Below are 72,089 nucleotides of genomic sequence, written 5' to 3'. Positions count from 1 at the left end.
TCTCTTCTTCTATCTCTCTCTATAGTTCTCCTTGGTTGCTAGGGTTTGGGCGTGAACCATTAGATGCGCGACACTTGTAGCGCTTGCTACCAAAGGTTTTTAAGCTTGGATTAAGATTACTATTACTACATAGTAATCAAGGTATGATTCTATAACCCTATCTATTGATTTCGAAATTTTATAGAAGCATTCTAGGGTTTATGCTTTATTGTTCAATTTGTATGTTCAATTAGAGAAAACGTAGATCAAATTATTTAGGGTTGACACATATGATTGTTTGTTATGTTCAAAAGCCATCATACTACTGAGTTGACACAAACTACCAAATCTCAGTCTTGAGCATACTCAAGTATTGTGACATCTGGAACTGCTCCGAAGTAGTATCCTCGGGATAAAAGAGGGCTCTCTTAGTAAACATCTTGGTAATCTCCGTCACTGAATCTATCGCCTCCTTCAACGACAGATACTCCTGGGCTAACCTCTCCCTCTCGACCAGTGGAACATACTCAATACAGAACATATCTATGAACTGCTCCCAATTCACTGCGGTCCAGTTGTTAACATTAAATCGTAAGTCTCACCAGGGCCCGAGATGAAGAAGGATCAGTGATTGAAAACAAGGAGTCAAAAAATGTTATTCTTAAGTAAAAAAAAGGAAGGGAGAGATGTATCCTCTTGATATGAAACCTATTGAAGGAAAGCCATCAATTTGCTTGCTTGTGAAAGCAAATCCAGATGATAGTTGAATGTGGCACCGAAGACTTTCGCACTTAAACTTCAAAGATATCAACAAGCTTGTTCTTGGTGATCTTGTGTAATAACTTCCACTACTCAAATATGATATAGAACATTTGTGTGCCACATGTGAATTAGGAATGCAAAGTCACAACAGTCATTCATCAATCATGAATACCAAGATTGTTGAACCCCTTGAATTGATTCATATTAATTTATACGAGCCATCATCAATTGAAAGCATCAATGATAATAAGTATATTCTTGTTTTTGTTGATGATTTTTCTCATTTTACTTGGGTGTTATTTCTTAAACAAAAATTAGAAACTACACAAAGGGTGATAGATTTTTTGAAAAATATTAAGCTTTAATTACGAAAACCAGTTGGGAAGATTCGCAGTGACAATGAAACTGAATTTAAGAATCAAGCATTTGAGGAATTTTTGACAAACAAAGGAATCAATCATAATTTCTTATCTCCCTACACACCACAACAAAATGGTGTTGTTGAAAGGAGAAATCATTCACTTTGTGGAGCTGCGAGGAAAATGCTTTCTTTTGCAAATCTACCAATCTACTTCTAGGCAGATGTCATTGGAACGTCATGATTTACACAAAATAGATCTTACATTAATAAGCTATTTTTAGTAACTCCTTATGAGATATTGAATAATCATAAACCTAATTTGAATTTTTTTTCATATGTTTGGTTCCAGGTGTTTTCATTATAATTCAAAAGAGAGTTGCAACAAGTTTGACACGAAAGTAGATGAAGCTATCTTCTAAGAATATTCTCTTACTTCAAAGGCATATCATTTTTTCAATAAGAAAACAAAGAAGATCGAAGAAAGTTACTATGTCACTTTTGATGACAAGTACATCGAATCTTTTCAAAAAGAATATACTCAATGCGAAGAGATATTTCAATCATCTTGTTCTAAAACAATACCACTTATGACTTTTGATGATGACTTCTTAAATTTCTTGGATGAACCTGACGGGGCTATTTCTTCTGAAGCAAAATCAACTGGTAATCAAGGAGATAAATTGTTGAAGTTGACTGATGAGGAAATCAATGACATTGAAGTTCATGTTGATACACAATTGTAGTGTGGGGAGGGGGGGGGGGATTCAACAAATCACGATGTTCAAGTCCAGGGGGAGAATCTTACCAATTATGCTAATGTCCAGGGGACAGTTCAATGAATGATGATATTGGTGACCATTATAAATTTGAAGATATCAGTTCTAAAGTAATTCCTGAGTATGATCCTAACTATCCACCTTTAGTGGAATGGACAAAAGATCATCCAAAATCACAAGTTATTGGTGAAACGTCCACTAAAGTTCTCACTCGTGCACAATAAAAGGTAAAACAAGCTTTGTTGATGTGACATCCCCTATTTTTCAAAATCGAAAGAAAATTTCTTTACGCTTTTAAAATTCATAACATCTTTATTTGAGTAAATTTCCAATATATTATAATTCTTTTGAGTACAAATGATTGTCTCAAATTTATGAGAACTCTAAGGATGTCATAATCGATACACAACATATGTTACAGTGTAAAGACGTAACGGTCCCATATACTATTACATGTCTTCTCTTCAATCACTCAACATCCTATTCAAGTCTTCAGCAATCTAAACACTACTACCTATGATACATGAAAAATGAGTGGGCCAGGTTGGGAAACTTGGTGAGATACATAAGGTTGTCAATCCTACAATGTTTTAACAATAGTTATTCATATATCTCAAACCTGCAAAACCAACTATTATCATCAACACAAATATATCATATATATACTACAATCTACCCCATCTCTTCGATCCTCACATACTGATCCTATACAATGACCTTACAAGATCTAACAATAAGGATCAATGTGAACAAGAAGTTGACTACACTACTTTAGGGATTCCCTAGCAGCAAATGAGGATCAATAAAGACAACAAACGAGAAGAATGGAGTACCCAAATGAACCTCTATTCATTAACATCAAAAAATAGATAAGTCAGGGGTGGTCATCTATACTCCGCTAGAGGACTTAGGCGTGCCTAGAAGTGGTTTGAACCCAAGGTATTATTGAAAAAAGTTATACCATTAGATGCACCCTATCTGGCAGTCTAAAAAGATGAATCATATGTGCCTAGCAGTGGTCTGACTCCAAGGTATTATGGAACAAAGTTCTACCCTTATACGTACCTTATTCTGCAGTCTAATATGCTCCCTCGATCACTTTGTGAATGGAAACGCTGACACACGAATCTTATCAAAAGAAAAAGGAAGGGGAATACTAATGTAGTACTTCGATATGCTCTCATACCCTGACATGTAATTGTGTTGAAAAAAGGGACTTTGTAAACACAAATCAAGAGTTTTGAATGTTCAATTCTTTCATTTCAAAAATTAAACCAAAGACAGTAAATATTGCTCTTGATCATTCAAATTGGGTTGAAGCAATACAAACTAAGCTCAATGAATATGAAAGAAACAAAGTTTGGAGATTAATTCTGACACCTCTAGATGTTTATGTTATTGGACTTAAATAGGTTTTTTTGCAACAAGCTAGACAAAGAAGGTAATGTAGTGAGAAACAAGGCACGACTCATTGTGAAAGGATATTGTCAATAAGAAGGATTGACGATGAAGAGACTGTAACATCCCGATCATTGAGGTATGCTAATGTTAAGCAATTTTAGGGTTTTTGGATGGGTCACAACGTGAGGGAAGCAACGTCACGTCGTGACATGGCCACACTTATCGGGGGGAGAGGTCCTTTGAGTGTCACGACGTGACACCTCACCAGATGCAAAACCCTAATTTCGGACATGGACCCTATTTAAAGAAAGTGAGGGGATAAGGTTTCCTTTACCCTCAACCTCCATCACCTCAAAACGAGCCTTTAGACAAACCCTAGCTCTATTGAAGCTTTTGAGCTCATTCTTGCAAGTTGTGTGGTTTTGAAGGAAGGAAAAGAAGTTGTGGTGCCTTGTTTCCCCAAGCAATGTTACCTCTTATTTGTGTGCATCTTCTGGAGTCTTTGTAAGTCCTCAAGTTTCCATTTTTTTATGTTTTCCTCTTTCGATCTAGATTGTATGTCATGCTTTGGTTAGTATGGTTTGAAGAGATAAAGTTTGTAACTTTATGGTTTCTCTATGTCCCTTGAGTATCATATCTTTTAGATCTAGTTTTTGGTGGTGGTTTGAGGACTTTGCTTGGATCTTAGGCCATCTTGCATCTTTTGACCTAGATTTGGGAAAGGATATACATGGGGCATGCATGTCCATAAAGTTTTAATTTTTAGGGATCGTTAGGGTCCCTAAAGCCTTTCTAGAAGTTTTAGATATAAGACTTCATGAATTAAGGGATCAGTGGATTATTCCATGCATTGAAGTTATCATTAACGACCTTGGTGCCTTAGACCCATTGGTATGGTGATGAGACTCACCTCGAATGTAGAAACTTCCCGAATGCAATCCTAAGTTGCTGCCCCGCCAGCTTCCCAAGCTATCACTACCAATCAAATACACCCAATTAGCAATTGGGTTCTAATCCATAACTATAACTTCATACCCGGGGTAAAAGACCATTTTACCCCTAACATATCCCTTGACCAAAACTATAGCCCAAACTATACTCTGAAAGGCCCAAAGGCCAATTAATCCACCAATGGCCCAATTTTCCAAATTGAGCCCAAACCTCCCCAATGGACCTTATCCTAAAACCCGATAATTTCCTTAGTCCATAACCCTGTTCCCAATTAGCCCAAGAAGGCCCACATCAACCTGGTCCAAGACATGGCCCAAACCAAGGTCCACAATTGCGAAGTCCATTTCTATATTGGGCCACAAGGCCCAATAGACCCAACTATTCCAATATTGGCCCAAAGATATTTTCAGGCCCAATTACCAACAAATCCAGGCCCAAAACCATTAGGGCCTAAAGGTCCGAAGTCCACTAAGGCCCAACTCCAATGGGGTCCAAACTCAAACCCTCGAGGTTCCGAAGCCTAATAACACCCATCCCTCTGATCACCAATTCAAATTGGGAACAATTCGAAACAAGATGTTACAACTCTCCCCCACTTGAATTAGATTTCATCCTCGAAATCCGTCCCTACTTTCCCCAACAGATCCAATAACCTGTTCAATACCTCCACAACTCGGGAATAACTACAACCTTCCCAAGGCAACCGAAACCAACCACACCAGACTCTCTCTAATCCCGACGAAGGATGAATCCTTTGTCTCATGCAGGAAACTACTCCTGCCTCCCCATGTCTCAAGACCTCACATCGGTCTGACTCCTCGACAGACCTCCCACACTGGAACCATACTGTAAAATTTTCCTTCGCGGATAACCGATCGAACAACCACTTGCGGTCCTGATTATCTAAGTGTTACCAACCAAATAAATTCATTTACCATGTCCAGATGCTGAACGCCCGTCTTAACAGGTAGTCCAAATAATTCTCCGAGTAGAGGACCCATCTCTGCAACGGTTAGACTCAGACGAGAGCCGCGCAACAGAAGCAAATAAATTACTCTGAGATTATTTGATCCCACTGCACATGGCTTAGCATCTCCCGGTCAACGACTACTCTACATAAGGATCCCAAATCACTGCCTCTACTCGGATTACTGTACCGCTATCTAACTGCTCTCCATAGCAACCATGAGTTCCCTGGATCCCAATCTTATATGTCACTATCCGAAGTATTGGATTCCTGCCCGATTGCTGTTCCAACAAGCAACCTTGCATTCGCCCCACGCGACCTCCGAATGATACCTCGTCTAACAATGACTGCCCTATCTATACCGCCACTCATGGCTCCATTAATCCCTTTGATCCATCCAATCATGATAGGCTAACAACCTGTCACCACTGAATCCAACGCAAAAAGGTGAATGCTACCAGAATAACTGTAGTCTTACATCATGCCCGGTCTCCTTCGACCTACCGTTTCCTGATTCCAACTATGTTGGGACCTACTCACAATCTTGCGGACTGGCCCACCTTGGCCTAAGTCATCTGAACGAATCTGTGAATGTCGCGGTTACCCTGCGGTCTTTCTGCACTTTCCACACTATCTGACTACCAGTGAATGCTACGGCTCCCCCGCAGTCTTATAACACTTTCACCCTAACTGTCTACGAGTGAATGCTACAGCTCCCCCGTAGTCTTACATCACTTTCACCCTAACTGACCATTAGTGAATGCTACGGCTCCCATGTAGTCTTACAACACTTCCACCCTAACTAATAATTAGTGAATGCTACGACTCCACCATAGTCTTACAACACTTCCACCCTAACTGATCATTAGTGAATGTTACGGCTCCCCCATAGTCTTACAACACTTCCACTCTAACTGATAATTAGTGAATGCTACAGCTCCCCCGTAGTCTTACAACACTTTCCATACTACCCAATCTCTCGTTTACCAATCTGAACCCATCTCAACGTTGAGCACTCATGCGGTCTAACATCCCAATTGAACTCAAGTACTAACTGGAACCCAAACTAGTTCCCTCCTCTAAAGCCTGTTATCTGACGTCAAGAAGACGCGATCCAAATGTTGGGGAGTTTCCCGAACTCCCATCCCACAGAATCCTATATCCAGACAGCCACTAGGGCCACCTTCCCTTCCCCGAAGGGGAATGTGAAACGTATCCTCGTTTCACCCTAGCTTCTATTCTGGCTACCTGTACGGTTCTCCCCCACTTAGATTCGACTAAGTCTGCTCGGCACATGAAAATTGAAGGATTCCCAATCCTTCTTACGTTCCAATGATCAATCTACTGACGACCGGTGCTTACCAAGGCTAATGCGTCATAAGTAACCCTTCCCATAACAACACAACTCCTGATAACCATCTAATACTTCCTGAATCCAAACAACATCAAGGACTCCAGATGCTTAACATGATATCAACCTCAGATCTCGAAGTCCAGAGGACGGATACTCAAAACCAAAACTTCCGCAACAACTCTCTCTTCCCTCGGCAAACCAAAAAGCCCTTCCAAGCACAAATACTAAGGCTAATGAGTCCTATTCATAATTCCCTTGTACAAGCCCTTGAACCACCCCCGATTACACTCAAGATGACATTCGAATACTGGAAATCCGCTATTTTTAAGGAGACGACTTTGTAATACTCCACCAAAGATTCATGGTATGCAGATGACATATAACTCTTCTTGAATATATATATAACTCTACCACAAATAGAGATAACAACCCAACGATATGCTTATTTATGCTGATGCAAAATAACAACAATCAAATGCAGGTAAAGCTGGAAAGAAGGCAAAAAGGTACATACCCCGCACCCTCGCATGCTGAGGTTCCGATCTCCCCTGTCTGATACTGTGAAGCATGGCCACTCTCTGCTGGGGCTCCTGCCCTACCCTCTCATTCTTCAGTGATCCTCAAAATAGCCGGAGCAGGCACACTCACCGCTCCTCCTCTGATCATCGGACAATCGGTCTTCTTGTAGCCCACTTGACCACATCGAAAACATAATGGGCTTGCCCCCTGTGGGCATTCCCTGCTGACGTAACCAACCTTCCCACACTTGTAATAGCCCAGCCCCTGGAAACGATAAACTCCATCATACGGTTTCCCGCACGTACTGCACGGGCTTTAGCCCTATCGACCCCTCAGACTCCGTTCAGAAGTCTTAGGTCTCCTCATGAGATCCTCTGCTAAATGCACCTGAATTGAACCTCTTTTCCCGAGGTACTCCCAATCGATCTTCCGCCCTCGGGCTCTGGGATCCATATCATTTAGGGTCTCGTACCCCGACACACTCACCCGCTCAATCGTCAACGGCTGAACTGCAATAGCTGGAGCAACCTCTGCTCTAAACCGAAAGTGTAATAGATAGCACAATCAATCCTTGCCGCCTGATACAAGAGATCCAAAGCGAACTCAAAATCCTGGCAGTCCTTCCACTAACTGGTTCACTGTGACAACCCGAAATTTCTATGTTGTACAGTCATTCAAATCAATCAAAGTCAGACTCGTTTCTGCTGTCTTTTAGCATTGTTTAGGGTCTGTTTGAGTGTTCTAAGCCTAATACATTCAAGTTTTGGGTTTAAGGGTGAATTAGCTTAACTTCATCGTGTTGCATTCGGGCCAAACACTCCTTCAAGAGGAGTGTACGGCCACACACATGGGTGTACGGCCGTACACCCATGGTGGCCGTGAATTGATGCCTTTATGAAGGATAATCCTTCATTATTCTTCATTTCTTACACTTTCAACTCAAGAACTCTCAATTCTCTCTCAACTATCATCAAGCATTTCACCAAGAACACCAAGAACACCTACTTGTTCTTGGGCCGTGAACTCCTTGGAAGCCTTCAAAAGTGTGAGTACCTCTTCTATTTACTAGTTAAACTTGCGAAACAATCGATTTTAGCCTTGAATCGTCATCAAAACGCATGAACATGAAGGGTGTACGGCCATACACACCTCATATGGTCGTAAACCCTTGTTTAGTGCATGTTTTGGCCTCAAACACTCCACATGTCCCCTCATAGGATCATAAACACTTAGTGGATGCTAGTTAAGGCCGTAAAACACCCATTTTCAATGCTTCATCCATGAGTGTACGGCTGTACACTCCATGACCGTACACTCATTGGCCGTACAGTCCATTACCGTACACGCCTTGGCCGTACACACCCTAGTGTGGCCGTAAACCCCTTTGATGCAATCATATGTGATTGTAACACTTCAATCTAAGTGTTTCCTAGTCTATAAGGTGGTTTCCTTGCATGATTAGTTGTTTATACACTAATTATATTCATATATGTGTCATTATATGCTTATTAGGATCCGTTTGTGCTCGAGGCTTCACTTGACACTTAGCATCCTATATCGATCTTTCATTCGTATCACTCATTACAGGTGAGTTCATACCCCTAGCTTATCTTTTAAATGATTTTAAATGCTTTTATGGGGGGGGGGGGAATACAAGTAGAAACTTATAGTTATTGTATCAATCATATGTGATTAATAACTATCAAACAAATGGATTTCTTATACTTCAAACTGTGTTATCAAGCAAACTGCTTCAAATCGTTTTATAAACTCTTTTATATGTTAAACTCTTTATCAAACTCTTTTAAACTTATATCTTGCCAAAATCATGTCTATATGGATATAGTTATATAAGTAGGATTGAAAGGGCTTAGGACTGATAACTCGCCTTATTTCCTGTTCCTTGTTTGGTTGTGGACTTAGGGTATCGGTTGTTTGTCCGAATGTCGTCTGAATCTTAGTTATATATTATGTATATGTATATGGATATAAAGGTTCTTCGTTCAGTTCAATACCTTTGGGTAGCAAAGGTGTACAAACATGTTCAGTCATACAAACAACATTACTAGTAAACTATAATAGGTATAGTTTAGGAAGTCACTACTTACTATTTCTAGAACAATGAAACATACAAGAGTCAATTCATACATGAGTCAGTTCAAACATACTATAACGAGAAAAAGTACATACTATAACGAGAAACAGTACATACTATAACGAGAAACAATACATACTATACACCAGAGAACATACTATACACTAGACAGAGAGAACATACTATACAAATACAAGAATACTATAACAATAATGTGAGCCACTACTTCATGGCATGGCAATATACTGTTGTGTCACGTTTTGTACCCAGAGTCTCCTGGAGGGAGAGCGTGAATTTGTGTATAGATCTATACGGGATTGACCATCCTACACCTTGCTGCTAGCTATAGTGGGACCTGCAGATCTACGGGTGACGAATGTCATATCATTTCGACGTCTTCGAACGTCGTGTACCACTAGTCAATCAAGTATGGTTACAATCTTATCACATTTTACCTTAATTAAACAAACATGTTTAAGGTAGTTAGTACATTGGTAGTTACTTAGATAAAACTACAGTACATCTTTATTTTCCCATTTCATTCACATTGTGATCTTCTCACATAAACGGTAATGAAAACTATATTTTGGTAATGATAATCAAACTTTGGGAATATACTCCCTTTTACAAAAGAACAAACATAAAGAACAGTTGGGTCTTGCTAGAAGACTACTTTGGTACAAAATATAGGATTTTCTAGGAAGTTTACAAACATTTGCATCAAACACTTACAAACTTTTACATCAAACATTTTCAAGCACTTTCTTCAAACTTATACAAACAATGACACTAAAATACTTATGAACTCACCAGCTTTAATGCTGATCTACGCTTTCAAAATAACTTGTATTCTCAGGTCACCAATAGACAAGTACCGATGACCAGCTTTTGAGAAGGATGGAGCACGTTCAAGACTCATCTCTTATTTTGATTCTTATTTTTGGTGTCTTATAAACTATTCAGAACACACTTGTATTAAATTATACTATTAATTCAATGGATGATGTTGTTGCTTGTTTTACTATTATGCATTGTTATGATACTGTACATGACGTCCTCCGCCCCCGAACGTTTCCGCCGTTCTGGTTTGGGGGTGTGACAGATTGGTATTAGAGCATTGTTTATAGTGAATTGAGTATATCAACCCATAAAAGATATACAACTATAAACACAACGGGATTAAAACACTCTGACCAAAAGTTAATACTTTTAAAATAATACAAAGGTTTTAATAAAGTATTCATCCCTGCATTCATACTAAAATCAGTGTCATCTAGGACAGAACAAAAGTATTGTGATTGGTGGACATCACAATTAGGCTTGGGGACATGTCACACCCCCAAACCAAGGATGGCGGAAACGTCCGGGGGTGGAGGACTTCATGTATAGTATCACAACAACGAGTATAATAGAGCTCAAAGTAAATACAACCATCATAAATACAATTGAAAAAGGTTACACCATAGTATATGTTTATATGTTTCAAATTCAATTACATTATGATGACAAAATGAACTGTTGACGCTTTAACGTCCCATCCTCAAAATGCTGATGTTTTCCTGTTTCACTGATTTCCTGAGAATACAAGTAGTTTTGAAAAGTGTCAACAATTAAGTTGGTGAGTTCATAAGAGTTTTATTTGAGGAAGAAACCGTTTTCCTTGTAAAAGCGATAGAGTATGATCTCCAGAAAATCCAATATTTTCTTAGTTAAGTGTGGAATGAATGCTCCTATGTTATGCGATAATGAACCCTAGAAAGACCCATAGATTCCTTCTATAATCGCCCAACGTATATAAGTTATATAAAAATTTAAGTTAAATAAACTGTCGAATATAATGGGTCTGCCCTAGGTCCACAACCAAACAAGGAACATGAGATAAGGCAGGCCCACCAATTCTAAGTCGATTGTGACTAGATTCTTATATAACTCTAACATATACACTTAGCGATTGTAGCTGAAGTCTAACAATTCTAGATGAAATGTAGTTTTAAATAGAAATATGTTTCCAAGAAAATCCAATATTTTCTTTATAGAAGTTATGTAGCCCTAAATCTCAGGACCGAGAATAAACAAGTATTTTACCATACTTAAAGTAATTCATGCAAGTTTAAATCGACATAAACTCGTTTAGTTTAGAAGTAAAACCCCTTTTCGAAGTAAAATTTTCCATGTAAACTTGAAAGATAGTTAACTACCTATGTGAGTCGCTAGAACCATACTATGACGAAAAATAACCTGCACAACGTTTTTCAGACGTCGGAATCGAAATGACAGTTGTCACCCCCGATCGGCCGATCGGACTTATGCAAGCAGCATGGGTGTGGGTTGTCAATCTCAATATAGATCTATACACAATTATCACGCTCTCCCTACAAGAGACTCTGGTTATAACTTACAGGAATTTGGGATCCCGTACTCGAACGTACGGGGAGAGAATTGCCTCACAACCTAAGTTAACTAGTTTACACATAGTTTGATATTAAAGCCCCTTCCGTGGAGGAAGTGAAATCACCTTTTATGAAAATACATTAGTGCTATGAAACTATAAACTATTACTATTATAGTTTATCAAGTACTATGTGAAAAACCCCTTTGTTTTGAGAGTAAAACCTTTTTCATGTAGTAAAAATCCATAAACCATGCTTGATGTAGTTTATCATATGTGTTCGAAATGAATGAATAATCCTTTTTATGAATGGCTAAATTTCAATTTATGATGATAAACTAACAAGAAAAATACATTCAATATGTAGAACTTAAGGTTATACACTTTGCTCAACATATTACAAAGTGTTATGAAAGTTATAAGCTGTTGACTAGTTTTTTTAACCTTTCAGCACTGTTTTAGAAAAATCATAGAAAAATCATATGAAGATTCCATAAATTCTGAGAGTTCATAAAATCTGTCTAGTTTGTTCACAATTTTTATTATGATTTTTGGAAGTCTTTAACTTGTGTTAAAATATTCATATTCACAGACTGGTCTGAATTCGTTTCTGAAATGTTAGACAGTTTTGTAAAAATCGCCATAAATCGTAGAAAAATTGTATGGAGATGTGCAAGTAGTCATTTTAAAGTTATGAACCTGAACTATTTGCATATTATACAGTTTTGAAAGATATTAAGTTTAAGATAGTCAAAACAGTCTGTGAATAAGACTCAACTTTTATGATGAAAGCTGTTGTTTGAGTTTAGTTAAGTTTTTGGTATTTTAACTTGTATCCCCCCTGAAAACTGAAGAAAACATGAAAATATAGGGGTATGAACTCACCTTGAGTGATTCTTGGAAGAGTGGAAAGGTTGAAGATGATGAGTTTCAAGTCTAGATCACTTGATGAACACACGAAGTTTTGGATGATCCTAAGAACGATTTTTGGTGTTGAGATATGAGTCGATGATCCAAGAGTGTTATGAAAACATGTAATAGCACTGGAGTTAGAAGGAAATATTTACCAATAAGTGAATAAATGACTCAAGAACACATCAAAAGTGTGGCTGAAAGTTGAGAGAAAAGAGGCCCTTAAGAAATGTATAATGTTTGATGGTGAAGCAAATGATCAAGGAAAATCCCAGGCATTTCCTTATATGGAGGGTTGCTGGAGCAAGTGGATAAGGTGAAGGGATGTTTGCCTTGGTTTGTGTGATGTGGATAAGGTTGGACCAATGAGAAAGTGACATATAGGAGGCAAGTGGGCACACTTGACCCACTTGTGGTGTAGAATACTCTTCTTATTGTAAAATAATGATTTATAATTAATAAATCCTTGAAAAATAATTAAAATAATAGTTCTGGGGGTTGAAAATGATAAAAATATGAATTTGGTGAAAAAATCCCGTCAAAAACGGGCTTAGGAGGCGAAACTAGTCGAAAACCGGACAATAGGAACCGAACCTGCGAGGTTCGGCTCTTAGGAGCTAGGAACCGAGAGGGAACCGAGAGTGGAGGAAGATCCGAAGATCCGAAGGGGAGGCCGAAGGTCCGAGGTTCGCATGGGGGAGCCGAGTCTCGGTCCTCGCTGCTGAGCTTCGGTCCGCTGAGGTTTCGGTCCGAGAGGCTTCTGACACCTTCGGTTCTGACAGGAGGGTTTCGGCTCCTAAGGGGAGTTTCTGTTCCTAAGAGGACTTTCGGTTCCTAAGAGGAGTTTCTGTTCCTAAGAGGACTTTCGGTTCCTAAGAGGAGTTTCGGTTCTATAAGGCTGTTTTTCGAGAAATCTTACCGTTTTGCGTGATTTTTGACCAAGTTAAGGGTCGGGATGACCCGGATGACCAGAAAAAGTTTGAGAGAGATTTTGGGAGAGATTTCACATACTTGGAGAGATTTCACATTCTTGGAGAGATTTGGGAGAGATTTCACATACTTGGAGAGATTTCACTTTCTTGGAGAGATTTGGGAGAGATTTCACATACTTGGAGAGATTTGGGAGAGATTTCACATACTTGGAGAGATTTCACATTTTTGGAGAGATTTGGGAGAGATTTCACATACTTGGAGAGATTTCACATTCTTGGAGAGATTTGGGAGAGATTTCACATACTTGGAGAGATTTGGGAGAGATTTCACATACTTGGAGAGATTTCACATTCTTAGAGAGATTTGGGAGAGATTTCACATACTTGGAGAGATTTCACATTCTTGGAGAGATTTGGGAGAGATTTCACATTCTTGGAGAGATTTCGGAGAGATTTCACATACTTGGAGAGATTTGGGAGAGATTTCACATACTTGGAGAGATTTCACATTCTTGGAGAGATTTGGGAGAGATTTCACATACTTGGAGAGATTTGGGAGAGATTTCACATACAAGTACTAGTTAAGTTTGACCGGTTTGACTTGTTGACTTTGACTTTGACTTTGACTTGGCCGAAATTGACGGTTGTCACAGGACATATGATCAATTTTGGGAGTGATATAGCCTGATCAACTAAATATTTCCAAGAAGTGATTAGCATGTGCCTAGGAATGGTTGTGGTGTTGCAACAAGTCTAAAAACTTACCAACACTACTACAATGAAAACATTAGAACATAACATAAACTTAAAATACTATAGGAGTATTTTGTGTTACTATAATTACTTATGTGCAAACTAAAAAGATCTTTATTAGTATGTCAATAGTTGCTGAGTGGATACGCAAAGGTTATATGTGATTAAGGTGTCATAGACTTAGAATCTGTGATCTTTGCTTTACTTCCTGTTCCTTGTTTGGTTGTGGACTTAGAGTTAGGATCACTTATTCGAAGGTCTATCCTATTTTGGTTACATATGACTGGTATGCACTACGCAAATGTTGGAGTAACTGGTAACGATCATCTTATAGTTATCTTAATTAGTACGTCTATTAATTATTTCTTTTACCCCTATTCTCGCGTAGATAACATGGCTGGATTCCATCCCCACGGCGACCCGTACTTCCCCAACCAAGGTAACGGAGGATGGCTCGATGATGAGCCAAAAGAGGAACATGCGATTCCATTGGATGATGACTTCGCAGAAGACTTTCCAGAGGATTCTGACCCAGAGCCAGAAGTCAATGATCAACCCCTGGTAGCTCCAATCCCAAATCCTAACCCTCGTCCGACTTTTCAAGGCCTGATGCCTCTGTAGGCGGAACACTTGGGAACATGGAGTCAACCCATGCCCTACAATGGAGACTGAAGTTTCTACAACCTGAGCGAGGGAGGCTCAGCGGACAGAATCCTACCTATTTTGGTTCGCAGGGTTGCCCGAAACGAAGAGCAGGGTAGGTCGGCCATCAACCGATTCATGGAGGTTGATGCCAATGCGGGAGTTAATACTGTCTGCATTCGTCGTCTTGAAGATGCTCGTGAGAGAGCTACGAGAGACAACGAGACATTGCTGCAAGAACTAGCTGAAACTCAAGCTGAAGTCATAGAGCTCCGAGTACGCCAACGAGTCTATGAGAGACACCTCCTTGACGTTGAGCGTCAGCTGGCTGAGTTGAGGGTTCGTCCGAGAGGTTCCCGTCGCCAGTAAGAGATGCTCTGCTCATCTTTTCATTTGATCTAAGGATTAGCCTTCTTATCTATGCTCTAAGTAGCACTTTTTCCTGTAATTTCCTGTTTATCTTAAAACCTTGGACTTTCAGTCTACTAGGTCTTTATTCTGTCAAATTTTCTTATTCTGGTTTGATGTAAGACCTACTCTTAGGTTATTTTTTCCGAACTTGTTACATCTGTAATACCAATATCATTGACAAATATCTAATATCATGGAAATTATTATCCAAATGCTTCCATCCTTCTATTGCTAGATCTCTATTCAATCATACTTTCGTCTGTTTACCTGGGCTATGGAGAGTTAGTCCATGATTTACTCTCATCATTCTCTATATTGAATACTTACCATTATCTTCATCTTTGCGATCTTATATCTACAAGATGCCTCCTCGTAGATCGCACAGACGCGCTACTCCAATAACTCCGAATCAAACTCTACCGCCTCCTCCACAATGCAATCCAGCGACTATCCAAGCTGCGGTAAATGCGGCTGTTACGGCAGCCCTAGCTCAGTTCAGTGCTAGTGGAACTAGCGGGAGTGGAACAAATGTTCATTCCACTCAAGGTGATGCTCCAGTGCGCTCTAGAGAGTGCTCGTATAAGGACTTCACAAACTGCAAACCCAGGACCTTCAATGGGAGTGGCGGAATCATTGCCCTCTCGCAATGGTTCTAGAAAACAGAGTCGATCTTCGAGATCTGCTCCTGTCCGGAAGGGAGCAAAGTTAAATTTGCTTCCTGCACCTTCGCGGACCGAGCCCTGACATGGTGAAATAGCTATGTCAAGTCACTAACTCTTATAGTGGCAAATGCTATAGGCTGGGAAGCTCTGAAGGAGCTCATGATCGAGGAATACTGCCCGAGGGGCGAAGTTCAAAAACTTGAATAGGAACTCTGGGGCCTAACCATGAAAGGCTCCGACATAGTCTCCTATACTGCCAGATTCAGCAATCTGGTGGCACTATGTCCATGAATGGTTCCTACTGAGGGAAAGAAGATTGAGAGGTGCATCTGGGGGCTGGTGCCTCCATTTCAGGGGAATGTCATAGCTTCAAACCCCACTACCTTCGACAGTGCCAATCGATTGGCACAGCGGCTCATTGATCATAGAGTCTGCACCCCGACAACAACAACAACCCTAGCCATCTTTAAACCCTCCAAAGCCGCTGACACCAAGCGGAAGTTCTGGGATAACAAGAAGAAGAACGCGACGCAGAACGCTGCCAAAAAGCAACAGGTCATGGTTGTTCATGCCGCGATAACACCTACTGCTACTGCGCCAATGAAGCAGTATGCTGGAAGCTTGCCTAAGTGCAACAAATGCAACTTCCACCATAATGGACCCTGCCGGGAAATGCAGTGCTCTAACTGCAATAGGAAAGGGCACACTGCCCGTTTCTACAAGTCTCCGGCAAGGCCAATCACCCAAGTCCCCGACGTTGGTGTGGGCCAGACTTGCTACGGATGTGGCAAGGTGGGCCACTATAAGAGAAACTACCCGAAGGCAGGGAATGTCGGCGGAGTGGGAAGAGTTTTGGCTATAGGCCACGAGGAAGCAGTTGCCGACCCCACAGTGGCCACTCGTATGTTTCTCCTCGATAACTCTTATGCATGCATTCTGTTTGATAGTGGAGTGGAGAGGAGTTTCGTGAACCAGAAATTTGCTCACTTGCTTAAACAAAAATCACGTGCACTTAAAGAACCGTTCACTGTAGAAATGGCTAACGGAAAGATAGAGTGCACTATTTGCATATACATAGGATGTACACTAACTCTAGATAGCCATTCTTTTCCAATCGACCTCATGACGGTCTCAATTAAAAGTTTCGACGTCATAATCGGTATGGATTGGTTGAGTTCTCATCGTGCCGACATCATGTGTTACGAAAAGGCCGTTCGCCTTAATCTACCGTCTAGCGAAACTCTAGTTATCTATGGCGACAAACCCGACATGAACCTTCGTATCATCTCGAGCATACAAGCCCAGAATGTCACGCATTCCTTGCTCATGTTGTCGATGTGAGCCAAGAGACGAAGGACATAAAGAACATCCCAGAAGTACGCGACCTTCCCGACATCTTTCCAGAAGAACTACCAGGATTACCTCCACAACGTCAAGTCGAGTTCAGAATCGACTTAGTTCCAGGGGCTACCCCAGTAGCCAAATCGCCCTATCGTCTAGCACCAGCTGAGATGCAGGAGCTATCCGGTCAACTTAACGAACTGCTCAGCAAGGGCTTTATTAGACCAAGCGTCCCACCCTGGGGAGCACCGGTCTTATTCGTGAAGAAGAAAGACGGATCGTTCTGTATGTGCATCGACTACAGAGAACTTAACAAGCTTACCATCAAGAATCGTTACCCTCTACCTCGCATAGACGACTTGTTTGACCAACTGCAAGGGACAAATTACTTTTCAAATATTGATCTGAGATCCGGGTATCACCGGTTACGAGTGTTAGAGGAGGATGTTCCGAAGACAACCTTCCGAACTCGTTATGGACACTACGAGTTTGTAGTGATGCCGTTCGGATTGACCAATGTGCCCGCAGTATTCATGGACTTAATGAATAGGGTGTGCCGTCCTTACTTGGATCAGTTCGTCATTGTATTCATTGATGACATACTTATCTACTCGCGTAGTAAGGAGGAGCTTAGCCAACATCTACGTCAGGTCTTAGAAACACTGCGATCAGAGAAGCTTTATGAGAAGTTCTCTAAATGCGAGTTTTGGATTCGAAGAGTCGAATTCTTGGGTCACGTGGTTAGTGAAGAAGGAATTCACGTGGATCCTTCCAAAATCAAAGCCATTGAGAACTGGTCAGGACCGAAGACGCCTACAGAAATTCATCAATTTCTAGGCCTCGCTGGCTACTATCACAGATTCATTGAGAACTTGTCTAGGATTGCGAAACCTCTTACAACATTGACCCAGAAGGGCGTGGCCTTTGACTGGGAATAGAAGCAAGAGAAAGCATTCCAAACGCCGAAGCGAGCCTTATGCACCGCACCGATACTGTCCCTCCCAGAAGGGATAGAAGACTTCATAGTTTATTGCGATGCATCCAACCAAGGGCTTGGCTGTGTTCTGATGCAACGAGGTAAGGTCATCGCCTATGCCTCAAGACAGCTAAAGACACACGAGGTCAACTACACCACACATGATCTTGAGTTAGGAGCAGTGGTATTTTCTCTGAAGACCTGGAGACACTATCTGTATGGTACAAAAAGCACTATCTTTACAGACCACAAAAGCCTACAACATATATTCGACTAGAAGGAGCTCAACATGAGACAACGACGGTGGGTCAAGCTACTCAGTGACTACGAATGCGAAATTCGTTATCATCCAGGCAAGGCCAACGTAGTAGCTGACGCCCTAAGTCAGAAAGAATACTCTGGTCGTAGAGTCAAATCATTGACTATGACTATCCATTCACACTTGTCCACACAAATTAAGGAGGCTTAGCTTGAAGCCTTGAAACCTGAAAATATGGCAGGTGAATCCCTGAGACGGATGGATAAAAACTTAAAAGTCAAGGGTGGCGGAGCCTTTTATCTCATGGATCGGATCTGGACACCGAAGCACGGTGGTTTCAGAGACTTGGTCATGACCGAAGTGCACAACACTCAATATTCCGTCCACCCAGGTTCAGATAAGATGTATCTGGATCTTAAAAAGCTATACTGGTGGCCTAACATGAAAGCAGAGATTGCTACCTTCGTGAGCAAGTGCCTTACTTGAGCCAATGTTAAGGTCGAATACCAGAAACCATCAGGTTTGCTACAACAACCGGAGATACCTGAATGGAAGTGGGAGCGGATCACGATGGACTTCATTACCAAGTTGCCCAAGACATCGGGTGGTCTCGATACCATATGGGTGATCGTAGACAAGTTAACAAAGTCCGCACACTTCCTGCCTATAAAAGAAACTGACAATATGGAGAAACTAACAAGAACCTACATTAGGGAGATCGTACGACTGCATGGTGTTCCCATATCCATTATCTCTGATAGAGATAGTAGATTCACTTCTAGGTTCTGGCAGTCGCTACAAAGTTCCCTAGGAACTTGGCTGGACATGAGTACAGCCTACCATCCGCAAACCGACGGACAAAGTAAGATGACTATTCAAACATTGGAAGATATGTTGCAAGCCTGTGTGATAGACTTTGGAAAGGCATGGGATACTCATTTACCCCTTGTCGAATTTTCCTACAATAACAGTTATCACACGAGCATAAAGGCTGCTCCATTTGAAGCCCTCTATGGCCGAAAGTGCAGATCCCCTCTATGATGGGCTGAGGTGGGCGACACTCAGTTAGCTAAAGGACAAGTTCCTGACAGCACTCTCACAGGTCCAGAGATCATACGGGAAACGACAGAGAAGATCGTTCAGATTCGTGAACGATTGAAAGCCTCTAGAGACCGACAGAAAAGCTACGCAGACAAGAGAAGGAAACCTTTGAAATTCTAGGTGGGCGACCGTGTTCTATTGAAGGTCTCACACTGGAAGGGCTTGATATGCTTCGGAAAGCGGGGAAAGCTAAATCCAAGATACGTAGGGCCTTTCGAGATTATCGCTAGAATCGGCCATGTACCTTACAAACTCAAACTACCTCGCGAACTTAGTAACGTACATTCTACTTTCCACGTCTTGAACTTGAAAAAGTGTCTGTCCGACGAGACTCTTGTAATCCCACTCGACGAGATCGAGATCAACGAGAGCCTCAACTTCGTGGAATAACCAGTAGAGATCATGGACCGAGAGGTCAAGGAAACGAAGCAAAGTTGTATCTCGATAGTGAAGGTTCGCTGGAATGCCAAGCGAGGACCTGAATTCACTTGGGAGCGCGAGGATCAAATGAAACAGAAATATCCACATCTTTTTACCTAGTTATTTATTAATTTGTAATTTCTTAAACTCTAATTTCGGGATGAAATTCTCTCTAACGGGGGGATGATGTGACAACCCGAAATTTCTATCTTGTATAGTCATTCAAATCAATCAAAGTCAGACTCGTTTCTACTATCTTTTAGCATTGTTTAGGGTCTGTTTGAGTGTTCTAAGCCTAATACATTCAAGGTTTGGGTTTAAAGGTAAATTAGCTTAACTTCATCGTGTTGCATTCGGGCCAAACACTCCTTCAAGAGGAGTGTACGGCCGCACACATGGGTGTACGGCCGTACACCCATGGTGGCCGTGAATTGATGCCTTTATGAAGGATAATCCTTCATTATTCTTCATTTCTTACACTTTCAACTCAAGAACTCTCAATTCTCTCTCAACTATCATCAAGCATTTCACCAAGAACACCTACTTGTTCTTGGGCCGTGAACTCCTTGGAAGCCTTCAAAAGTGTGAGTACCTCTTCTATTTACTAGTTAAACTTGCGAAACAATCGATTTTAGCCTTGAATCGTCATCAAAACGCATGAACATGAAGGGTGTACGGCCATACACACCTCATATGGTCGTAAACCCTTGTTTAGTGCATGTTTTGGCCTCAAACACTCCACATGTCCCCTCATAGGATCATAAACACTTAGTGGATGCTAGTTAAGGCCGTAAAACACCCATTTTCAATGCTTCATCCATGAGTGTACGGCTGTACACTCCATGACCGTACACTCATTGGCCGTACAGTCCATTACCGTACACGCCTTGGCCGTACACACCCTAGTGTGGCCGTAAACCCCTTTGATGCAATCATATGTGATTGTAACACTTCAATCTAAGTGTTTCCTAGTCTATAAGGTGGTTTCCTTGCATGATTAGTTGTTTATACACTAATTATATTCATATATGTGTCATTATATGCTTATTAGGATCCGTTTGTGCTCGAGGCTTCACTTGACACTTAGCATCCTATATCGATCTTTCATTCGTATCACTCATTACAGGTGAGTTCATACCCCTAACTTATCTTTTAAATGATTTTAAATGCTTTTATGGGGGGGGGGGAATACAAGTAGAAACTTATAGTTATTGTATCAATCATATGTGATTAATAACTATCAAACAAATGGATTTCTTATACTTCAAACTGTGTTATCAAGCAAACTGCTTCAAATCGTTTTATAAACTCTTTTATATGTTAAACTCTTTATCAAACTCTTTTAAACTTATATCTTGCCAAAATCATGTCTATATGGATATAGTTATATAAGTAGGATTGAAAGGGCTTAGGACTGATAACTCGCCTTATTTCCTGTTCCTTGTTTGGTTGTGGACTTAGGGTATCGGTTGTTTGTCCGAATGTCGTCTGAATCTTAGTTATATATTATGTATATGTATATGGATATAAAGGTTCTTCGTTCAGTTCAATACCTTTGGGTAGCAAAGGTGTACAAACATGTTCAGTCATACAAACAACATTACTAGTAAACTATAATAGGTATAGTTTAGGAAGTCACTACTTACTATTTCTAGAACAATGAAACATACAAGAGTCAATTCATATATGAGTCAGTTCAAACATACTATAACGAGAAACAATACATACTATAACGAGAAACAGTACATACTATAACGAGAAACAGTACATACTATACACCAGAGAACATACTATACACTAGACAGAGAGAACATACTATACAAATACAAGAATACTATAACAATAATGTGAGCCACTACTTCATGGCATGGCAATATACTGTTGTGTCACGTTTTGTACCCAGAGTCTCCTGGAGGGAGAGCGTGAATTTGTGTATAGATCTATACGGGATTGACCATCCTACACCTTGCTGCTAGCTATAGTGGGACCTGCAGGTCTACGGGTGACGAATGTCATATCATTTCGACGTCTTCGAACGTCGTGTACCACTAGTCAATCAAGTATGGTTACAATCTTATCACATTTGAACTTAAATAAACAAACAGGTTGAAGGTGGTTAGTACATTGGTAGTTACTTAGATAAAACTACAGTATATCTTCATTTTCCCATTTCATTCACATTGTGATCTTCTCACATAAACGGTAATGAAAACTATATTTTGGTAATGATAGTCAAACTTTGGGAAAATACTCCATTTTACAAAAGAACAAACATAAAGAACAGTTGGGTCTTGCTAGAAGACTACTTTGGTACAAAATATAGGATTTTCTAGGAAGTTTACAAACATTTGCATCAAACGCTTACAAACTTTTACATCAAACATTTTCAAGCACTTTATTCAAACTTATACAAACAATGACACTAAAATACTTATGAACTCACCAGCTTTAATGCTGATCTACGCTTTCAAAATAACTTGTATTCTCAGTTCACCAGTAGACAGGTACCGATGACCAGGTTTTGAGAAGGATGGAGCACGTTCAAGACTCATCTCTTATTTTGATTCTTATTTTTGGTGTCTTATAAACTATTCAGAACACACTTGTATTAAATTATACTATTAATGCAATGGATGATGTTGTTGCTTGTTTTACTATTATGCATTGTTATGATACTGTACATGACGTCCTCCGCCCCCGAACGTTTCCGCCGTTCTGGTTTGGGGGTGTGACACTCACCACCGGAGCCAGGACCAAACCCCGGTCCTTCCCCATGCGTGCTCATCCTCATTCTGCAAAGCAGCTATTCCCACGGTCCAAGCATAACTAAGGATTCTCCTTCCCATAAGCTTCTTAGATTCTCCAAGACTCTCGCCGATTCGAGTATGGATCCTGTGATTTTAGTAGTACGGGCCCAATACTACCTTCCACACCTATCCATACTTTCCTTAACAATCATCCTGAATCCACTAAATCACCTACTCCACTGATGCACCAAATATCCGCTAAACAGCAGCACGATACCCACCGAAGTAACTCCTAGGTTCCCAACCTCACCGAACCGCCCCACCAGAGCTTATCCTAGGCTTTCGTAGGTTCCCAACCTCGTCGTGCCATTAGCTGCTGAAGAACTCCTCTTGAAACCAACCATCCACTTCCTGAATATCGTCATATTCACTTAGTGGTTGACTCCCATCATTCAAGAGTTCTACAAAGCACAAAGCAAGCAGCATTCATGCAGTAGCACTCCGATCCAAAGAACTATCATAGAACATTCGAACCACATCCCACAAATCATGATATCCAAGTCCATCCCCACTGTCTGCTGCCTTATGCATGCAAATTATACACAGAACATGATCTAATAGACTCTACCCTAGGACCACAACCATACAAGGAACAGGAAATAAGGCCAAATCAGTTATTCTAGGGCTATAAGATCCTAACCGTATATAATTTTCAAAGCATACACTTAGCAATTACCAATATCAATAATCATTCTCATTCTAGCATGGCATCCGGTATCCCCAAGACTACAAGCATCACATATCAGGCCAATCTATCGTCGACTACTTAGCACTAGCATGCAAGTCTACCAGCTCATACAACATATAAAGGCATCCTTCCTAGCCCTAACTAGCATGCGATTCTCAGATTCATAAATCAAGTCGTAACAGATAACATATATGGGTATTTTGGGGAAACTTACTTGAGCTCTGCTAATTGCATGCACCACACCGTTTCTTGTCTTAGAAAACTTTTTCCTTGGAAACAATTTTCTTTTTTGAAAACTTTACAAATCCTCAATTTGAGTTCAGACTCACCCGGAAGTATGTCCGAATCCCTCAAACCAAGGCTCTGATACCAACTTGTAACGACCCAAAAATCAAGGGTAAAAATTTCATTTTTATTATAGTCAAAACATAGATATCATTTAATTCAGACATTTCAAAAACAGAGTTAATTAAAACATTTATCCGAGTTCATCTCAAAATCACTTATTGCGGAAAACATGGGTGTGTGCGCTGCGATCAAGCCGGGTCCTTCCTTTCCAAACCGATAATACCTGAAACCATAAACAAAATTGTAAGCACGAAGCTTAGTGAGTTCCCCAGAGCATACCCCACACAATCCACATAACCACATAATCCATATTAGCTATACCAGCTACATATACCATATCGATCACATGAGCCATATAAGTTACATATAAGGATGCCATGGAAACCCTCCAAGGTCTTATACTGGGTGCCATGGGAACCCCCACGTGGTCTTAGCCCACTACCATATAAACCATACATACAACATACAGGATGCCAAATAAACCTTACATACAAACATATAAGGATGCCCTGGAAACCCTCCAGGGTCTTACTTTGGGTGCCTCGGGAACCCCCGAGGTCTTAGCCCAATGGATGCCTTGGAAACCCTCCAGGGTCTTACTCCAGGTGCCTCGGGAACCCCCCCCCCCCCCCCCCGGAGGTCTTAGCCCAAGGATGCCATGGAAACCCTCCAAGGTCCCACACCCAAGTGCCTTGGGAACCCCCCCCCCCCCCCCCCCCCCGAGGTCTTTACTAAGGATGCCTTGGAAACCCTCCAAGGTCTTACACACAAGTACCCCAGGAACCCCCCGAGGTCTTTCATGCAAGTATCACAAACAACAAGCATTTCACATGTCCCTTAACCAACTAGCATATCACATAACAAATGATGGGCTAGCCTTGGTGCCTTAGACCCGTTGGTATGGTGAGGAGACTCACCTCGAATGTAGAAACTTCCCGAATGAAATCCTTAGCTGCTGCCTTGCCAGCTTCCCGAGCTATCACTACCAATCAAATACACCCAATTAGCAGTTGGGGTTCTAATACATAACTATAACTTCATACCTGGGGTAAAAGACCATTTTACCCCTAACATATCCCTTGACCAAAACTATGGCCCAAACTATACTCTGAAAGGCCCAAAGGCCAATTAATCCACCAATGGCCCAATTTTCCAAATTGGACCCAAACCTCCCCAATGGACCTTATCCTAAAACCAGATAATTTCCTTAGTCCATAACCTTGATCCCAATTGGCCCATGAAGGCCCACAACAACGTAGTCCAAGCCATGGCCCAAACTGAGGCCCACAATTGCGAAGTCCATTTCTATATTGGGCCACAAGGCCCAATAGACCCAACTATTCCAATATTGGCCCAAAGATACATTCAGGCCCAATTACCAGCAAATCCAGGCCCAAAGCCATTAGTGCCCAAAGGTCCGAAGTCCAGTAAGGCCCAAGTTTTAATGGGAGCGTACGCCCAACGTACCTCTTCTGTACGCTTAGCGTACTGGGAAAAAGGGTTGTACGTGCATCGTACTTCATAGTACGCCCAGCGTACAAACCACTTATGCACAAAATCCAATAAGTGCTTAATACTTGAAGACTTTACGTCCCAAACTCAGATCTAGGTCGTTTGATGAGTCCTAAGGCATAAAGTTTGCAACTTTATGCCTTTGCATGCTCCATATGCTGCTCACAACCCATTAAGACCTTTCCAAAGGTCTTAACTCATGCATGAGGTCAAAACAACCAACAAGCTTGTATTTTTATGGTAAGAACAAGCTAAAGGACCTCAGATCTACTCTTCCTAAGCTCCGGAGTTGCTCAAATCCCAAGAGATGACTTATGAACTCAATAGGGACAATAGGGAAAACCCTAACTAGATCAAATGAATAAGATGGCAAGATCAAGACTTTATACCTTCAAAATCTCTTCAAGGTGAACTAGATGCAGATTCTTGAAGCCCAATGCCACTCCAAGCTTGCTTAGCAATCCCTTCTTCTTAAATAAGCCCCAAAATGGCCACCAACACACTTATATGCTCCAAAATCACACTCTCAAAGGAAAACTGAGGTAAAGGGATGAAATGAGGCTCTAGAGGCGGATTAGGGTTTAGTACCAATGACTTAAGGATTTTTAAATAGGTGTCAAGTCCGAATTTTAGGGTTTTCTATCTGACCCTCGTACGCCCATCGTACCTTCTCGTATGCCCCACGTACGAGGTCGCGCACCCGATCCAATCCTTGCTTATACGCTACGCGTTCCTATCCATGCCTCGCATAATTCCTTTCTCTCGATACGCCCTGCGTACCACCTTGGTACGCACCGCGTACTAGGGCTTTTTCCAAAAACCCTAATTCTTCCGAAGACTAAAACTCACTCGATATAACCCCGATCCCAGCCATCCATATATCTATAGAAAGGTATCGAGACGTCCAACACTAATATCAATTCCTGCCTGCCCTACAACATCCCGAACTAAAATATACTTTCCATAAATGTCCGAGCTGATAAATTACCAAAATACCCTTTGGTCAAAAAACTCCAACTGAATACCCGAACAACTAAGATAAATTATCTAACTCCAATTGGGTCCAAACTCAAACCCTCGAGGTTCCAAAGCCTGATAACACCCAGCCCTCTGATCACCAATTCAAATTGGGAACAATTCAAAACAGGATGTTACAAGAATCGGATATGAGAATTGGAACTTATGGAACCAATGGGAAGTGGATTAATCCATTAAGCTGGAATGTTCAGTTTTCACGGTGTGTGTGACAACCGCCAAAACTCAGGTTAGGACTCATCTAAAACCTTGTCATTTCCATGCATTACAACAACTTGACTTTAGATGCAACAAGTTGAGCTGGATCGCGACTTAATAGATCCCTCAGAACAGGTAGTGTAACTTAACTTGTACTAAGCAGTACACATCACATCCTTCCTTGGTCACTTTTGAAAACCATTTTTAAAACTTTTGCAGTTCCTTAGTTTGAGTTTGGATTCACGCGAGTGTTCCTCCAATTCACTCAAACCAAGGCTCTGATACCAACTTGTAACATCTCAAAAATCACAACAAATTTAAACTTTTCAAAAACAACCCATTTACTCAAAAAGTGTTTACATAACCATTGTTTCCAAAAAGATTATTTAAAATCAGAGTCTCTCAAGATCCAACAACATAAAACCAAGGATGTGTATTGTAACATTTGATTCCAGGTACGCTCTTCTTTGGTCCTTTAAGTTTGAAAATTTTACGAAAATGGTCCCTCGTACGTTGGGCGTACGTTTGGTACGCTTAGCGTACATGCGCGTATGGAGTCGGGGAACTTAACCATGTACGTTGGGTGTACGTGGTGTACACGGGGCATACGGCAGCCAAGACCAAACCCTAATTTTTAGGGCATGAGCCCTATTTAAACATCATTATGGCTTTTGGACACTCACCCTCATCAGCCTCCACTGTTCATTACGTCCCATTGAAACCCTAGTTCATCCTTTGAGTGTTCTTGAGCTTTGAAGTGACTTTTGTGGCATTTTTGGTGTGTATTCAAGAAGAAGGAACTTGGACACCAAGCATTTGTTGAGGTTGAGCTTCTAGATCCAGAGTCTTCATCAACTTTAGGAACAAAAGAAGGTATAAAGTTCTTACCTTGATGATTCATTTGATAGTTCGAATTTAGGGCTTGTTTATGAGCTTTATTTGGTCCCATGGGTTCTCTTTGTGAGTTTGGGTAACTCCAGGAGTTAGAGGTGTTAGATCTCAGTCCCTTTGTTGTTATAGATGCATAAAAATGTCATCTTGATGGTTGATATGAGTCCATGCATGAATTTGAGTCCTTAATATGAGCTTTGACTGATAAAAATGGATATTGGGTTCCATTAAGACATGCTAAGGGTTAAAGTTGCCAACTTTATGTATTAGAACCCTAAAATGGACGAGATCTGAAAGTTGGACTTAATGGATGAACAGATTAAGAACTTATTGGCTTAAGGTGGCAAGCAGCCCAGTACGTGGGGCGTACCAAGGGGTACGCTGCGCGTACTGGTGGGTGGTCGAGTACACCAAGCGTATAATGCGTACGCCGCGCGTACGCCTTGCAGAGGCTTTCCCTTGGGCTTTTGGTCTTCAGTTGGGCTTTGGACTTTTGGGCCTTAGTTAGGCTTTGGCCATTAGACAGTTTGATGTATGAGTGGGCCTTAGGATTTCGTTATTGGGCCTTAAGTTGCTTGATTTGGGACGTTTTGGGCTTTAGGGTCCATTATTGTGTTATTGGGCCAAGTTTGGTTAGGCCCATTATGGGAAGGGTAAAATGGGCTTTCATCTTAGGAATTAGTCTCACGGTTGTGGTTTATAACCTATTTCTGATTAGGATGATTTGTTTGTGTTCAGTGTAGGATCTTCCAGTTCGGTAACCGAGCAGTTAGTTATTTATCAGCAGACTGAGGTGAGTTTTTTCACTGTATCAATGGGTCGAAGGCACCAAGGTCGGTCCATTATTTGTGATATAGGGTGTTAGCTATATTTGTGATATGTGTATGAAAGACCAGGATTTGGCCCCTGACAATTGTATGAAAGACCAGGATTTGGCCCCTGGCATCTGTATGAAAGACTAGGATCTGGCCCTTGGCAACTGTATGGAAGACCGGGATTTAGACCTCGGTAGGAAATTACTTGTAAGACTATGGTTTGGACCATATCACTATCTTAATTATGTCTGGTATGTGGTACTTTGGGGAAACTCACTAAACTTTTGCTTACAGTTTATGTTTGTGGTTTCAAGTATTTCCGGTACTAAGGGGAAGGGCCCGACGTGATGGCACAACATTATCTCCTCATTATTGTCCGCACTTTTGGATATTGTACTCTGATGAATTGACATTGTTATTATGTGATGGTTTTGGAATAATGTGATGATTGTAACTCTTGCTTTAAAATGAAAATTTGTATCCTTGTTTTTGGGTCATTACATGTACGGTCACGCCTTCGCCTTGCCACGGTCCTCAGAAGTACCTAAAACAAAACTAAAACTGTAAGTCAACGCTTAGTGAGTTTCCCCCAAAGTAACACCACATAAACATAACAAAAAACAACATGCATACAAAGCCTTCGGCATAACTGGACCGCCTCACCAGGCCCTCAGCCTATCTGGATTGCTCTCTAGGCCTTCGGTCTGACTGGTCTGCCTAGCAGGCCTTCAGTCTATCCGGACCGCCCTGGGTGTCTTAGCCTTCAGTCTAAGTTGGTCTGCCTCAACCCAGTAAACCATCACATATCAACATACACCATAACAATCAATAGCCAACAGATGCAGGTAATCATACAGATCTAACATATCACTACAACATAGCAACATCCTATATATCAGGATAAAGATCTAACAGATCACTACAACATAGCAACATCCTATATATCAGGATACAAATCTAATAGATCACTACAGAATAGCAACATCCTATATATCAGGATACAATCCAATGACCCGGCCTTGGTGTCTTCGATCCGTAAGTACAGTGAGGAAAACTCACCTCTCAATCTGAATAAAGTTTGAATGAATCTCTGCTTCGACAACCGGCACTACTCGACTCTTAATAATCAAAACATTTCCCATTCTAGATTAATAAAGATTCCCAAAATACCCTTGGTCAACTTGGTCAAAGGTCAAAAGTCAAGTCAACACCCAGCCGAGTCAACCCAGCCGAGTTGACCCAGCTGAGTGCGATGGGCGTAATCCTCTATACACGGGGCGTACTCGTTGGCTGACCAGGTGACAGGGCTCTGACCGCGTACGCGCGACGTACCACTTGGTACGCCGGCGTACGCACTTGGTTAGCTCTTTTCCCGTTAGGAGATTATTACGTCCAGTCCTTACGTCCAAAGTCAAATCCAAGCCCCAAATAACGTCCTTGACCATAAAGTTTTTAACTTTATAGTCTTGCATGGCCAAAAAGTGCTTAAATACTAAAGACCTCATCTACTTAACCTATTAAGACCTTGTAGTACTTGCATAGAAGGGAATAAATGATCACGTCCACATTTTTATGTCTCTAGGCACCTCAAAACGTCTGAAAGGACGGCTTAAATGGATTGAAGAAGATCATACTCAAAATACCCAACTATTGGGACCAAAAGGACACAAATTCAAGGATAACATATATCTATGATTATCTTTCATCAAGTTCAAATCTTTTTACCTTAAGGTGATGACAAATGATGATAAGATTCTACATCCAAAGAGTCTTACTCCTCCAATATGATCTTCTCCTCTCCTTCAAGGTGACCAAAACACACACTCAAAACTCAAAATAGCTCAAAGATGGATTAGGGTTTGTTTAGGGACGAGGGTAAGCTGGAGGCTGATCAAAGATGGTGAGTTGGGGGGACTTAAGGATGTTTAAATAGGGTCCAAACCTAAAAATTAGGGTTTGTGGCTCACCTACGTACGCCCTGCGTACTCTAGGATTATGCCCCGCTTACATGTGTCCGTCCCAAATATTACAAAAACGCCACTATGGGCCAATTTACAAACTTTCTCATGCACAAGGGCCAAAATGCAATATTTCTTCATACTAGGGCTAAAAGTAAAAATACCTCATCATCAGGTGGTTACAAATCAATTCGCCCGCCATTAACAAAGCTTCGGCCATATTTAAAATCAAATCCAAAAGAAAATGCGATGAAAACTCAAATCCAAAATAAAATGCCTCATGAAATCAAATCTGTCACAACTAGCAATTTCGGTTCGTGATTGTTCGCATGCACCAACACTCTTTTTATGTAACATGATTTAAATAGATTATGTTAAGTTAAAGATGAATGTATTTTTAGTATATCCATAAGCAAAACATGTGAAATATTGTAGCAACACTTTATTAAATTTCATAATAAACCAAGAAGGACCAAAGTTGTACTTTTGAGGGAAGCTAATTAGGTGTTCGGCCATGATCTTCCCAAGACCGAACACACCTTGTAAAGGGTGATATAGGCCTTATCAAAACGGAACACTCCCTCTTGAATGGGCCTTAAGACCGAATTCTCCATATAAGCCCAACAAGAAACCGAATTTCTAATATATATATATACATATATATGGACCGAATTCTCTTTGAATTGGGGTAAAATCGGTCATGCTTGGGATATTTATTATGTGTTCGGTCAATTCAAGGACTTCCAGTGAGATATCAATTGTTTAATATATTTCATGTACGTAAAAGTTATCCTGGGAAACTAAAACCGGCCATACCTTGAATAGATTAATATGTGTTCGGTCAAAATCAAAGATTTTTCAGTGGGATATCAATTGTTTATTAGATATCAATACATAAAAGGTGCATTGGAAACAAATGTCGGCCTTACCTCTTCTTATCCACCGAATTTCAATGAAAATTTCCCAAATATCCAACATGCATTCATGCCACTTCTACATCTTGTACCTACGACTAAATACTTATTCAATTCATTTGCAATTTATTCTTTTCTCTCATTTCCTCATTGATACTCTATCTACTTTCAAACTCTCTCAAGAACAAGGGTTAAGTGCTTCAAATACTTCCAGCCTCTAAGTAATTCCTAGGATTTTGGTAAGTTATTTCCACAAACTTCTAGTGTTTTTACACATATATGTGTTCATTTCATTTCCTTTACACACAAAAATTTTGTATGTGACTCTTCATAAGGTGTTAGAGACTTCAAGTGTTCTTCAAGAAAAATCTTAGTGTTTGGCTCAACAAACTCTACTCCACACTTCAAAACCCTCTCACAAAACACCCAAGGTGAGCTTCATACCCCTTATTTTCGTGTTTTTGTACCTTTAGGAGGGGAATACAAGCTTAGTTTTGTGTTTGATCTTAGTATTTATGCTTGCATGTGTATATTTTCATGCTATTATGTGTGGAATGCTATGAACTCTTAGTAAACCTCCATGAACTCAAGATTTCATCATGTTTTGAAGTGATTACCAAATAAGTTACATTATGTTGTTTCATAAAATAGTTGGACATGATAAATATATTTACAAGTTACCCTGAAACTACAAGAAAATACAAGAAATGACCTTATTTGTCAAATAAGTGAAAAATGGGCTAAAATGAGCATTTTGAACAAGATGGATCTTTTATGTCATTTTCGGTTTTAAAGAGACTAAAATGGTTATTTTCGTAAAAATGGACCTTTTATGTCATCTCCGGTATTTTTGGACCAAAATGGACATTTTTGATAAAATGGACCAAGTATGACAAATTTCACTTAAAATGGGCCAATAATGTCATTTTTACTATAAATGTGTCCAAAATGCCCTTTTAACACTAATTAGACTAAAACGTTCATTTCTGTTTACAAGTGGGTTTCTTATATCATTTTACCCTAATTGGGCCGGTTACATTCAGTACATGTTAATTGGGCCTTACGACGCACTTTACGCTAATCAGACCCACAACAAATAAATACTTGACATTTCGATAAAAACAAATTGTATTTTATCATTAATGTTTCGTAAACAATTACATACTCGGAAAATTATTTATAGTACGAGATACAATATTCGCGTAAACTTAGTTAAGGCTCTTGTGAGACACGCCTTCATTCGTACCTATCTAGCGTACACCGTAAGCCTTGTAGTTATAACCAGAGTCTCCTGGAGGGAGAGCGCGAATTTGTGTATAGATCTATACGGGGCTGACACCCCCGCACCTGAGCTGTGCGCTACAGCTAGACGGGCCAATCTAGGGTGACAAATATCTTACCTAACGAGACGCCTGAAGAATGTCATGGCAGACATATCAGTCATATCAAGCATGGTTATAGCGACTCACATAGAGAATAACAACAAATAAATTTATGAATTATACATACTAAACTCTTGATACATTGTGCGAACTATACATTTACTACATTACTCGGGTCTTAGGGTCTAGTCCACAACTTTTCATTTATGCAGAAAATATAGGATTTTCTGGGGAAACGCTTTTCATACATTGTCAGACAAGATCACACATGCTCTAATACATGATTTGAAACAAAACTTACAAACCATTTTTACAGAAAATATCGGATTTTCTGGTGTTTACAAACTACTACAAACTTTTCTTACAAACATGCTTATGAACTCACCAACATTTTATATGTTGACGCTTTTCAAAATAACTTGTATTTTCAGGGACTCGCTAACCAAGTTGGTCGTCAAGAAATGTGGATTTTTGTTGTAATTTGTTGTCGGCATACATTTAATATTTTTGGGGAATGTAATTTGTGACAAACACACTTATGTAAAAACTATGATGGTTGTTTAAGTTCATGTACGATGATGATGTTGTCTTTGATTCATTTATATACACTGTGATGATATTACAAGATGAAGTCACCCAACCCCCAGACGTTTCCACCGTTTCTCCGGTTCGGGGGTGTGACAGATTGGTATCAGAGCAATGTTTATAGTAAATTGGCATATCTAATCATACAGGATATGCAACTATAAATACATTGGGACTAAAATACTCTGAACAAAAATAAAATACATACCTATGTGTGCATTTTAGGGTACTGTCACAATAAGAAACAATAAAAGTCTTTAGAGGAGTTGAACATCGTGGTTAAACCCGGGCAGTTATGTAATCGTATTGGGGGTAAATATAGTCTGATCAACTATATTTATTTAAAATACGACCAACATATGCTTGGGAGTGATCGTGGTGGGCAGTCAATCTAGAAAGTTACCAACTCTAAATCCAAAAAGTTCTAAGGAACCCAAACATAAACAATTGAAATACTATAGGAGTATTCTTACATACTATCCATTTTCTTGCATTCATATAGTTATGTGCAGACTCTATGGCTGGATTTCATTTACCCGAAGATCCTTACTTCCCCAACCAGGGGAACGGAGGATGGCTAGAGCTGGAACCGAAGGAAGAACCGGAGGAGGAACTAGAAGAAGAACCTGAAGAAGGACAAGCAGAACCGGTGGCGGACTCAGAGGAGGGGGAGTCTGACGGTGACGATGCAGATGACTCGGACGCGGAGTCTGAAGTCATCAATCCACCCTACGTGGCCAGAGTGCCCCCGCACAGGATGGGTCCCAACAGCCGTACGCCCCCATGGGCACATGAGATCTAGAGGTGGAGTCGCCAACAGGGGGTGCGTCCCCCATTCGGCATGAACCGGGACTATTACGACCTGAGTCACGGCGGACCTGCGGATCGAGCCCTACCAGTAATGGTCAGGAGGACGCGAGATATAGGTGAGCAGGCACAGACGACAGTCGTTCAGATGGTTGCAATGAGATTTGCGGTTGAGCGCACAGAGAGAATGACTCACGAGGTGGTTAGGGACTATCAGGCGAGACAAACAGCGTTGGAGGCCCGGCTACGAGCCACCGAGCATCATCTGGCCAGACTTCAGGGTGCATCCACCTCATCATCAGCACCACCAGACACTTCCCGCCGCGACTAGGATCAGCTCCACCCTCTACCACTATTGTTATAGTTCTCTTTTATGCACTATCGTATGTAGGACTGACTTTATGATTAAGTGACTACGCTGCCCATAAAGTCGTTATGCTGTCGGATCATATATGTCTCTATGTACTGTACGCCGTCCAAGGCAAATTTTCACGTATTGCACTATAAATTGTATCATGAATGAAATAGTTCTATGTTTTGTTTGTGATGCTGTGATCTGCTATGTGTTCTATTTTCCTTGATTCATGATATTATACAGATTCACTTATATGTACAACCGAAAACACTACAATCTCTAGACAATAGCAATGTGTTCATTGTCCTCTGTACCATGACAGAAGATGCCTAGGAGACCAATTCGCAAGAATAACAACACGGCGCCACCACCCCCGCCTCCGCCAGAGGTGAACTCTGCTGCCTTCCAAGCAACAGTCTCGGCTGCAGTCACAACAGCCTTTGCACACATTCAAACTGGGAACAATGGTGGCGGTAACGGTCAAGGAACTGGAAGCTCGAACCAATGAATGAACCAAGGTCCTACCAAAGCATGTACCTACAAAGACCTCTCGAATGCCAAACCTCGAACGTTCAATGGAACCGGCGGCGTGATAGCCTTGAAGCACTGGATTGAGAAGATCGAGTCGGTCATTGAAATCTGCGAATGTCTGGAAGAAAACAAAGTAAAATTTGCAGCTTGCACATTTGTTAACCAAGCCCTATCCTGGTGGAATGGTCATGTGGAGGCCATGACCTTGTCGGTCGCAAACGTCATGCCTTGGGGAGAACTTAAAGAGATGTTGATGACAGAGTACTGTCCCTGTGGGGAAGTACAGAAATTGGAGCGGGAGTTATGGAACCTCACAGTACAAAACTCAGACATCAAGGCGTACATCTCAAGGTTCAGTGAATTAGCCCTTCTGTGCCCGAGTATGATCACATCAGAGGGAAAGAAGGTTGAGCGGTTCATTTGGGGATTAACTTCCCCAATCCAAGGAAACGTGATTGCAGCAAACCCTGAGACTTTTGACAGTGCGAAAAGGCTAGCTCAGAAGCTTTACGATCATGGCAACAAAGAGAGTACCAAAACTGCTGAGACTAAGACCAAGAAGGGAATAACAAGAAGAATGGGGAAAACAAAAGAAATGGACGACAGAACCAGGGATCCTCCAAAAGGCAGCAAACTGTAGCAGTCCACGCTGCTACTGCTCAAGTTGCACCAGCCCCAGCTGCTCCAGTCTCATCCTCGCAAACTACTACCAAGCCCTACGTAGGAACCTTACCGAAATGTAACAAATGCAACTATCACCACCACGACGCTTGCCGAGAAATGCAATGTACTAGCTGCAAACGCAAAGGGCATACCGCCCGGTACTGCAGGACTCAGCCTCAACAAAATCAGCAGCCCAACAACAACAACGTCGGGGCCAGTCAAACCTGTTATGGATGTGGAGAGACTGGTCATTTTAAACGAAATTGCCCCAAGGCCAACACTCAGGGTGCAGGAGGATCAGGCAGGGTCCTAACAATGGGGCGGGGAGAGGCGGTTCAAGATCTGACGGTGGTTACTGGTACGTTTCCCCTCAACAACACTTACACATGCATTTTATTTGATAGTAGGGCTGAGAGGAGTTTCGTGAGTAATGAATTCAAACACTTACTAAAACAACAACCCCAAAAGCTAAGCGAAGCCTTCACGGTGGAGATGGCTAATGGGAAAACTGAAACAACCAAAGACGTTTACGTAGGGTGCACATTAACATTAAACAATCATTCATTCCAAATAGATTTGATGCCAGTAAATATTAGGAGTTTCGATGTGATAATCCGCATGGATTGGTTAAGCCCCCACCATGCTGAAATTATGTGTCACGAGAAGGCCGTTCGCCTTCACCTCCCCAATCATGAAACCCTAATAATCTACGGTGATAAACCTGGCGCCAATCTCCGTCTTATCTCGTGCATCAAGGCACAAAAGTGCCTGCACAAAAAGAATCAAGCATTTCTTGCTCACGTTGTGGATAAACAAAAGGAAGAGATAAACATCAAAGATATCCCAGTGGCATGTGACTATCCGGATGTATTTCCTGAAGACCTTCCGGGAATACCCGTAGAAAGACAGGTCGAATTTTGAATTGACCTAATACCGGGAGCCACATCAATTGCCAAATCACCCTATAGGTTAGCTCCCGCCGAAATGCAGGAGTTATCAAGTCAATTAAGTGAACTCTTAGACAAAGGATTCATCAGGTCGAGCTTCTCACCCTGGGGAGCTCCGGTCTTGTTTGTCAAGAATAAGGACGGATCCTTCAGAATGTGCATCGACTACCGGGAGATGAACAAACTCACCATCAAAAATCGATATCCACTCCCTCGGATTGATGATTTATTCGACCAGCTTCAAGGAGCCAGTTAGTTTTCTAAACTAGATCTAAGATCCGGTTACCATCAGCTACGAGTCCGGGAAGAAGATATTCCAAAAACTGCTTTCCGAACTCAATATGGCCATTTTGAATTCGTTGTTATGCCTTTCGGTCTGACAAATGCTCCTGCAGCATTTATGGACCTCATGAATCGAGTTTGCCGCCCATTCCTCGATAATTTCGTAATCGTTTTCATTGATGACATACTCATATACTCTCGAAGTAAGGAGGAGCACGGTCAGTATCTACGTCAGGTTCTGGAAACTCTTAGAGCTGAAAAGCTATATGCAAAACTTTCCAAATGTGAGTTCTGGATTCGCAGTGTAAACTTCTTGGGTCATGTAGTCAGTGAGGAGTGAATTCATGTGGACCCTTCCAAGATCAAAGCTATCGAAGGCTGGGCGATTCCGAAAACGCCAACGAAGATCAGGCAATTCTTGGGCCTTGCAGGATACTATCGAAGGTTTATTCAGAACTTCTCCAAGATAGCCAAGCCCCTCACCACTCTAACCCAAAAAGGCGTACCCTTCAACTGGACTGACAAACAAGAAGCTACTTTTTCAAACTCTGAAGCGAGCCTTCTGCAGTGCTCCGGTTTTGACGCTACCAGAAGAAACGGAAGATTTCGTAGTATATTGCGACGCTTCCAACCAGGGTTTGGGCTGTGTGCTAATGCAATGTGGTAAGGTGATTGTATAGGCGTCCAGGCAGCTGAAAAACCACAAGGTGAATTACACCACCCACGATCTCGAGCTGGGAGCTGTAGTCTTCGCCCTAAAAATTCGGAGGCACTACCTTTATGGTACCAAGTGCACCATCTTCACAGACCACAAAAGCCTCCAGCATATTCTGAACCAAAAAGAACTGAACATGAGGCAGCGGCGATGGGTTGAGCTGCTAAATGATTATGAATGCGAGATCAAGTACCACCCAGGCAAGGCTAACGTGGTAGCCGATGCCCTAAGCAGGAAAGAATACTCAAGTCGTCGGGTGAAAACATTATCGATAACCATCCACTCACACCTAACTTCACAAATCAAGGAAGCTCAATTGGAGGCACTGTAGCCGGAGAATACCGCTAATGAAACACTGCGTGGAATGGATAAGAATCTCGAAGTCAAAGAAGACGGAGCCTATTACCTCATGAACCGAATCTGGATCCCAAAGTTTGGAGGGTTCAGAGACGTGGTCATGAACGAAGCGCACAAGACAAGATATCCAGTCCATCTCGGTGCTGATAAAATGTACTTAGATCTGAAGCAACAATATTGGTGGCCAAACATGAAAGCGGAAATTGTCACTTACGTAAGCAAGTGCCTCACTTGTACCAAAGTTAAAGTGGAGTATCAGAAGCCCTCGGGATTGTTACAACAACCAGTGATACCCGAGTGGAAATGGGAAAGGATTACAATGGATTTCATAACCAAATTACCTAAGACAGCAGACGGGTTGGATGCCATCTGGGTGATTGTCGATAGGTTAACCAAATCCGCCCATTTCCTACCAATAAAAGAGTCATTCAAGATGGAAAGGTTAAGACGAATCTACATAAAAGAGGTAGTAAGGCTGCATGGGGTGTCGATATCCATTATCTCTGATCGAGATAGTAGATTCACTTCACGATTTTGGCTGTCGCTCCAGAAGGCATTGGGAACCCAACTAGATATGAGTATTGCCTACCACCCCCAAACCGACTGCCAAAGCGAGCGAACTATTCAAACGTTAGAAGATATGGTTCATGCTTGTGTAATAGATTTTGGCAAATCATGGGATACCCACTTGCCCCTAATCGAGTTCTCGTACAACAACAACTATCACACAAGCATTAAGGTGGCTCCTTTTGAAGCTTTGTATGGTCGGAAATGCAGATCACTGCTTTGCTGGGCCGAGGTGGGAGACACTCAGCTGGCACGAGGACAGACACCGAACAGCACTCTTACAGGACCTGAGATCATTCGGGAAACCACGGAGAAAATAGTTCAAATCAGGGCACGACTCCAAGCATCGTGAGACCGACAAAATAGCTATGCTGATAAACGACGAAAGCCTCTGGAATTTCAAGTAGGTAATCGCGTACTACTGAAGGTCTCTCCCTGGAAGGGGATGATACGGTTTGGGAAGCGGGGAAAACTAAATCCACGGTACATCGGACCATTCGAGATTCTTGCCCGAATTCGCCCGGTGGCCTACAGGATACAACTACTCTCAGAACTTAGCAACGTATACCCCGTATTCCATGTGTCAAACCTGAAAAAGTGCCTATCAGACGAAACCCTCGTTGTTCCACTTGATGAGATTGAGGTGAACGAGAATCTCTTGTTCGTTGAAGAACCGGTCGAAATCATGGACAGAGAAGGGAAGCGTACAAAACAAAGCCGCATTCCAATTGTGAAGGTTCGATGGAATGCCAAACGCGGACCTGAGTTCACATGGGAACGTGAAGACCAGATGATGCGAAAGTACCCTCACCACTTCATATGTTTCCTTGTTGTTCTCCAATTTCTTCCTGATTCCCTTAAGTTCTTCGGGTTGCATAGCCATTTCTAACTCTTCATTTAGTTGGGCTGGAATATCAGAATTTGGAATTGGAATTCTGTGAGCCGGTCTTAACTGGGACACATGGAATGTGGGATGGATTGACGCAGTAGGAGGAAGTTCCAATTTGTAAGCCACCTTTCCAATTTTTTGCAGTATTTTATAGGGTCCATAATACTTGGCTGCGAGTTTCTCATACTTCCTCTTGGCGAGACTCCGTTGTCGATATGGTCTCAATTTCAAAAAGACCAAGTCTCCCACCTGGTATTCCATGTCTTTCCTATGCTTGTTTGCTTGATTTTGCATTCTTTGTTGTGCTCGCATGAGATTCATCTTTAGATCATCCAGATTGGCATCCTTATCTTCCAACAGTTGGTCCACAGCATCTACAGGGGTGTTTTGCCCTTCATAACGAATGATAGGAGGGGGGGTCCCTCCCGTATAGGGCTTTGAAGGGTGTAGTTTTGGCTGAAGTGTGATACGAACTGTTATACCAATATTCAGCCTAAGCTAACCATCTTGCCCATTTTTTTGGTTTCCCAGAACAGTAACACCGAAGGTAGGTTTCCAAACACCGATTGACCATCGGTTTGTGGGTGGTACGCCGTGCTCCTTTTCAGTTTGACTCCCTGCAGTTTGAAAAGTTCTGTCCAAAATTGACTAAGGAAGATTTTGTCCCGATCACTAACAATTGAGAGGGGTAAACCGTGGAGTCGTACCACCTCCTTCACGAAGCAATTAGCAACAGTGGCAGCTGTGGCAGTTGTGAACGGGTGGCGAAGGGGAAAAAAATGGGCATACTTGCTCAGTCGGTCAACTATGACCTAAATTATGTCCCACCCATCAGATTTAGGCATCCCTTCAATGAAATCCATAGTAATTTCATCCCACATTTGTTGGGGAATGGGTAGGGGCTGTAGTAAACCCGCAGGAGAAGTGGTCAAACTCTTATGTTGTTGGCAGGTAACACAATTCCTTACATATTCAGAGATTGTTGTTCTCATCCCAATCCAATAAACTTCTGCAACTGCTCTTTGGTATGTCTTTTTCTCTCCCGAGTGTCCCCCAATTGGGGTATTATGAAATTCTGCAATGATCTCCAGAATTAGAGGAGATTTCGTCGGAATCACTAGTCGTCCTTTGTACAATAAGTTTCCCCATTTGACCTCAAATCCCCGATGAGTGTGATTCCCTGTTTCCAATTCAACTTTGACTTGAGTGATGAATTCATCTTTACCCAATTCTTCCTTGAGTCTATCCCAGAATTCCCAATAGTCGGCGTGTAAGGAATTGCACGAGGCGGTAAAATCCTTGCGAGAAAGGGCATCTGCCACTCGATTACTTGCTCCCGCACGGTACTCGATATCAAAATCATACCCCATTTATTTATATACCCAAATCTGATAATCGCTTCCAACTACTCGTTGCTCAAGTATATACTTGAGGCTTAACTGGTCAGTTGTCACTAAGAATTTTCTGCCCAACAAAAAAGGTCTCCATTTGTTGACTGCCTTGACAATCGCCATCAACTCTTTCTCATAGATGGATTTCAATCGAGCCTTCGTTCCCAATGTAGAGCTATAGTAAGCGATTGGCCTTTTGTCTTGTGAAAGAACCGCCCCCAGACCGTGCCCTGATGCGTCTGTCTCGACTACAAAAGTTTTTCCAAAGTTGGGCATGGCTAGGACAGGAACCTCAGCCATGGCCTGTTTAAGCAGTTGGAAGGCCTGATCAGCTACCAAGTTCCACCCAAAGTTTTCTTTTTTAAGTTGGTCCGTGAGAGGGGAAGCAATTTGGGCGTATCCTTTGACAAACTTACGATAGTAGCCGGTTAGACCCAGGAATCCTCTCAGATCCTTAACATTCTTGGGAGTTGGTCAATCTAGCATTGCTTGAATTTTTTAGGCTTCAGCTGACACTCCAAGTGTCGAAATGTCATGACCCAAGTATGAAAGTCATGATTGACCGAATTCACACTTCTTTTGATTCAAATGTAGTTGGTGTTCCAGTAGTTTCTCCAAGGTTGCCGTGAGGTGTTCCTTATGTGCTTCCTTACTAGAACTGTAGATCAAAATGTCGTCAAAAAATACCAATACAAACTTTCGTAAGTGGGGTCGGAACACGTTATTCATTAGTGACTGAAAAGTAGTCGGTGCGTTGGTTAAGTCGAAAGGCATCACCCGAAATTCATAGTGTCCATCATGCGTGTAACACCAGTCAAATTTAGGTCAAAAATAAATTGTTCAATAATCTTAATTGGGATGAACAAAGTGGTAGAGATTGTAACAAGGTTTCCAAAAATATAAAGAACACTGAAATCCGAGTTATAACGAATAAGTTATGACCAATCGAAGATCCGCGACAAAACAGGCAAAACACTGTTCAGTGTAAAAAGTGAATTTTCAATAAAAGGCTTTTTAGCCATAACAATCTAAATGAAAGTTGTAGATTATGTTAAACCGAGAACTTTCATAAAAAGAACGTCAAAATCTGACTTCGTATGAGGAAGTTATGATTTTTCTAAGTTTTAGTATAGCAGTATACAGCTAAAAACTCGAAATAAAGATCGAATGATTTTTAGCCGACACAACCTACACGAGAATCGAAGGTCTCGTCAATAGTAGTACAACGGTAAAAAGACAGACGAAAACGGACTTCGAATAAAGAAGTTATGAATTTTTAACGGATTTCCTGTCCCGGTCTGTTAAAAATAATAATATTAAAAATAAAGTCAAAATTTGCCGACAAAGTCTAAACGAAAGTCGTAGAGTATAATTTTTACCTACGCGTGCATATAAAGAACATCGAAAACGGAGCTCGTATGCGAAAGTTATGAATTTCGCAAGTTTTAGGCACAAAAATCGAAAAATCTTGAAAACCTGGAAAAATCGCATGGCCACAATCCGGACACGTCACCTCGCATGCGAGACCTCCCCGTGTCGGACCCGTGTCCTCTTCTGATTGGACCGAAGGCTCAGCCACTCCTGTTCCGACGCGCCTCGCACCGTGGCTGCTTCCGAGCTCGGCCTCGTGGCCCCTTGCGAACCGAGACACGCGTCCCTCTTCCCTCGTTGCCACGTCGCTGCTGACTCCTCCTCCCCCTCGCCACCTGTCCGAACTTCGGCCTATAAATAGACTGCGAGATCTCCCGGTTCTTAACTCATTTTTACACCATTTTCACCCTTTTTCACATATTTCACCCCTTTAAACTTCCTTACAACCCCCCGAAGCCCCGGTATCATATCTAAAACCCGAAGCAAGCCCCGAAGCCCCGAAATTCTCGAGAAGCTAACCTCTTTCCAGTCGAAGTGCTGCCCGCCTAAATCCCGGTTTTTAATCAAAAACTCGTGGTTTCTTCGAGAAATATCATTTATAGAAACGAAACGCTGCCCAAATCACCACTTATCAGGTGAGTTCATACCTCTATAATCTACCTTTTTAATGGTTTTAAATGCTTTTTAGGGGGGGGGGGATACAAGTTGAACACAATCTAAATTGTGTTAATAATTGTATGTGATATCAATCACACAAAGGATTTCCTTATGCTTTTAAGGATTACCAAATACTTCCAAAATGACTTAAAGTCATGCTAAATCTTTAAAGTCATGTAAACTCTTTTTGAAATACTGTTAAAACTCTTTTAATACTGTTAAACTCTTTGAAAAAGGTTTTATAAACTATTTCAAATTATAATTATCAATATCATGTTCATATATGTATAAGTATATAAATAAAACTTAAAGGGCTTAGGACTAATGAGTTGCCTTATCTCCTTTTCCTTATTTGGATGTGGATTTGAGGTGAGGTTATTTGTCCAAAGGTCGTTTCCTTCTTAATTATATACATTATACATATGGGAATATAAAAAATTACTTCAGTCGGTATCATTACCTTTGTATCATGCTGAGCAAAGGGGTACATTCAGGAGAGATCATGCTAATAAGATAGAACGTATAAATTATAATAGGTATAATTTATGATTCAAAACTAAATATACAAGTATGATTCACGATTATATACTTTTCATTTCGAGTATATTAGGAAAGGAAAGTACTAACAATTCATTTATCTACACCAGGATACGTATAATACTTTTAGTATATAGATAATATCAAGGTTGTAAAAATCGCTCGACGGTAACTCGACGGTCGACTGGTGTTAAGGGATTAATCGGTCTTGGCGGAGATTAATCGGGGATTAATCGAGGACCATAGATTATTAATAAAATATTAAAATTAATTAAATATTAATATATCTTAAGAAAAACAAGTACTTCAAAATTAGAAAATAAGAAAAATTGTAATTTGGAAATTTAGAAATACGAAAATCTCAACATTTTTATATAATATTCGAAAATTTGAAAATTTGAAAATTTTGGAGTAAAAAAAAAAAGTTTGTTTTTTGAATTTTTTTTTTAAATTTTTTTGACATTTTTTGACTTTTTTCGACTTTTTTGACTTTTGTTGACCGATTAATCCCGCCAAGGCCGATTAATCCCGCCAAACCCGATTAATCCTAAATTTCCGATTAATGCCCTAATCCTCGACGGTTGGAGAATGTCATGCGATTAATCCACGATTAATCGCCGATTAATCCTGATTTCTACAACCATGGATAATATATTAAAGAAGTAATAATACATCATACCAGGTTTGCATTAACAGGGGTACAAATACAACGTACCAGGGTTAGCAACCACGGGGTAATAATACATCATACTGGGTTTGCATTAACAGGGGTACAAATACAACGTACCAGGGTTAGCAATCACGGGGTAATAATACATCATATCGGGTTTGCATTAACAGGGGTACAAATACAACGTACCAGGGTTAGCAAGCATGGGGTAAAAATACAAACTAAATTAAAAACAAACGAGAAATCTATTTTTCTAAATAAGTATACGAGGTCTAAATTACTTTATCAAGAAAATGATATAATTCGATCTTTACTCAAACTAAAATGTGATGGTATGTCTTCAGGACATAGCAATACTTGCTATGTTATATCCTTGTAACCAGAATCTCCTGGAGGGAGAGCGGACATTGTGTGTATAGATCTATACGGGATCGACAATCCCACATCCCGACTGCTAGCTACAGTCCAGCAGACCAGCCATAGGGTGACAAATGTCACATATTCAGTTTCGACACCAGTAGGTCGTCGTGTTCATTCTAGTCCAGCATGGTTACAACTTTATCACATTTTAAACCCTAATTAATCAGGTTAATATTAGGGTAGTTATTCAGAAACGGTTTTATGGGGATTTGAAACTACTTATCAGAACGGTTTTATGGGGATTTAAAACTACTTATTAGATGGAACTTAGTCATTCACTCTCTTTAAACTAGTATAACATAAAGGACCTTTAGTGGCTAATTCTATAATTCCTTAGTTTATATATCAGAGTTATATATAAGTAATATCTGATTGACAGTGAAATGTGTGACTTCCGCCTTACTTCCTGTTCCTTGTTTGGTTGTGGGCTTAGGGCAGATTCACCCATTTAACTGTCCATTCAATATTAGGTTATATATGACTAGTATAAACTAAGTAATTGCAGAGGGAACTATTGAGGTTATCATTTTATCACATCAGGAAATATAGGATTTTCTGGAGGAACCAGCGAACTTTTCCAAGAACTTAGAGTATACTTTATATAACTAAAATACTTATGAACTCACCAGCTTAAATGTTGATCTACTCTTTCAAAATAACTTGTATTCTCAGGAATCCAGTAGACAGGTACACTCCCGAAGCTTTTGAGAAGACTACCTAGTACCGTACTGCGACTCTTGTCTTCTACTGTATCTACTTTGATGTTTAAATATGTAATGTTTAAACACATATGTAAAACTTATACTTATTAATGCAATGGTTGTTTGTACATTGATTACTATATTGCATGTGTTGTGATACTTACATGACGTCCTCCGCCCCCGAATGTTTCCGCCGTTCTGGTTTGGGGGTGTGACAATGCGTTCGGAAAGCCGTTTTGTGCACATCTTCGGGCTTCACTCGGATTTGATGGTAACTGGATCTTAGATCCAATTTGCTAAATACCGATGATCCATGTAACTCATCCAACAGTTCATCAATCATGGGTATCGGAAACTTGTCACGGATCGTGACTCAATTTAGAGCCCGATAATCCACACCGAATCGCCAAGACCCGTTAACATGTCTCTATGTTGCTAAGTTCAACCAATATCCTTCCTATAGGATGATTCGGTCTTCAGATTGTCGGATAGGAGGCAACCCTGTTGGTTCTTGAAAAATGTCTTCAAACTGTGAGACTATTTGTTTAAGAAATTCTGGAACCTATTTCTCTTCATTGTAACCTGTCTCTATGTTGCTAAGTTCAACCAATATCCGCAATTCTTCCCTCTTGAATTCACATGTCATGGCCCTTAAGGATATAAGACTCTGCCCCAAGGATGGATCCCCCTTAAGGCAAACTTGTTCACCCCCTACCATGAATTTCATTGTCTGCTCCTTCCAGTTAACCTGTGTCTCCCCCAAGGTTTCTAACCACTTCATTCCAAGAATAATATCGGAGCTTCCCAATCGAAGGGGAAGGAATTCCTCGATGATGTCTAGCCCTTCTAGTTACAGCAACACATCTTTGCACACCCCCTTCCTTGCTCACTGTCTCCAGTCCCCATGTGTACCCCATAGGGTTCCGTGTCCATCACCGAGAGGTTTATAGTATCTACCAGTTTGGATGCAATGAAATTGTGTGTTGCACCAGGGTCGATGGGGGCAACCACCGAATGGCCAAACACTTCCCTGTTGAGCTTCATTGTTCTTGGGGATTATAGCCCAGCTACCGAGTTTAAAGAAACCTCGATGACTGGCCCCACTTCAGTTGACTTCAAGATGGGGTCTGCTCCGCCTGGTGGCACGTGTTCCTAATCGTTCTCCACACAGTCGTCTTTTTCATCCGGCAGTATAACATTGATTTGTAACTTACATCGATGGCCCTTACTCCACTTGTCATCGCACTTGTAGCAGAGGCCCTTCGACCCCTTTTCTTGGATCTGTGTTGCAGTCAAGCGACGGTCATGTCCCCAAGATCGAGCGGTGGATTGATTGTAAAGCGACGAGTTGGGAATCGAGTTTACGTGTTTGGGAATTGTAGAGGTCAAATAGCTCCGAGACCCTAAGGATCCAACTCCGCTGGACCGATTATTTCTGTTCTTTTGTTCTATTTGTTGGGCAAAACCCATGGCACGGCCCAGATCAAATGGATCCCACATATGCATCTCATCTCGGATAGCGAGTTTCAAACCCTTCAAGAAACTAGCGATCGCAACTCTGTTGGGAACGTCTTCAAGTGGTGCCGCTAACTCGATGAAACATCGGATATACTCGGTGGTAGTTGTTTATTCCAACGAATTCCAATGTTCGTTGATGTCTCCTCCAATAATGGATCGGAATTTCTCAAGGAATAGGGTTTTCATCTGTTCCCACGTCACCACCGCTTGTTGATTGTGAGACCACCGGTACCATGCAAGGGCGTCGCCGCTGAGGGCAAGGATTGTCGCCTCTAGTTTCTCCCCGTTGTTTAGTTGATAGATTGCAAAGTAACGCTCAGCTTCTAGTATCCATCTGTCGGGGTCGGTACCATCGAAGCTAGGCATATCGATCTTACGGTGACAATATTCGTATCTTCCCCTCCCTGTCTCAGTGGGAGGCATCGACCCAAAGATGAGTTGGGGTCCGTCGTCGTTAAAACCACCGTGACTTTGGCCGGAACCACCTGGATTTCCACTTCTTTCAAGCAATTTGTTCATATTCTCCTTCATCTCGTCTTGGCCATGGAGGAGATCATACATCCTGTGTTTCAGTTCTTGAATATCAACTCCATGAGAATGGAGTTGGATTTGAATCACCCCAACTTGTTCCTCCACCTTCGATGCGCCTCCCACTGGAAAGTAGGCTCTGATATCAGTTGATAAGCAGGAATAACAATTGAACAGAAGATCCAACTAATAACACAGAAGAATGAGATAAAAACTTGCATTCAAAGATAATGGTTCATTCTTTCGAGAGGAATGAAACTCTCCAGAAATCAAAAAGATAACTATAATATTCTCTACCCTTGACAACAAGGGAATAAAGGGTTAAATACTCACAGACAGGTAGTGATCCCCAAAAGGCCTTTCGGGACAGAGATAGTGCTAACACCACAAAAGGACAACTAAAACGTGCACAACAATAAAAAAGTAAAAAGACTAAACTGCCCCTCTGCGATTCTCCAGGATTATGTTCCCGTGAATTGGGCTGCCCCTTGGCGTGCTTTGTTTCTCTTCCTTTGGAAAACCAACATTTGTTTGGGCTCATCAATATCATATGTAATCTAATCAATTAATCGTTAGAAATTTATAAATTGGATACTAAATATACATATGGGAACAAATTGTAAAAAGTAATTATAAAAACATTATAAACAAATCTAATTCTTATAATTTTATATTATAATTATACATAAACAAAATACTTAGAATATTGTAAAAACTACAAAATTTTATATTTTATATTAATTTTTTTAGAAAGAACAAACAAAATTAGAATAATTAAAGAATAAAAAGTAATAATAAGCTAATGGTTGGCGTCTCTTAAGAATGGTACAACATGTATTTGGTGTTGTTTAATTGATTCAATTGCTTTAATAGCAAATGAGTCATCTTCAGGGTAGTAAGCAACGGGATCAGATAACAAAGGATGTGGAAGATTAAGCACACCTTCAAGAGTTGCATGCAGACAATAAGCCGAGTAGGTGACGTGATATCCACCTTCCTGCACAATTAAGATGCGGCCATTGCAATGATCATCAGCTACATTCCCAACCATCCGCCCAATCTCTCTATAACCCTCCATTGTCAAACATTGTCTTCCATTTGGATCAAACTGCAAACAATCCTCACAAATCTTCAAAAATAATCCTAACTTTCTGTACTGTACTCAGTCATCCTTTCTGTGCATCAAGTCCAAAAGATATTAAGGTGTTGTTAAGGGTAAAGTGGTTATCTGTCTGTTTCTTTTCTGAACCGGACCAAATGATCATTTTACCCTTACATTTTTCACAATATTCATCAATTTCAACGTGAGGAGTTGGGAGGAAAAAAGATGGGTAAAAGGTTAGTGTCTTAATACATTAAGCCATGCATTAAGTTCTCCTATCTAGATCAAGTAAAAAAGAATCAACCATGTATAGCTGTCCAGATTGATTGCTTAATGTCGCCATTAAGTCCATTAAGTCAAATGGAAACAACATCTAAGACTATTTATGTTTTTTTTTTAATTAGAGTTTACTATGTTGTAAGTATATTGAGTCTCACCTAGTCGCCTTACATTTTAAGATAAAAAATGCTACTATATCCATTTCATCTGAAACCTTGGCCCAAACCTAAGTTCTATAGGGGTCAATGAAATAAATAACAATGTACTTTCCAAAAAAAAAAAAAAAATGTTGTAGCATTGTACTTCATTCTACTTTCATATTATTACTTATTAAGACATTGTACTTTGCATTATCTACCCTGTTATAGATAGCAATGGGTAGAGAGACTATAATTAAAAAATAGAATGTTGTAAAGTGTAATAAGAGTTTTTGTTTTTGTTTTTTAGTTTATCTTATGAAAAGCATGAGCAATTAATTAAATGTAGCAGGTAGATTATGAATTGAAAGATGGACTTACAGCACTTGAATCTTGGCCAACAACAAACACCATGAAATCTGGTTCAAAGTTTGTAACAGCAGGGAGAACCAGGTGGTTCATTGCATACTTGTAGCCTTTGTCCCCAGTTCCATTTGGCAAAGGTACATTCAAATTATACCCAAATCCTATTCCTTCACCCAACTCACTTATGCTTCCAGTCTGAGGATGAGATGTCCCCCAAGACCCATGATTCATATGAAGGGAAACCGTTAGAACCTTGTTGGAATCGTAGAATCCCTCCGCAGTTCCATTCCCGTAATGAACATCAATGTCAATAACAGCAACCTTCTTACACCCTGAATCCAATTCCAAACTATATTTCAATAATTCATATTAACAGATATGTAGAACCATCCAGTTTAATATTAAATCATAAAATCTTTTTCATCTATTTATAAGATTAAAAAGTAAACTTCAATATTGTATGTGAATTGTGATCACCAGCCACCAAGATGGTTTTAATGGTTCTTTTTGCTGTGTATTTAAAATTAATTAAGTTAATTTACTCAAGTAGAAAACAGAATGTTAAGAAAATGAGGGAGTGTAATTAGAAAGTTTTATATAAAATCAAGTGGTGAAAATGAAAATATAAATAAAGCTTCTTGAGTTTGTGGGAGGCATTCAAGTTCATCTCTGCTACGGACAGGAACAACATTCAGTGGAATCTACCTACGATTGCATTAATGTAGACTAAAGGATAACTGTGAAGCTGATTTATTAGCACAAATGAAAGGAATTTGTTTAATGAACAACTCAAGATCAGTATAAACAAGTAACAACCACCACCTGAGTTCAAAGCATATTGAACTGCAATGCCGGCATTGTTTAAAAAGCAATATCCATCAGCTTGAGTAGGCTGAGCATGGTGGCCAGGTGGCCTAACCAGTGCGTAGCATATCTTCCCATGCCCATCAAGTATATACTTCATTGCTGAAACTGTAGTCCCAGCAGCTAAAACTGCAGCTTTCCATGATCCCGGATTCAGAAATGTCCCACTACAAATTTCCTTTCCTCCATTTTTATCTGCTTCAATTAGGGAATTGATATATTCTGCTTCATTTAAAAAACATATGATTTCAAGAATCAGGTGCATCATTTATTCAAGGGAAAATCACAAAAATTATAACAATTCATAAGTCATCAACCTTCAATTCAAACATTCAAATTCTAATACATTTGGAATCATTTTTATTAGGTTAGGGTCCCTTAGAATATCTGATTCTGGGTATCAAAGTCAAAGACTCTTATTACAAATTTAAATTTCAGCTGAATTTTCTCAACATTCTTTTCTATTTCTGGAATTCATTTCTTGGTGTCAAAATAGGATATGTGATATTAAAACGGAGGATCTATTATCTTTTCTCGTTTTTTGTTTTTGTTTTGGCACGATTTAGTCACTAAATTAAGATTTTTTTGTTTTTTTTTTTTTTTGTCACTTGAAACAGCAATTCTCTCCTATGGCGGCATGTGTGTTGAAAAATCCAACAATCGGCGACGGCGTCTTTCCTCCCGGAAAGTAACATTCCGGTGAGTTTCAATAAAGCTCCGTCTTCATCGGCAATGAGTTTTTTGTAATCGTATCGTGCTCTTCATCGCCGATTCTTGATTTCATATCTGTACTGTAGAAAGATTTTTCTTGTAGGTTTGGATTTGATTCTTGAGTTTTTGGCTCCAATTTCATTCTAGATCTTTGAGTTTTCGGTTAGATTATTGAACATAATAAAAGGAACACATGAGCTAAACTGGATTTTGAGTTTTTGGTTGGATTATCATTATATGGTGCAGAAAGGGGTGAACCTTCTGCCCTGTTTGACAGCGATGGTGATAGCTAATCTTCTTCATCAGTATCGATCTATCTGGGTTTCTTTGAAAGCGATTCAATTCTTGGCAGGATCTTTGTTTCTTTCGAGAGCGATTCAGGTGAAGTTCTTGAAGGTAATGTAATCAATCCAAATCTCTAGATTTTGGTGGTGATTAATTTCTATGTTTTAATCTTGTTATTTTGAGTTGCGGGTGGGTAGTAAAGAGGATACATTTTTCGACTCACAAGCATGCTTAGAATCAGATTGTCATGATGATTTCATTAGTGTTAATGGCGGTAAGATATACATTTTTTTGACAATTTGTGTTCTTGAGTGACCGGTCTCCTTCTTAATGGTGTTATTTGTGTAGAATTTACGATCAAGAGGCAACAATACTTCAGTCCACCATAAATTCTCTACAGCCAACAATAAACCACCTGTTATACTACCTAAGTGGTGTTATCTGTTTTTGGAAATCGTGCTTGTCTGGCTGGTGGTAGTGATGGCGGTGGTGGTGGGAGGTGGAAGGTGAATAATAATAATAATAATAATAATAATAATAATAATAACCATATGGATGTCAGGTAAGCTTTGTTGACAGCGTGTTCCAAAAATGGATTTTTTGATACTTTAACGACCTATGGATTAAAAAAAAAAAAGGCCTCGTTTGTTTTTCTACAAAAGTACTTTTTGAGCACTTTTCCCTTCTGGCGGGTAGACGTTTCGCAAGTACACGTCTTCTTCTGCAAACTTGGAAAAAGACAAAAGACATTTAGCCACTTCCAAAACAAACAACACCAGAGTTTACTGTGATATAGTGTCATTTTTCCCTTATTCAACAATCAAAAAATTTTAAAGAATGCAAAAAGTGTCGGTGAGGTGAATACCAGTTTGATTAAGGGGAGAAATTAAACATAATAGAATGAAAGGAGCGGGAGAGAAATTTGTCAAATTAATTTGTTAGTTTTGAAAACACATCGATGGTAAATGGCAAGAATCAATCAACAAGATGTTTGAAGCTTTAGGGAAGTTATTGGTAGCAATATTAGATCATTTAGAATGATGATTGCGTGTTTCTCCCAAAATTAGGGTATACCGTCATTATAAGATTCAAGATGTGTTCTTACAATTCAAACTTTATACCAATTCTTTTTATGTTTCAGTGGGAATCATTTCATTCAAAGTAGTAATACTCGTTGTATATTCAAATATAGAAGAATCGTGTAAAGCCGTAGTACATTTATTCTGTTCAGATTAGGATAATATGTTAAGAAAATGCTGTTAATTTTAGGGTTACCTGGAGTATGGAAAGAGAGCAATTCGGAGACGAGAGCAGGCGTGGAGGAATGCCATGAAAGAAAAGGGGAAATAGGACCTCTTTTGAGGATGGAGAGCATGTTTCTGATCCTGTCGGAGTTTTCTGGGTGCTTTTCGAGTACGTCGAGGTAACCAGGGTCCATTCCGGTGTCGAATACTCCTTTGCCGGTGTCATGATCCAACATACCGTCGTGCCAGAATACGTTTATCATGCGATCGTTTGGCGAAGAATTTGCTGATGAAGGACCTTTGCATTGGTGGTCGGGCATGGTGGACTACCAGATAGTGGATGAGACTTGAGATTGAACTGCTTTTGAGTCTCATCGCAGGTGTTTCACTCGGACGAGTTTTTGACCAAATAACTGTTTAAAAAAATTATTTATCAAATAGGTGTATTTTTTAAAAATATTTACCAAATAATGGTAGTTTTAAAATTTTATATTTTTTTAAAATTTTAGCTTTTATTCTATTTCTATTACTTTTTCTAATATAATTTGCTTGACTTTATTTAAACTTTTTGCTATTAAAATTGTCATGTTCAATCTAAATATATACTCCATTAAAATTATCTTGTGCAATCTAGACATACGTATGTCAAACACGTGAGTAAAACAATTTAAATGGACAAACCAAAGAAATTATATGTAAACTTGTGATTGTATACAATCTCGATGACATATCTAAGAATACAAATTAGCTGAGATGTTGATTAGATTTGAGGGTGTGTACGAGAACAATCTTTCACTTTTTGATTGTCACGCTGGTCTTTCCCTCACTCTTCTTTCCTTCACCAAAACACAGGGAATTGTCACTTTCCAATATCTTTTATTTTTTTTATTTTTATAAAAAAAAATATTTCATACAAATATTATACTCATTTTGTATGGAATTAAAAACCATGATATTTAATATTTTTTTATAAATTTTTAGTAGGTATATAATTTAATAAATATTAAAAAAGTGAAAGAAACATAAAAAAGAAAAGTTTGGCCAATCAAAACAGGAGAGAGAATGTGGGGTCTCTTTCCCCCACTCTTATCCCGCACCCCCATTCCTGCAGAGCCTGTTGTGTTCCTATGTGCGGGAACACTTCCCGCTCTTCCTTCCCGCTACGCACCCTGCAGCCTTATAAATTGAAATTTTGACTTTAAAAGATACGAATCCTTTCAACTTAAAAAATTGTCTAACATTCTACAACCAATTTGTTAAACCCATGTGCAACTTCATATGTAAACAATGGTAAATAAACATTAAGGAAACAATTGAAAATTTTATCGTGTGGTAGCCTAATCTTCATTAATCCCCCAAACCCATAAGCAACTTCATATGTACAATGGTATCTAATGACTCTAATGCTCTGGATGTTGGTATTTGATGATTGTAACTTCACTTGTTATTGCATTGCTTAGAGTAGCAACTTGAGATGTTGTGCAAAAATCCTCATTGTGAACAATGTCTGATATGACATTAGCATCCATCTACCAAAAACAACATCAAAAAAATAGAAATAAACCTTCAATTTGTATAATTTGCAGAAAACAAACACAACCAATATGAAAATAACATCTTCTTGAAGCAATCTGAAAACGATACAAACTCGGAAAAAAGAAACACACACCATTGAAGCGATAAGAAAACAAACAACATAACACCTGGTATATTGAAGCAATCAAAAATCAATCATAATCTACTTCAATGAAAAATTCGAAATACCATATTAGTTTTTCAAATACCACACTAGGCTCGCAAATACAAGAATAACACTGGAGTTTAATATTAAGAACCCTTTTCTAAAACACAATCCTAAAAAAGAAAGAGAAGAAATTTTAAAGGGAAAATCATTAAGATGTGAAGTATACCTGAATTAATGGAAGTTTCATTTGGAGATGGAATTTCAAATACCACAGTCGGCTCACAAATATAGACAATAATATTCAATCTAAACTAATCAAATCAGAATCTTGTAAAATGAAGATGGAATTTCAAGAATTTGCAGGTTCTGATGGAATCAGAAATCAAACATAATCGAACCTGTGATTAAATCGGCTGGAGATGTGGAATCGACCGGGGGTGTGGCGGGAGGTAGAGTAGGCACCATCTGGTGTGACAGATGGTGGAATCGTCATCGGAAGTTGTCGTCAGAGATGAAGGTGAGCGTCATTTTTTTAGTTCTTTGTATTCGTTCCTTAGTAAGAATGGGAGTTAGGGCAGATAGTTTTTTTTTTAAACTTCAATCACCTCATTTGGTAAATATATTTAAAAATATACTATGGTAAATATTTTTTCTAAAAACACTCGTTTGGTAAAAAAAAAACTCCACTCAAACTCAGTCGGCCCGAAGACCTCTCTTGGACCGTGTTTGTTCCATAACATACAAAACTTATCATCACAAACCCGCCATAGGTCTTAATTCTAGTGACTTTTTAGCAATAAAAAAACATATATAATTAGTAATTAGAGATGGGAATTATTTTGTTTGTCGAAAAACAAAGTGAATCGACTTTAGACCAAATCATATTCAAAATCGGGTTGGGTTTATTTAGTTGATGATCAAATATGATGTATAAAGTTTTTGAAGATTGAAAAGTTAATGACTATCAAGAGTTTAGTTTCGTTTTTTTCTTTTTTGAAACAGAGGCATTATATAAAAACTAGCAAAAGCTGGAAAAAAAAGTACATTAAAGGATTACAAAAGACTGGTTTTTCACCCAATCAACCCACTTAACTCTAAACTTAAAACATCTAGAATTAATCCAAAAGAAAATTTGAGATTTGGTAGAATCCCAAATCAACACCTTAAGAAGTTTTTCTTTTGCAAACAGTAATCTATTCTGAAAAGACCATAATGTCCAAAACATGGTATTAACCACCGCTTCCAAACATCGCTTAGCTTGAAGAGAAAAACGTGTCGAGTCAATCCAAGAAAACCAATCCGAGATAGAAGAAAAAATTGGCATATCCACCTCCCACCATCTGGACAAAAGACTTCATCAATCCATTCTCATACCACAAGAAAATAAAAAGTGGTTGACGATCTTAACATCATTGCCACACATAGGACAAAGCATGGAACCAATATTAATTCCTTGTCTAACTAAATTCACTCTTGTTTTTATTCAGACGTAGTCTCCAAAACAAAATATTAACCTTGGAAGGAAAGAAATGATTCCATCTAGTGGATTGAGAGGATGTCTCCAAAAATTGGGAATCAATCAAAGTCCAAGCAGAAGGAAGTGCATAACCCTCAAAATCATTAATAGACCACAACCAAGAGTCTTGATTATCACCAAGGACAATGTGGCCAACAAAAGACCTTAATGAAGTATATTGGACCAAATCTTCACCTCCTCTAGGGTGTCTTCTAAAAATCGAATACCAATTATATAACCTTAGTCTATCGGCCACTGAGTTAGACAGATCATGTTGGAATACAATGTTGCTGTTTGACAAAAGAAAGAATCTAGAAAACAAGAACATTTGTCTGTCAAACTTGTTCAAGAACTTGTTTCCACTGATGAAAGTGATGATGTTCAAAGCACTGATAATCAGGTCAAGAAGATCTTCAATAACAATGTGGAAAAGCAACACATTATTACAGACCTAAATGACTAGATCGATAGAAAGAAGTTTGGAGATGTTCTGAATCATAGGACAAATCCTGATCCCATCATCAAAGTAAGATGAACCAAACCAAAGAACGAGTCACTAAAGCTTCACTTGAGAAGGTTTTGAATACACTGAGGTTGTATTTGCTCGTGAGCTAGTCAAATTTGGCTACAACGAGTGGATGAAAGTTCTAGAAATCCTCAACAAACACAAGGGTGTTCATGCTCAGGATGTGACATTGGCAATCCAGCATCTTCTCAACAAAGTAAAGAAACTGAATATTGTGTCATCCGCTGGTCCATCAGCTAGTTCATCTAGATCAGCCTCATTAGGAAGAACAGGTGCTCCCAGACAGCCCAAGAATACCAAGTTTCTTCTTCCTTATGGCACCAGATACATCAACAACAAATTGCCAGTGGGTGTTGAACCCATTCAGTATATGATTATTCTAGAACCAGAGCACGGGATCTTTTATCTCGACAGTCAAAATCAGATGTGCTTTCAATGAACTGATGATCTTCCTTTTGCTCCCACTGAACATGTAACATTCCGCTTATTAAATAAATAAATAGATAAAATTAATAAATAAATAGTAGCCCTAAATGCGGAATAATTTAGCAAGGCGGTGGTTTTGGGGGTTAAAAAGTCATAATTGAGAACTTGTGGGCTAAAATGTAATTTTCGGATTAGTTTGTAAAGAATTTTGAAGGCTGAGGGTTGTTTGGTAAATTTTGGATTTAATTTGGAAAGGATTTTAGAAGTCAGGGTACGATTGGTAATTGTTGGACTTATTATGAAAGGAATTATGGAAGCAGGGGCTAAAGGGTAAATTTTAGATTTAAATTGAAAACAAATATTGTGAGGAGGGACTGATCTTGGACAAATGAACCAAAGTTTGAAAGAGGACGGGATATACCCGGTGACCCCTTCCCCCTCGTTTCTTCGACACAAACCCTAACCCTAACTTGCAGCAGCCGCCACTTCAATTTTCATGTATTGTGAAGACTTAGTCGAATCTAAGTGGGGGAGAATCATCCATGGATTCAGAAGCAGGAACAGTTTTGAAATTTGGATAAGTTTCGCATCCTTGTCAGGAAGGAAGAAAGCCCAAGCGGCTGTATGGATTGAGGATAGTGTAAGTTGGAAGTTTGGAAAACTTGCCAATGATGAGATAGTGTGTGTGCTCGATGTGGGATGTGTTCGGATTGGTAATCAGCGATTGAGACAACGTGGAAAGTGTTGTGAGACTGCAGGATAGCAGTAGCATTCACTAGCGGTCAGATAGTATGGGAAGTGTTGTAAGACTGAGGGATAGCCGTAACATTCACTAGCAGCCAGATAGTGTGTGGGAAGTTGTGACAACCCGGAACTTCAATCTTGTACAATTAATCAATTCAATCATTATTCAACTTGTTTTGTCGATTTCTAGTGTTATTCAAGGGGTCATTTAAGTGTTCTAAGCTTGTATATAACCAAGGTTGAGTTTAGGAATGAGTCGAAGTGTTGAATAGTGAGAAAATCGGGCCATACACACCTCTTGGAGGAGTGTACGGCCGTACACACGGGTGTGCGGCCACACACCCACTCCCTTGGCAGCACACACTCTTTTGGGCAGCACCCTTACCCCTATATAAAGGGTAGCCCCTTTCCCTTCATTCCTTTAGCACCTTGGCAGCACACAACGTCATTTCCTCTCAAGTTTCTCCGACTTTGAACCTTCCAAAGCTTCAAAAACGTGAGTAATCCATCCCTTAACTTGTTGTGCATGAAGAACCTCTTGATCTAGGCCTTGAATCATGAAAGTCCCGTCATGTTCTTCATCTCTTTGAAGGAGTGTGGCAGCACACTCGTGTGTGCGGCAGCACACACAGTTGTGCGGCCATACACACACACCATAGGACCACAAACCCATTTCTAAGACCCTAAACTTGTACTTCAACCAAGTATGGGCCTAGGACACTTCATGGATGCAAGTATGGACCTTGAAAACACCTCAAAGGCACCTTCCATCATGAGTGTACGGCCGCACACCCATTGGGCCGCACACCCATGGCCGTACACACCTTAAAGGTGGCCATACACTCCCCTCATGCAATCCTTCAAGGTTCTAACACTTAGTGCAAGTAGTCCCAAGTTCTTAGAGTGGTTCTTCATCACATTTAGTGGTGAGATACCATCATTTGACTCCTTTATGTGTCATTACTTGTTAATTAGGATCAAATCGTGTTCAAGGCTTCACTTGAACACCCAGCTTTCCGTATCGATCCTTCAATCAAACCACTCGCTCAAGGTGAGTTCATACCCCTACATTTTCCGTGTTTTTAATGTTTTCAGGGGGGAATACAAGCCAAACTCAAAGTATTTTATTAAGTTTTAAACTTATTAATGCAGTCCAACGATTTCCACGTTTAATAACATATTCGGATATTTTATCTCTTTTTGTAATATGTTGAACATAAGGGAAACTTCTATTTGGGAAAATACAACTTCATAGCTTTCAGAAAGGTTTTTACAAAGTATTTTCCATATCAACTCTAATAAACTATAATGGGTATAGTTTGGGATAACCCTCTAGGCAGTCTCTACTTAATCAGATTTCATAAATGAATATATACAAACTATGGCAGATTTAGTTTATGTTATATGTTTTCTCAGAAATATAAAGTACATTTATTCAAGAATAATTACTGTTTTATACTGATTTCTTGCTAGTAAACTAGATTATACAGAATTATGAGGCGCTACTTCAATATTGTACCCTTAGGTGTATAGTGATAAATCCTTTTAGTATAACCAGAGTCTCCTGGAGGGAGAGCGTGAGATTTGTGAATAGATCTATTCGGGACTGACAATCCCACACCTGAACTGCTAGCTACAGTTAGGCGGGCATGCCTGGGGTGAACAAATGTCATTTAGCTTAAACGCCTGAAGAACGTTATAAAGGTCTCTCGGTCATATCAAGTATGGTTATACGACTCGCAAATAAGTATAAACTAACTTTGTTTACGGACCCTACCCTTTATGAGTTTTATTTTGAGTAATAAAACTACTTATATATACAGATAGTACTCAGGGATTTCTAAACTGGCATCTCTACCTCTAGTACGGATAACATGATTTCTAAAACTGATGGTTTATCTTTTACTAATAGATACTCTTTCAACACTACCTTTCATAAGAAAATATAGGATTTTCTTGAGGAACACTTTTCAAAAGAATCAAAGAACATTTTTCTCTAAAAACTAAATGCTTATGAACTCACCAGCTATATGCTGATATTTTTCAAACTGCTTGTATTCTCAGGGATTTAGTAGACAGGTACTTCTAGGAATTCGGTGAAGCCAAAGCAATAAGAGCCATGTTTTCTATATTATACATACTTTTGATGTATTTAAAACAAGTTTCAAACTGATGTAAACATTTTTCATATTTGTATTCAATGTTTGGTTGTGTTTACTATGCTTGCTATACAAATGTTGTGATACTACGCATGACGTCCTCCACCCCGGAACGATTCCGCCATCTCGGTTTCGGGGTGTGACAGAAGTGCTGTAAGACTGCGGGATAGCCGTAGCATTCACTAGCGGCCAGATAGTGTGGAAAGTGCTGTAAGACTGCGGGATAGTCGTAGCATTCACTAGCAGCCAGATAGTGTGAGAAAGTGTTGTAAGTCTGCGGGTGTAGCCATAGCATTCACAATGTTGATAGATAGTGTTAGAGTGTTGTAAGTCTGCGGGTGTAGTCGTAGCATTCACAAGGTTGGCAGATAGTGCTAGAATGTTGTAAGATTGTGTGTGTAAGCATTCACTAGGTTGGTAGATAGCATGGGAGTGTTGTTAGATCGCGGAAGGAACAGTAGTACCCACTAGTTCGGGTGCAGGAGTGAGGGCGTGGAAAATCCACGGATTGGTTTACGGATTTCCCCAGATGAATTAGTCATGTAGGAATGCCACTACAGTTATGGGATCAAGGAAGCAATGGACCGTATAAAGTCGTTTGTGGTACAAGGCTACCTTTTAGTCATGTAGCAATCACTTTTAGCCATGGATTTGGTGATGTCAGGACTCAACGTATGGACCCGATCAGTTAGATCAGAAGGTCGTTAGAGCCACAGTGGCAAGATAACTAGTGGCAACTATTGATAGACAAGGATTTCGTTTGGAAGTCGTGTGGGGCGACTTTGTTGGAGTATTTTGGCTCCACAACCAGGCCGGAACCCGGTATTTCAGATGACTAGCAAACGAGTTGAGACCAGGGAGATCTCAGTGGATTTTGGAAAGCAGCCATGTGGCAGCATGTTGTTTCGGGCAGTATTAGTGTTTTAGGATTTCATGTATGGATGGAGTAACTGATTGCTTGGGTTATGCTAAGTCACTCGTAGTGGAATTAAATAATCTCATAGTAACAGATTTAACCCTGTTGTGCAGCTCTCGTCTGAGTCTAATCGTTGCAGGGATGAGTCTCCTACTCGAAGGATTATATGAGCCTACTGTCAAGTATAAGTGTTATGCAGGGATTCAACAATAATGATTCTATATGGGCGGTCTGTCAGGGAGTCAGACCATATTGAGACTTTGGATTTCAGATTGAGTAAATGTGATCATGATGCAAGGATTCTGTTCATCTTCGGGTTTTAGAACTCTGTGAAGGTTGGTTTCGGTCGCCATGTGAAGGCTGTGGCATGCTTGAGGTTATGGTCTTATTGCTTAGGTTGTTGGGTTGTTGGGAATGGTAAAGAATGATTTCGAGGACGAAATCTAAATTAAGTGGGGGAGAATTGTAACATTCTGTTTATTAAATATATAAAGAGATAAAATTAATAAATGAATAGTAGCCTTAAATGCGGAATAATTTAGCAAGGCGTTGGTTTTGGGGGTTAAAAATTCATAATTGAGAGCTTGGGGGCTAAAATGTAATTTTCGGACTAGTTTGTAAAAAATTTTGAAGGCTGAGGGCTGTTTAGTAAATTTTAGATTTAATTTGAAAAGGATTTTAGAAGTCGGGGTATGATTGGTAATTGTTGGACTTATTATGAAAGGAATTATGGAAGCAGGGGCTAAAGGGTAAATTTTGGGTTTAAATTGAAAAAAAATATTGTGAGGAGGGACTGATCTTAGATAAATGAACCAAAGTTTTAAAGAGCACGGGATATACCCGGTGACCCCTTCCCCCTCGTTTCTTCGACATAAACCCTAACCCTAAGTTGCAGCAGCCACCACTTGTAACTCCTCAGCCGCGTCCTCTCTTCCTCGTCGTTTTCTGATCAGTCAAGGCCGCCAAGCGGCTACTTCGCCATCGAAACGCCACCACCACTGTCGGATGTCGTGAACAGCCGAGAGAGAACCGCCGGCGTGACTGCGACAACGAAGAGCCTCACGAGGGTCGCCGGAACTGTGTGATGAGACTGTTGTTGTCGTCCGTCGGTGAGGACGCAACCCATGCACTCCGTTGCGACCACTCCTTTCTCTTCCGCCTTTTCTGTCGCCGAGCAGCGGTTGCGGTTGACGCCTTCCCTCCGACTGCCATGCGTCACCGCAAGGGTGGCTGTGATTGGGTGTGTTTCATGTGCACATCTTGTGTCCGTGAAGTATGTATGTGGGTGTGTTGTTGACTGGAAAGCTAGGCAGACCACCAAGGCAGCCAACCATGGTGGCTGCCGCTAAAGTGTTTCTTCTGCCACCGCCAGCCACCGTGAGAAGTGGTTGTGTGTGCGTGTTATGGTGTTGGTGTGTGTATTTATTTGGTATGGAGCTGTATAAGTGTTTTTTAGCCGGAAAACTCGAAGAAAACCCGTCACCACCACCGTGAGGTGGTGGCTGCCACCTCACGCCGCCATCCTGCCACCACCTTAGGTGGTTGTGTGCATTTGTGTGAGATTATTATTTGGGATGCTTGGACAAAATTATTCTAAAATCATAACCACCACCAGGAGGTGGTGGCCACCGCCGTGAGCCGCCGTTGACCACCACCGCCCAAGGTGGCAGTGGGTGGTGCTTGACATAGTGAAACCCTAATCGGCCCAATAGCTTAATCTTAGACTTAGTTGGCTTGTGATTGGGTTGGAAACCCTAATTAGGGTTTAGAAAACCCTAATTTTGGGAGATGTTAGTTTTTGTTTGCCGGGACCCGCGTTTGGACTGTTGGACTGGAATTTTGAATTATGTCCGACCACATTGTATGATTGACCTAGTAGATTGATGGACTTAATGGATTAAGTCCTTAATGGGTTAAGTGTTTCTAATTAACCCTAATCGTCATTTCATGTGCAAACCCTAATTGTGTTGGGTTTTGAGTTGGGCCTTTTTGTTGGGCCTAGATGTCTGGACTCTTGATGGGCCAACTATTAACAAGTATATGGACTAGAATATTTGGATTGGGCTGTAGGATAAGGCCCATTGGAAAGGTTTGGGCCCAATTTGGAAAATTGGCCCATAGATGGGCCATAATTGGGCCTTGATGATTATGTGATATTGGACCATCAGAATGCCAAGGTTTTGGACCAGAATAAATGGATGGGTCTTAAGTTAAGACCATGTAAAGGTTTGGGGCCAATTTAGAAAATTGGGCCATGTGTTGGGCTTTGGTTCATTGTTTGACTTTTGGGCCTTCAGAGAATGAGTTTGGGCCTTGGTCTTGGACCAAGCTAGGTTAGGGGTAAAATGGTCCTTTTACCCCAAGTGTGGGTTTATGGTTATGCATTAAAACGCAAATGGTTAATTGGATTTTGTTTTGATGTTAACAGTTTGGGAATCTGTCAGTCAACAGTCAGAGATTTATTCGCGGGACTTCAGCAGTTTGAGGTGAGTTTCCTCTTGTATGAACGGGTCGAAGGCACCAATGCCAGCCCGTATATGTATGCTAGTTTGTTCCGTGCTTAGGTCCGATGCCGGGGTTAGCCCGATGTAGGTTATATGTTTCCGGACTTCGGTCCGATGTCGGGGAAAGCCCGAGGAATGTTTTGTATGCTTGATGTCTTCGTGATTTTTGCATGTACTTGTTTATATGTTCCGGGCTTCGGTCCGATGTCGGGGAAATCCCGAGGAATGTTTTGTATGCTTGATGTCTTTGTGATTCTTGCATGTACTTGTTTATATGTTCCGGGCTTCGGTCCAATGTCGGGGTAAGCCCGAGGAATGCTTATATGTTATGTTTATATGTTAAAAAACGTAAAAGCATATGGGTATGAACTCACTGTTAGTAGTGTGCAAACGTCGAATCAACGAATTGGAATGAAGACCCTCGAGTTGTAGCGTGTGGCACTTAACGGAATCCTAATAACAATTAAATACATTTATGTATTTAAATTAGTGATTTCGTTAGATAAAGTGTAGAAAAACACTTGAGTTCGGTTAAGGAATGTTACCGGGACTTGATCGAATCGAGTAAAGTGGGTTTTCAGTCTAAATCACTGCTTAGGAAGTGTGTACGCTCGTGAATAGGGTTTACGGCCGTAAAGGGAGTGTACGGTCGTGAACCGTGTACGGCCGTAGACTGCCTCTCGAAGGGTGTATGGCCTTTGAAGGTGTACGGTCGTAAGCTGGTGTGCGGTCAATGAAGATTTGCAGATTTGAAGGGGTACGGTCGTACCCTCAAGAACAAGAGTGCTGAAATCGATGAAAAACGTGTTCTAGATGCTCCGAAATGACCCCTGATGGTGATTCTCGATGTTTTCCGGAAGAATAAGGGTGCTTTTAGGGGTGTACGGTCGATAGTCTAGAGAGAGAAGGAGAGAGTGTCCGGCCAGAAAAGTGTAAATGAAGGGTATGGTCTCATATTTATAGGGGTTGTCGTTGGTCGGTGGTGGGGTCCACCCGACGCTGGTCGTAAACGAGTGTACGGCCGTACATGGGTGTACGGCCGTGAACTCAAGTCAGGCCGTGAACTCGGTCTTGTTCTGAAGGAATTCCCGAAATTTCGCGTGGTTTTGGTTCCGACTCGAATGTAGAACTCAAAATATATAATTAAATGATTTTTCAAACCGAAGGAAGTTGACGGAACCCAAAAATAAAATTTTATTAACGGAAATTAATTAACGTAAACTAGAAAAGGGTTTGGGTCGTCACATCATCCCCCCGTTAGAGGGAATTTCATCCCGAAATTCAGACACAGAATACAAATCATGGACTCGGAAATAGATGAGGGTACTTCTGTTTCATTGAATCTTCGCGCTCCCAAGTGAATTCAGGTCCCCGCTTGGCATTCCAGCGAACCTTCACTATCGGGATACGGCTTTGTTTTGTTCGCTTTACTTCCCTATCCATGATTTTTACAGGTTCCTCTACAAAGTGTAAGTTCTCGTCTAGTTCGATCTCATCGAGGGGGATCACAAGCGTCTCATCGGACAGACACTTCTTCAGGTTCGATACGTGAAAGACAGGATGAATGTTACTAAGTTCTCGGGGTAAACGAAGTTTGTATGCTACGGTACCGATCCTAGCGAGGATCTCGAATGGTCCAATGTATGTTGGATTCAGCTTTCCACGCTTTCTGAAGCGTATCGTGCCTTTCCAGGGTGAGACCTTCAAAAGAACACAGTCACCAACCTGGAACTCCAAGGGTTTTCGTCTCTTATCGGCGTAGCTCTTTTGTCTATCTCTTGAAGCTTTTAATCGATCCCGAATTTGTATGATCTTTTCCGTCGTCTCTCGGATGATTTCTGGGCCTGTGAGAGTACTATCGGGGACTTGACCCTTGACTAGCTACGTGTCACCCACCTCAGCCCAGCACAGAGGGGATTTGCACTTACGGCCATAGAGGGATTTGAGCGGCGCAACCTTGATGTTGGTACGGTAGCTGTTGTTATAGGAAAATTCGACCAAGGGCAGATGAGTGTCCCACGACATGCCGAAGTCGATGACGCATGCTCTCAACATATCTTCCAATGTTTGAATGGTTCTCTTACGAAGTATCTAGTCTTGTGAGCTTCGATCATGATTGGTACGAAGTTTTCCTGGATAAATCTGCGATAATAGCCAGCGAGACCCAAGAATTGACGGATTTATGTGGGCGTCTTCGGTGCTGACCAATTCTCAATCGCTTTGATCTTGGAAGGGTCCACGTGTATGCCTTCCTCGCTAACCACGTGACCAAGGAAAGTTACTTTTCTGATCCAGAATTCGCACTTTGAAAACTTTGCATAGAGTTTCTCCGCCCTTAGTGTTTCTAACACTAGCCTCAAGTGTTGTCTATGCTCTTCCTCGCTCCGAGAGTAGACAAGTATATCATCGATGAACATGATTACAAACTTGTCTAGGAAAGGACGGCACACCCGATTCATCAGATCCATGAATACCGTCGGTGTGTTGGTTAGACCAAAGGGCATTACTACAAACTCGTAGTGTCCATAACGAGTTCGGAATGCTGTCTTGGGAACATCATTCTCATGAACTCGCAACTGATGGTACCCTGATCTTAGGTCTATTTTTGAGAAGTAACTGGCTCCCTGAAGTTGATCGAAGAGGTCGTCGATTCTAGGTAAGGGATAACGGTTCTTGATGGTAAGCTTGTTCAGTTCTCGATAATCAATGCACATCTGAAATGATCCATCTTTCTTTTTCACGAATAAGATCGTGGATCCCCAGGGTGAGGAACTTGGTCTGATGAATCCCTTGTTGAGCAGCTCATTGAGCTGGCTGGATAACTCTTGCATTTTTGTCGGCGCTAGACGATATGGGGATTTAGCTACGGGAATAGCTTCGGGGATTAAGTCGATACGAAACTCGACTTGGCGCTCGGGAGGGATTCCTGGAAGATCTTCGGGGAAGACATCAGGAAAGTTGCAGACTTCGGGGATGCTCTCGAGGTCCATAACTTCCTGCTTTTCGTTAACGACATGGGCTAGGAATGCATGGCATTCCTTTCGCAGATATTTCTGGGCTTGAATGCAGGAAATGATACAAAGGTTTGAGCTGAGTTTATCACCGTAAACTATGAGAGCTTCGCCCGAGGGTAGATTGAGACGGATGGATTTTTCGTAACAAAGGATATCGGCATGATTGGGGCTCAACCAATCCATCCCAATGATAACATCAAAGCTTTTTATAGAAACTAGCATAAGATCGATGGGGAATGAATGATCGTTTAGGGTGAGGGTACAGCCTATGAATATGTCGTTAGTGCTCTCTTTCTTTCCGTTAGCCATCTCGACGGTAATTGTTTCGGTTAAATGTTGGGATTTACATTTGAGTAGGTGTTTGAATGCATGACTAACAAAACTCCTCTCCGCACCTGAATCGAAAAGGATGCATGCATAAGAGTTGTCAAGGAGGAACGTACCCGTAACAACTGTGGGATCAGCAACTGTCTCCTCCTGGCCCATCGCCAGCACCCTCCCAGTGTTACCACCTGTTGTTGCCTTGGGAGAATTTCTCTTGAAGTGCCCAACCTCCCCACAACCATAACAGGCTTGACCGGCGCCCGCTCTAGGAGCCTGATTGGTTGGTTGGACTGGTACCTTGCAGAATCGAGTTGTGTGTCCCTTCTTACCACAGTTGTTGCACAACAACTCCCGGCACTGCCCATGATGATGAAAGTTGCACTTTGTTGCATAGGGGTAGGTTTCCAGCATAGCGGCTGGGGGTTGTTGGAGTACTGGGAACTGCAGCAGGAGTAGTAGCAGCGTGGACTGCCACGGTTTGTTGCTTCTTGGAGGGCTCCTGCGAAAACTGGCCCTTTCGTTTGTTCCAGAACTTTTTCTTTCCACCACTCGCCTTTGATGGTTCGGGAGTGGCTGTCACTTCATCCAGACTAACTCCATGATCTATCAGAGTCTGCGCCAACCACTTGGCACTATCAAATGTAGAAGGCTTAACAGCCAAGACATTTCCTTGTGTTGGGGGCATCAATCCCCAAATGTATCTTTCTATCTTTTTGCTCTCCGGGGTGACCATTCCTGGACATAGAAGAGCCAGATCGCAGAATCTAGCTGTGTAGGTAGCAATGTCGGAACCCTTCATCTTTAGGTTCCAGAGCTCGTGCTCTAACTTCTGCATCTCGCCCCTTGGGCAGTACTCTGCAAGCATGAGTTCCTTTAAACTCTCCCAACCCATTGCATTTGCTACCGGCAGGGTCAGGGATTTGACCCGACTATTCCACCAAGTCAACGCTCCGTCAGTGAAGTGCATGCGGCAAACTTCACCTTGTTTGCCTCTGAACATGCGCAAATCTCGAAAATGGATTCGATCTTCTTGAACCATCGGGTTAGGGCAGTGACTCCTCCATTGCTGTCGAAGGATTTGGGTTTCGCGTTCATGAAGTCCTTATAGGAACACTCCTTCTGGTGTCCCTGGCATCCACCAAGATTTTGGGGTTCTGGTCCACCTCCTGATCCACCCGAGCCACCCGGTTTAATTTGTGCCATTACTGCAGTCACGACGGCTGAAACTGCTGCCTAGAACATGGCAGGATCGAACTGAGGAGGTGGTGGCAGCGGAGGGTCGTTGTTCTTCCTGTTGGGTCTCTTTCTGGGAGGCATCTTGTTCTAAAGATAATCAGGAAGAAGAGGATGGTAAGTCCCCTAGATTTTGAATCAAGATATATGAAACAAGATATATCTCAGCCTAATAGATAAAGTGTTCTACTAAGCGATAAACAGAGAAAAGTTACCAATACAAGTAAACTATCGCTAGGGAGAAATGAGTAGCAACACTTGGAATGAATATCTATACTGTATTCGGCTCTAGCTAAAATACTCTTATAGTATTTTAAGTTGTATGTTATGTTCTATTGATATCTTGATGTATATAGCTTGGTAAGTTTTAGACTTGCTGCAACACCACAATCACTCCCAGACACATGTTGGTCATGTCTCAAATAAATATAGTTGATCAGGCTATATTGATCCCAGACATGATTACATAACTACCCAGGTTTAACCGCGGTGTCCAACATCCAATGTAACACCCAAAATCAGGAAGATCAGGAAAGGAAAGAAAAGCTCTAAGTCAAAGGAGTCAACTCGTCGAGTCCAAGGAGGAACTCCACGAGTCGGAGCATGACCCGTGTCGCGGAGTAAGTGACTGACTCGGCGAGTCGGGGAGACTGACTCGGCGAGTCTGGTCTGGGTTGGGAAACCCTAATTTCGGGACTTGGCACCCTATTTAAGCATCTCAATCCTATTTCTAGGGTTTCATTTACAGCCCCCACTGTCCAGAGCGAAATCCTAGTGTCCTCCATGAAAGTGTGAGCTATTATTGTGTGTTCTTGGGTGATTTGAAGTCTAGAAGAAGAAGAAGAAGGAGTTGAAAGAGCTAAGGAGTGATTGTAGATCCAGAAGGAGTCCCTCTTCCTCATCACTTTCTGGTAATCAAGCTTTTACCTTGATCTATGGTTACTTAGATCTCTTCATGTCCCTTTTATGAGACTTTTGGGACCATTCCCAAGGCCAACCCGAGTATTGAGCCTTTGAGGACGAATAGAGACTAGATCGGAGCATCTTTGAGCCATAGGAGCTCTGAGGAAGAAGCTTTTCTCAGCTGAGGTTTCCTTTCATGGATTAGACCTCCATTATAGCTTGGATTTGGTGTTCTAGCCTCATAACCCCTTGCATGCACGTAAAGTCAGCAACTTTACGTGCAATGCTAGCATAAGGAGTCCAGATCTATGAGTTGGAAGTGTTGGAATAGACTGAAAGAGACAGAATAGAGTTGTCACAAGGAGGACTCGGCGAGTCAGTTCATGGACTCGGCGAGTCGGGTCGCAAAACCCAAACCCATCCGTTTATGAGTCGGATCAGTGAGTGGGGTTAGAAAAGGACTCAGCCAGTCTGTGTCCGTGATGGACATGAAGATCATGGTACTCGACGAGTTCAAGGAGGAACTAGGCGAGTCCAAGGCAATCTTCTTAGCTGATGAAGATGGACTCGGCGAGTTGTAGAACAACTCGGCGAGTCGGTTGAAGATAGTCACGAAGCGTTAGATAAAGGAGAACTCGTCGAGTTCTCGCTAGACTCGACGAGTGGAGTCGAGGTTGTTTGGGATTTGAGGAGCATGGACTCGGCGAGTTGGTAGAACAACTCGGCGAGTCGAGTCAACTGGAAGGTTGACTTTGACCAGGACTTTGACCATAGTTGACTTAGTTGGCCTCTGGAGGACAGTTTAGGCTAAGTTCTATTATTTGGTGTTGGTAGCTCGGTGAGCTAGGAGAGCAGCACTTCAGAGAATAGTCGATTAGCAGAAGAGGATATTTAGCAGAGTTCAGCAGTACAGGTGAGTTTCCTTCAAGTAGGAACGGGTCTACGGCCACAATGTCGGCCCGTTTAGTTAACAGCAGTTCCGGACTTCGGTCCGATGCAGTAGTTCAGTGTGCCTGATGTCTTTATGATTCAAGCATGTATTTATGTTATGTGTTCCGGACTTCGGTCCGATGCAGTATGCAGTATATGTGTTTATGCTAGTAGTTATGATTATGCTATGCTATGTTCAGCCAGTTAGTCCGGACTTCGGTCCGATGCAGGGGGCAAGGCCCCAGTTAGTCCGGACTTCGGTTCGATGCAGGGGGCAAGGCCCCAGTTAGTCCGGACTTCGGTTCGATGCAGGGGGCAAGGCCCCAGTTAGTCCGGATTTCGGTCCGATGCAGGGGGCAAGGCCCCAGTTAGTCCGGATTTCGGTCCGATGCAGGGGGCAAGGCCCCAGTTAGTCCGGACTTCGGTCTGATGCAGTGGGCAAGGCCCAGTATGTGCTTTATATGTTATTGTTGTTGGATTAGTGTCTAAATCCATAACTATAATTGGTATGTACTTGACCCGACTCGGCATGGTCCATTTGGGTTGCATGGCATCAGAACATTTGGATAGACCGTTTTTGAGGAAAAGACATTTTGTGACATATTAATATATTATAAGTTCTAATATATTAATATGAAATCATGTTATTTAATTAGTATTGATCAAGAATTAATTTGGACTTAATTTAGTGATCAAAAAGAGACTAATTAAATATATGGGGATTGATTGTGTAAATCATTCATTCTTATATATGTGGGCTTATGAATCAAGATTCCTTATGTTGGGTTTAACCCATGTGGCGATCCATGGATACTCCATGGAGGTTAAAACCCATGGAGCATAAGGAATGGGTAAAGTCATGGGTTACATGGTGTAACCCTAATAGCCACACTATATAAGAACCCCTTTAGTTCAAGAAATTGGCACTAGTGATACATATGTGAGAGGGATAGCCGATTTGAACATGTATGTCTTCTTCTCTTGGTTATTCCATGTGTTGGTGATGTTGTGTGAACCATTTGAGGTGTCACACTTGGGGCACTAGGCTCTCGAGCATCATGGAGTCAAGCTACATCAACAAGGTATGTATTTCTATCTATATTATTACCCAAGTATCAATGTTTTGTATGCTAGTTAGGGTAATACCTTGGAATATTCATATTTGCATGTATAATAGAGAAAACATAGATCCAAGGTATTTAGGGTTGCATGTACACTTAGGAGTGTTAGAATGCTCAATACCCAACAGTGGTATCAAAGCCTAGGCTTGTTTTCTTGTAATACTTGTAAAATTGCTGAAAAAAACGAAGTTTTGTGCTGTTTGCACAGCAGACTCGCCGAGTCCATAAAGGGACTCGACGAGTCCATGGCAAAACTCATCCAACTCGCCGAGTTGGTTCGTGCACTCGACGATTTGGACCCCCTGACAGCATATCTTCGAGTTTTTTGGCTAGAAATGGACTAGGAACATTACCATAAGCTGTTTTTGAACCTATGAACCTGTTTTTGATGTGGTAATGTTCATTCTAATCCAATTTCAAAGATAATTGTCAATAGATTCATGTTTTGTATTAGTTTAATGGTTAGTCTAATTACATGAAAAAATTTGATTAAATTCTCTTGTTCTTATGAGTTGCTTAGATTAATAGAAAAATTATTAGAAATTATTGTTTTCAATCCATTTTAATCTAAGAGATGATTCTAAAATGTGTTTGTGTAACTTGTCCTCAAGTTACATGAAAAGTCACATTAAAGTTTCATAAAACTCATAAAAGTTGGCAAAGGTTACAAAATGAAGAGTCTTGTCCTCATTAAATGGTTTTATGACTCCATAGCTTGTCCTCAAGTTATGGAGGTTCAAGAGTCACTTCATTAAGTAATAAAATGTGTAACCTTAATTATTTTCATAAGTTACAAAAATAAAGAAAAGTTACATTCTTTTATTAGTTTAAAGTCTTCCATAACTTGTCCTCAAGTTATGGAACTTGAAGAGTTTTTTAATTAAAACTACTTTAAACATATAAGTTATGGAATTAATTAGTTTTGAATATTTTCAAAACTTGCCCTCAAGTTTTGGAATATGTAAAGTTTCCCTCAAGAATACTTTAATTCCAAGTTAAGCCCTTAGAGTTTTAAAAGTTAAAATTCAACCCTTATACATTATAATATTATAAATTAATAATATATATATATATATATATATATATATATATATATATATATATATATAAGAGTAAGTCAGTCTTACCATTAGTAGGCCTCATTCACGAAGCCGGTCTATAAGGGGGGTATAAGGTTGTTGCCTATAAAATGGCAGCTTAATGGGTGTCCACTCTCACCCACCGCTTCCTTGACTGGTGGAGGGTCGTTAGCCGAACAGGTAGGACAAGGACTATAATTCTCCCTTCATTAAAAGTATCAATGATAAATACTAAGTAACTAAACACTTATAAATTCCCAATCTTAGTTACTTAGGAAAATGTGAATAAGGTGCTAATCCATGAAATTACACTTTGCACTTTGCTTAAACCGTTAGTGGAGCGTGTGTGGTTTACCGGCACACTAACTTGGACTTAACAAGGTAGGCAAAGGGTTTCTTAAAGTTTATCATAGGCCGGTGGAGCGTGTGTGGTTTACCGGCACATCGGTTGGGTGATAAACATTTAAGAGTACCAAGTAATTTGCATGGTTACTTCACACCTTGTTTTGTGATCCTCGGCATCCCAGTCACAAAACCTGAAGGGCACACTCGAGATTGAAACATGCCATTGAAAAGTTCAATGAATCTCAAAAGAATCTAGGAGTTTCAAAACCAATTATAACCTAATAATACATTTCGTTTATCTTGGTGGAAATTGGTGAATCGTCATTCACCTACCTTCAAATATTTTATAGCTTGGATTACGACATCCCTCTTCCAAGTTATAAAAGTATTGTGTTGGGTCCTAGCCTTAATATTTCATATTGGGTGTTATATTAAGGACTTTAAATCAACTATCTTGAATATCTCCCAAAACATGTCTGGTTTAGACATTTATGATCTTCCCAAATCTCTTGAAACAAGCTTTCCTAAATGAAGATGATGTCCCATGGAAATCATACTTCTTTCACCTCCTCCAATTATTCTCCCTAACCCACAAGTTCAAGGTCACTCAAGCCCTATTGGCAAGCAAGGTCTATGTGTGCTCACATCTTGGAGATGAAGTCACGTATTGACAAG

The 72,089-nt window shown here is 40.7% G+C and overlaps 1 protein-coding gene across 5 annotated transcripts; it reads right to left on the bottom strand.

Annotated features, from left to right (window-relative positions):
- Positions 1-23,971: 23,971 nt before the first annotated feature.
- Positions 23,972-52,379, bottom strand: HDA08 (histone deacetylase 8). 5 transcript variants are annotated; one of them, XM_079078317.1, is made up of 5 exons: positions 52,022-52,379; positions 49,709-49,975; positions 48,902-49,218; positions 47,945-48,110; positions 23,972-24,029 (listed from the first exon to the last, which is right to left on the bottom strand). In XM_079078317.1, the coding sequence occupies exons 1-5, from the start codon at positions 52,308-52,310 to the stop codon at positions 23,995-23,997; spliced, it is 1,074 nt and encodes a 357-aa protein (XP_078934443.1). In that variant the 5' UTR covers positions 52,311-52,379; the 3' UTR covers positions 23,972-23,994. The 5 variants fall into 5 exon arrangements, with proteins under 5 accessions (XP_078934443.1, XP_078934440.1, XP_078934441.1 ...); XM_079078314.1 differs by lacking the exon at positions 23,972-24,029 and adding an exon at positions 45,045-47,127; XM_079078315.1 differs by lacking the exon at positions 23,972-24,029 and adding an exon at positions 45,045-47,127 and having other exon boundaries at positions 49,709-49,972.
- Positions 52,380-72,089: the final 19,710 nt, after the last annotated feature.

This window comes from Lactuca virosa, chromosome 2, assembly GCF_052849685.1.
Source record: "Lactuca virosa cultivar CGN04683 chromosome 2, Lactuca_virosa_CGN04683_v6, whole genome shotgun sequence".
Classification (NCBI taxonomy): Eukaryota; Viridiplantae; Streptophyta; class Magnoliopsida; order Asterales; family Asteraceae; genus Lactuca; species Lactuca virosa.
The sequence above is the reverse complement of the archived record's forward strand: the minus strand, read 5'-3'. Positions and strand labels throughout refer to the sequence as shown.

Coding starts and splice junctions, on each gene's coding strand:
- HDA08 (XM_079078314.1), bottom strand. CDS start 52,310: ATGCCCGACCACCAATGCAAAGGTCCTTCATCAGCAAATTCTTCGCCA. Junction 48,111..48,901: donor TTGGCCAAGATTCAAGTGCT/GTAAGTCCATCT, acceptor GATTGTTTGCAG/TTTGATCCAAATGGAAGACA. Junction 47,128..47,944: donor TCTGCATGCAACTCTTGAAG/GTGTGCTTAATC, acceptor CCTACTTTCCAG/TGGGAGGCGCATCGAAGGTG.